At 45.4% G+C, this 71,720-nt stretch overlaps 3 protein-coding genes and 3 pseudogenes across 4 annotated transcripts; 3 read left to right on the top strand and 3 right to left on the bottom strand.

Moving 5' to 3' along the window:
- The first annotated feature begins 27,865 nt into the window (after positions 1-27,865).
- On the top strand, positions 27,866-31,455 carry LOC123135633 (probable WRKY transcription factor 19). Of its 2 annotated transcripts, XM_044554788.1 has the most exons (4): positions 27,866-28,194; positions 29,472-29,518; positions 29,606-29,633; positions 30,086-31,455. In XM_044554788.1, the coding sequence occupies exons 2-4, from the start codon at positions 29,489-29,491 to the stop codon at positions 31,156-31,158; spliced, it is 1,131 nt and encodes a 376-aa protein (XP_044410723.1). In that variant the 5' UTR covers positions 27,866-28,194; positions 29,472-29,488; the 3' UTR covers positions 31,159-31,455. The 2 variants fall into 2 exon arrangements, with proteins under 2 accessions (XP_044410723.1, XP_044410722.1); XM_044554787.1 differs by lacking the exons at positions 27,866-28,194; positions 29,472-29,518 and having other exon boundaries at positions 29,549-29,633.
- Positions 31,456-33,384: 1,929 nt separating this feature from the next.
- LOC123135632 (phytosulfokine receptor 1-like) lies at positions 33,385-37,004 on the bottom strand. The gene has a single exon (XM_044554785.1). It carries the CDS (start codon positions 36,712-36,714, stop codon positions 33,490-33,492), a length of 3,225 nt encoding a protein of 1,074 aa, XP_044410720.1. The 5' UTR covers positions 36,715-37,004; the 3' UTR covers positions 33,385-33,489.
- A 5,739-nt stretch (positions 37,005-42,743) lies between these two features.
- On the bottom strand, positions 42,744-44,346 carry LOC123138750 (disease resistance protein RGA5-like; annotated as a pseudogene).
- Positions 44,347-45,292: 946 nt separating this feature from the next.
- LOC123138749 (disease resistance protein Pik-2-like) lies at positions 45,293-46,258 on the bottom strand (annotated as a pseudogene).
- A 6,980-nt stretch (positions 46,259-53,238) lies between these two features.
- On the top strand, positions 53,239-55,578 carry LOC123135631 (uncharacterized; annotated as a pseudogene).
- Positions 55,579-67,028: 11,450 nt separating this feature from the next.
- Positions 67,029-69,685, top strand: LOC123135630 (cysteine-rich receptor-like protein kinase 10). The gene is made up of 3 exons (XM_044554784.1): positions 67,029-67,504; positions 69,081-69,231; positions 69,362-69,685. Exons 1-3 carry the CDS (start codon positions 67,072-67,074, stop codon positions 69,393-69,395), a joined length of 618 nt encoding a protein of 205 aa, XP_044410719.1. The 5' UTR covers positions 67,029-67,071; the 3' UTR covers positions 69,396-69,685.
- The last annotated feature ends 2,035 nt before the right edge of the window (positions 69,686-71,720 follow it).

The following is a 71,720-nucleotide window of genomic DNA, read 5'->3' as shown; positions in this document are numbered from 1 at the left end:
CTTAAATAAGTTATTTTTCCGAGGTTTGGAGTCCCTAGATACTTAATGACTGATGGTGGTTCACATGTTATTCATGGTGCTTTTCGTAAAATGCTTGCTAAGTATGACATTAATCATAGAATTGCATCTCCATATCACCCACAGTCTAGTGGTCAAGTAGAATTGAGTAACATAGAGCTTAAATTAATTTTGCAAAAGACTGTTAATAGGTCTAGAAAGAATTTGTCCAAGAAACTTGATGATGCATTATGGGCTTATAGAACTGCATATAAGAATCCTATGGGTATGTCTCCATATAAAATGGTTTATGGAAAAGCATGTCACTTACCTCTCAAACTTGAACATAAGACATATTGGGCCATTAAAGAGCTCAATTATGATTTCAAACTTGCTGGTGAGAAGAGGTTATTTGACATTAGCTCACTTGATGAATGGAGAACCCAAGCCTATGAGAATGCCAAACTGTTTAAAGAAAAAGTTAAAAGATGGCATGACAAAAGGATACAAAAGCATGAGTTTAATGTAGGTGATTATGTTTTGCTTTTCAACTGTCTTTTAAGATTTTTTGCAGGAAAACTTCTCTCTAAATGGGAAGGTCCTTACATTATCGAGGAGGTCTATCATTCCGGTGCCATAAAAATCAACAACTTCGAAGGCACAAATCCAAAGGTGGTGAACGGTCAAAGAATCAAACACTATATGTCAGGTAATCCTATAAATGTTGAAACTAATGTTATTGAAACCGTAACCCCAGAGGAATACATAAGGGACACTTTCCAGAACGTTTCAGACTCCGAAAAGGAATAGGTATGTGGTACCGTAAGTAAATCGACTCCAAAATAGTTCTAATAGCAATTTTTCTCCATTTTGGAATATTTAAGAAAGTAGGAAAATAAGAAGTAGTCCGGGAAGAACACGAGGCATCCATGAGGGTGGAGGGCGCGCCCTACCCCCTGGGCGCGCCCCCTGCCTCGTGGGCACCTCGTGTGCTCTCCGGACTCCATTTTCTTGCACGATACTTCTTTTGGTCGGTAAAAATTTATTATATAATCTCCCGAAGGTTTTGACCACCGTATCACGCAAAATTCCTCTGTTTTTGTTTCGAGTTGTTTCTGTCGCAGATTTAGAGCAAGATGTCTTCTCAAGAGTCAGTGGGGGAGAGTCGGGTGTCTCACCCGACGCCAGGTCCAGAAGCAAACAGCGATGCTTATCACTTTGGGCCATCGACGGAGGATTAGATGGAGGCCGACTTAAAAAGGATAGATGCCATGGAGGAGGATCAAGAAGTTACCTCTCGTTTCCAAGCCGGATTCACGATGGGGGAACTACAGAGCTCAGCCATTCCAAACTCGGTCATCCCTTCCAATGTTAAATTTCTTTCTTACAAAAATATGAAAAAGAGTGTCACTTGTTCTCCAGCAGCTATGCAACATCCATGGGTGAAAGGAGCTTTAGCCATCACTGGTAAGCACCGCAAGGAAAATATGGACCTCAAGCAGTAGGTCCATAAGCTCGAGGAGGATAATCACATCCTGAGGGGCATTATCGCCAAGAAGATCATACCACCACTACCGAAGAAGGAAACATAAACACATGGGTATGGGCACTCCCCTTGGCAACTGCCAAGCTTGGGGGAGCTGCCCCAGTATCGTATCACCATCACACTCCTATCTTTACCGTTTTTCTTAGTTCAATCCTTTTGGTAATATCTTGATCTAGTAGAATAAAGTTTTTGGTATGAATTAGTTTTGAGTTTTTCTTTGTGACCCCTGTATGTAATCGAGTCCGTGAGCTATATATAATGAAGATTAGTGTTGAGTCAAGGGCTTTTCTATCTTTCTATGACCTTGAGGAAACAAAAAAAGATAAAAAGAAATAAAAGAGACCATATTGATCTTGTGGATAGTAATGACTTCACATATAGAGAGTATGATGATTAAAAGTTGTTGAGAGTTGGCAAACATAGTTTTGGTCATCGTTGCAATTAATAGGAAGTAATAAAGAAAGAGAGGTTCTCACATATAAATACACTATCTTGGACATCTTTTATGATTGTGAGCACTCATTAAAGTATGACATGTTAAAGAGTTGATGTTGGACAAGGAAGACAACGTAATGGGTTATGTTTTCTCACATCTCAGTTAAAGTATATTGTCATGGATCATTCAAACATGTTGAGCTTGCCTTTCCACCTCATGCTAGCCAAATTCCTTGCACCAAGTAGAGATACTACTTGTGCTTCCAAATATCCTTAAACCCAGTTTTGCCATGAGAGTCCACCATATCTACCTATGGATTGAGTAAGATCCTTCAAGTAAGTTGTCATGTTGCATGCAATAAAAATTGCTCTCTAAATATGTATGACTTATTAGTGTGGAGAAAATAAGCTTTATACGATCTTGTGATATGGAAGTAATAAAAGCGACGGACTGCATAATAAAGGTTCATATCATAAGTGGCAATATAAAGTGACATTCTTTTGCATTAAGATTTCGTGCATCCAACCATAAAAGCACATGACAACCTCTGCTTCCCTCTGCGAAGGGTCTATCTTTTACTTTGTGTCTTATACCTATTGCAAGAGTAAAGGTGATCTTCACCTTTCCCTTTTACATTTTATCCTTTGACAAGCACCTCGTGTTGGAAAGATCCTGATATATATATCCAATTGGATGTAAGTTAGCATGAACTATTATTGTTGACATTACCCTTGAGGTAAAAGGTTGGGAGGCAACACTATAAGCCCCTATCTTTCTCTATGTCCGATTAAAACTCCATAACCATAAGTATTGCGTGAGTGTTAGCAATTGTGAAAGACTAAATGATAGTTGAGTATGTGGACTTGCTGAAAAGCTCTAATGTTGACTCTTTACTATGTTATGATGAATTGCGATTGCTTCAATGACTGAGATTATAGTTCGTTAGTTCTCAATGAAGTTTCTAAATCATACTTGACATTGTGAATAGATTGTTACTTGAGTATAAGAAATCATATGATAAAATATATGTGTTGCTGTTATAAGAATGAACATGATGCCCTCATGTCCGTATCTTATTTTTATCAACACCTCTATCTCTAAACATGTGGACATATTTTTCGATATCGGCTTCCGCTTGAGAACAAGCGAGGTCTAAGCTTCGGGGAGTTGATACGTCCATTTTGCATCATGCTTTTATATCGATATTTATTGCATTATGGGCTGTTATTACACGTTATGTCACAATACTTAAGGCTATTCTCTCTTATTTTACAAGTTTTACATGAAGAGGGAGAATGCCGGCAGCTGGGATTCTAGGCTGGAAAAGGAGCAAATATTGGAGACCTATTCTGCACAGCTCCAAAAGTCCTGAAACTCCACGAAAGTCATTTTTGGAATTAATGATAAATATTCAGCGGAAGAAATACCTGAGGGGGCCACCTACTGTCCACGAGGGTTGGGGGCGCGCCCTACCGCCCTGGGCGCTCCCCCTGCCTCGTGGGCCACCTGGTAGCCCTGTGGTGCCCATCTTCTGCTATATGAAGTCTTTTACCCTGGAAAAATCATAAGCAAGCTCACGGGACGAAACTCCGCCGCCATGAGGCGGAACCAATCTAGGGCTCCGGCGGAGCTATTCTGCCGGGGAAACTTCCCTCTGGGAGGGGGAAATCATCACCATCATCATCACCAACGATCCTCTCATCGGGAGGGGGTCAATCTCCATCAACATCTTCACCAGCACCATCTCCTCTCAAACCCTAGTTCATCTCTTGTATCCAATCTTTGTACCAGAACCTCAGATTGGTACCTAGTAGCGTTGATTACTCCTTGTAGTTGATGCTAGTTGGTTTATTTGGTGGAAGATCATATGTTCAGATCCTTAATGCATATTAATACTCCTCTGATCATGAACATGAATATGCTTTGTGGGTAGTTACGTTTGTTCCTAAGGACATGGGTGAAGTCTTGCTATTAGTAGTCATGTGAATTTGGTACTCGTTTGATATTTTGATAAGGTGTATGTTGTCTCTCCTCTAGTGGTGTTATGTGAACGTCGACTACATGACACTTCACCATTATTTGGGCCTAGAGGAAGGCATTGGGAAGTAATAAGTAGATGATGGATTGCTAGAGTGACAGAAGCTTAAACCCTAGTTTATAAGTTGCTTCGTAAGGGGCTGATTTGGATCCATATGTTTCATGCTATATATGGTTAGGTTTACCTTAATACTTCTTTTGTAGTTGCGGATGCTTGTAATAGGGGTTAATCATAAGTGGGATGCTTGTCCAAGAAATGGCAGTACCCAAGCACCGGTCCACCCACATATCAAATTATCAAAGTAACGAACGCGAATCATATGAGTGTGATGAAAACTAGCTTGACGATAATTCCCATGTGTCCTCGGGAGCGCTTTTCTCATTATAAGAACTTGTCCAAGCTTGTCCTTTGCTACAAAAAGGATTGGGCCACCTTTCTGCACCTTATTTACTTTCATTGCTTGTTACCCGTTACAAATTATCTTGTCACAAAACTATCTGTTACCTACAATTTCAAGGCTTGCAGAGAATATCTTACTAAAAACTGCTTGTCATTTCCTTCTGCTCCTCGTTGGGTTCGACACTCTTACTTATCGAAAGGACTACGATAGATCCCCTAAACTTGTGGGTCATCACCCCCAAACTGCAAACGGCCAAGTAATTGGAATCATCCTCAATTCTTGAGCTGGCACATGAGCTCGTCTTGAAAATTTCTAACAGCCATCACATTTACTGACCAGATCTTCCACATCAGTATGAGCCATCAGCCAATAAAACCCATGACGAGAAGCTTTAGCAATGAGGGATTTAGAGCCGGCATGATGGCTGCAATCTCCTTCATGAATCGCCCTTAAAATTTCGCGGCCCTCCTTAGGAGAAATGCATCTTTGAAACACCCCTGTAACACTGCATCGGTGGAGCTCACCATTGATAATAGTCATTGACTTAGATCTCCAGGTTATTTGCCTGGCCAAAGTTTCTTCATCAGGTAACTTGCCCCGGGTCATATAAGCCAAATATGGAACTATCCAATCAGGAAGGACATGTAAAGCTGCCACCAACTGTGCCTCCGGGTTAGGAATTGCAAGATCTTCCTCCGTAGGCAATTTAACTAATGGGTTATGCAAAATATCGAGGAAAACATTAGGGGGCACCGGCTTACGCTGAGACCGCAGCCGGCTTAAAGCATCAGCAGCTTCATTTTTCCTACGATCCACATGCTCCACTTGATAACCTTTGAAATGACCAGCAATAGTATCAACCTCTCGGTGATAAGCCGCCATGAGTGGATCCTTTGAATCCCAAGTTCCTGACACTTTCTGAGCCACCAAGTATGAGTCACCAAAACACCTCACCCCGCTTAGATTCATCTCTTTAGCCATCCAAAGACTATGGAGTAAGCCTTCATACTCAGCTGCATTGTTAGTACAAGGGAACATCAACCTTAAAACATAACAAAATTTATCACCTTGCGGGGAAGTCAATATAACTCTAGCCCCCGAGCCTCCCAATTGCCTGGATCCATCAAAGTGAATAGTCCAATATGTGATATCCGGTTTATCCTCAGGCATCTGCAATTCCGTCCGGTCATTGATGAAATCCACAAGTGCTTGAGACTTTATAGCCATTTTGAGGCATATACTTCAAGCCATGGGGTCCAAACTCAATGGCCCACATAGCTACCCGACCTGTGGCTTCTCTATTTTGAATAATATCCCCCACGGGAGCAGAACTAACCACAGTGATGGGATGACCAAGGACATATTGTTTCAACTTACGGCTAGCCATGAACATGCCATAAACCAATTTCTGCCAATGTGGGTATCTCTTCTTAGACTCAATGGGCACCTCACTGACATAATAAACCGGCCGCTGAACCGGATATTCCTTGCCCGACTCTTTCCGTTCCACCATGACGGCCACATGATAGCTCTGTTGTTAGCAGCCACATATAACAGCAAGGAATCCTCCTCAATAGGAGCCACAAGAACCGGTGGTTCAGCCAACTGTCTCTTAAGTGCCTCAAACGCCTCATTAGTAGCATCACTCCAGACAAAGTTATTTGTCGTCTTCATCATTTGATACAAAGGGATAGCCTTCTCTCCTAGACGGCTTATAACCGTCTCAAAGCCGCAATACGACCCGCCAAATGCTGGACATCATTGATACATGCCGGCTTAGACAAGGAAGTGATAGCCTTGATTTTCTCAGGGTTAGCTTCAATGCCTCTCTCAGAAACCAGGAAACCCAATAGTTTGCCTGCTGGCACGCCAAAGACACACTTGGCCGGGTTAAGCATCATTTTATAGACCCGGAGATTGTCAAAGGTCTCTTTCAAATCATCTATCAAAATCTCTTTCTTCCTGGATTTCACAACAATATCATCCACATAGGTGTGAATATTGCGTCCAATCTGGTCATGGAGGCAATTCTGAACACACCGTTGGTAAGTCGCCTGGGCACTCTTGAGCCCAAAAGGCATAGACACATAGCAGAAGGCTCCAAAGGGAGTGATGAAAGTTGTCTTCTCCTGGTCCGTAACTGCCATCTTGATCTGATGATAACCAGAATAAGCATCCAAAAAGCTCAAATGCTCACAACCAACCGTAGCATCAATAATTGATCAATACGAGGGAGAGCAAAAGGGTCAGCTGGAAAGGCTTTATTAAGGTCTGTATAATACACACATATATACCAAGTGCCATTTTTCTTAAGCATCAGCACTGGGTTAGCGAACCACTCAGGATGAAAAACTTCAATGATGATCCCAGCCGCCAAGAGCCGGGCCACCTCTTCACCAATGGCCTTACGCCTCTCTTCATTGAAATGACAAAGAAACTGGTTGACCGACTTAAACTTTGGATCAACGTTAAGAGTGTGCTCAGCGAGTTCCCTCGGTACACCTGGCATGTCAGAAGGTTTCCATGCAAAGATGTCCCGGTTCTCACGGATGAACTCGATGAGCGTGCTTTCCTATTTTGGTTCCATATTAGCACTTATACTGAACTGCTTGGACAAGTTGCCAGGAACAAAATCGACCAACTTAGTGTCATCTGCTGACTTAAACTTCAATAGGGGGTCATTCTCTATAGTTGGCTTCTTCAAAGGTGTCATATCCGCTGGGTCCACATTATATTTATAAAACTTTAACTCCTCAGTGGCACATGCCGACTCAGCATACGCGACATCACCCTCTTCACAATCCAGAGCGATCTTCCTATCACCATGCACCGTAATGGTGCCCTTATGGCCAGGCATTTTGAGCTGCAAATAAACATAACAAGGTCGCGCCATGAATTTGGCATAAGCCGGCCCGAACAAAGTGTGATACGGGCTTTTGATCTTGATCACCTCAAAGGTCAATTTCTCAGCTCTGGAATCATGGTCATCTCCAAAGGCCACCTCTAGGGTTATTTTACCCACTGGATATGCCGACTTACCAGGCACCACCCCATGGAAAACAGTGGAAGATGTCTTAAGATCTTTGTCAGTCAAATTCATACGACGAAAAGTATTATAGTAAAGGTTATTGATACTACTACCCCCATCCATGAGTACTGTTGTAAGCTTATACCCTCCTACTTGAGGAGCCACCACCAATGCCAATTGACCCGGATTGTCAACTCGGGGCGGGTGATACTCACGGCTCCATATGATAGGCTGCTCAGACCACCTCAAATATCGACGTACTGCCGGCTCAACTGGGTTCACTGCATGCTTATGGATTTTCTAATCTCGTTTGCACAGACTTGTGGTGAAAACATGATATTGGCCACTATGCAATTGCTTTGGATTGCTTTGATAACCAAACTACTACTGTTGATTCCCCTGGCCAGATTGTTGATTAAAACTGCCTTGATTGCCTTGGCCCTGAAAACCAGAGCTTGAACCGCCACCTCCAAACCCAGGTCCATGAGAGCCAGATCCTGAACCGCCATGTGGGCCATGATTATTCTGGAAAAAATAGAGTTTCTATACTCCCTCATGATGAAGCAATCCTTCCACAGATGACTAGTCGGCTCCTCCTGAGTTCCGTGCTTTGGACAAGGCTGATTCATCATGGCCTCAAGGTTGAATTTTGGCCCTCCAAACCCGGGTGCTGATGTTTTCCCCTTACAACTCCGTATTGGTGTTAGCCACAAAGTCTAAACCGCCTTCAGCCTTGCGCTTACCATTGCCACCTTGACCTATCGTGTTATGCTGTCCTTTTGCATTGCCACTCTTTTTCCCTTTACCAGATTTCTCCCCATCAGACTCAGGGTCTTTAGTGCTATCAGAGTCGGCATATTTTAAGCGAGCCGCCATGAGCTCCCCCATATCATTGCAATTGCGCTTAAGCCGCCCCAATTTCTGTTTAAGGGGAAGAAAATGACAATTCTTCTCCAACATCAGGACTGCTGAACCGGTATTGATACTGTCCGATGAGTGTATAACGGATGAGATCCGGCATACCCAATTGGTTGTACACTCGCCTTCACCTTGGACGCAAGAGTCCAAATCCATAACTGACATAGGCTGCTTGCACGTGTCTTTAAAATTTTGGATAAAACACACTTTCAACTCCGCCCATGATCTGATGGAGTTAGCCGGCAACCCTTTCAACCAAGTACGAGCCGGCCCATCCAACATCATGGTGAAATACTTAGCACATGCAGCATCACTAACATCCAACATCATGGTGAAATACTTAGCACATGCAGCATCACTAACATCCAAGATCTCCATAGCCATCTCATAGCTTTCAATCCAAGCCTCCGGGGGTTGATCCGCCGTGTAGTTAGGCACCTTACGGGGGCCCTGGAAATCCTTAGGCAAGCGCTCGTTGCGTAGAGCCGGTACTAAACATGGCACACCCATTGAGTTGAAAAAGCTGAAGCGCGTTACAAAGTATGAACCAATTGCTTGGCTGAAACCAGGGTTGTGCATGATGGGAGTATTTTGTGTGATGAAAATGAAGCATGGCCTAACTATATGATTTTCGAGGGATGAGCTTTCTTTGGCTATGCTATTTTGATAAGACATGATTAGTTGTTAGTATGCTTGAAGTATTACTATTTTTATGTTTTATGAGCTTTTATCTTGAATCATTTGGATCTGAACATTCATGCCACAATAAATAAAATTACGTTGAGAATATGCTAGGTAGCATTCCACATCAAAAATTCTGTTTTTATCATTTACCTACTCGAGGACGAGCAGGAATTAAGCTTGGGGATGCTTGATACGTCTCCAATGTATCTATAATTTTTGATTGTTCCATGCTATTATATTATCCGTTTTGGATGTTTAATGGGCTTTACTATACACTTTCATATTATTTTTGGGACTAACCTATTAACCGGAGGCCCAGTCCAGATTGTTGTTTTCTTGCCTATTTCAGTGTTTCGAAGAAAAGGAATATCAAACGGAGTACAAACGAAATGAAACCTTCGGGAGAGTTATTTCTGGAATGGAAGCAATCCAGGAGACTTGGATTAGACGTCAGGGAAGCTTCGAGGTGGCCACGAGGGTTAGGGGCGCGCCCTACCCCCCGGGCGTGCCCCCCACCTCGTAGGCCCCTCGTGGCTCCCCTGACCGACTTCTTTCTCCTATATATGTCCATATACCCTAAAAACATCGGGGAGCACAATAGATCGGGAGTTTCGCTGCCGCAAGCCTCTGTAGCCACGAAAAACCAATCGGGACCCTGTTCCGGCACCCTGCCGGAGGGGGGATCCCTCACCGGTGGCCATCTTCATCATCCTGGCGCTCTCCATGACGAGAAGGGAGTAGTTCACCCTCGGGGCTGAGGGTATGTACCAGTAGCTATGTGTTTGATCTCTCACTCTCTCGTGTTTTTGAGGTGGTACGATCTTGATGTATCGCGAGCTTTGCTATTATAGTTTGATCTTATGATGTTTCTCCCCCTCTACCTCTTGGAATGGATTGAGTTTTCCCTTTGAAGTTATCTTATCGAATTGAGCCTTTAAGGATTTGAGAACACTTGATGTATGTCTTGTGTGGGATACCTGGGGTGACAATGGGGTATTCTATTGATTCACTTGATGTATGTTTTGGTGATCAACTTGCGGGTTTCGTGACCTTGGGAATTTATGCATAGGGGTTGGCACACGTTTTCGTCTTGACTCTCCGGTAGAAACTTTGGGGCACTCTTTGAAGTACTTTGTGTTGGTTGAATAGATGAATCTGAGATTGTGTGATGCATATCATATAATCATACCCACGGATACTTGAGGTGACATTGGAGTATCTAGGTGACATTAGGGTTTTGGTTGATTTGTGTCTTAAGGTGTTATTCTAGTACGAACTCTATGATAGATCGAACGGAAAGAATAGCTTCGTGTTATTTTACTACGGACTCTTGAATAGATCAATCAGAAAAGATAACTTTGAGGTGGTTTCGTACCCTACAATAATCTCTTCGTTTGTTCTCCGCTATTAATGACTTTGGAGTGACTCTTTGTTGCATGTTGAGGGATTGTTATATGATCTAATTATGTTATTATTGTTGAGAGAACTTGCACTAGTGAAAGTATGAACCCTAGTCCTTGTTTCCTAGCATCCCAATACCGTTTACGCTCACTTTTATCATTAGTTACCTTGCTGTTTTTATAATTTCAGATTACAAAACCTTTATGTACCATCCATATTGCACTTGTATCACCACCTCTTCGCCGAACTAGTGCACCTATACAATTTACCATTGTATTGGGTGTGTTGGGGACACAAGAGACTCTTTGTTATTTGGTTAGGGTTGCTTGAGAGAGACTGACGGTGTCCTGGACTAGGGGGTACTCACCACGTCATCTCCCGATCTGTGAGATTGGGCTGAGGACCCCCATGACCGTATACTCATGGGCCAGTCCAGACAGCTGCCGCATACAAGGAAGATTCCGCAAGATTTGGCGATCAAGACAAGGACTCCTCCCCCACCGGCATATTCGGCTAGGACTCTTGTTATCCTAGGCCTCTGGTGCATTATATAAACCGAGGCCAGGCTAGTCGATAGAGATTAACAACAATCATACCATAGGCTAGCTTCTAGGGTTTAGCCTCTCTGATCTCGTGGTAGATCAACTCTTCTACTACCCATATCATCAATATTAATCAAGCAAGAGTAGGGTTTTACCTCCATCGAGAGGGCCCGAACCTGGGTAAACATTTTGTCCCTTGCCTCCTGTTACCATTGGTCCTAAGACGCACTGCTTGGGACCCCCTACCCGAGATCCGCCGGTTTTGACACCAACATTGGTGCTTTCATTGAGAGTTCCGTTGTGTGTTCGGCAAAAGGTCGATGGCTCACGTGCAGATCAACTGTGACTTCGGCATCTTCGTCACCAGCTCGACTGGTCACCTTGGTTTGACCAAGGACTACGCCCTACCTCCGATCGTCATGTTCGGATGAGGGCCTTCATCAACATCAGCTCCGATCTATATCAGGATCATGGAGGAATCATCCAGGGAGCCCGAGGGCTCAACGTCAACATTGCCCTCAGGCGACCGTGCTGTTTTTCTGGACAGCGAACTTGTATCCGCCGCTACCGCCTCCTCGAGCGTCGATTTGACGATTGCTTCAATGGAATAGTGCGGAATTACGTCTACAACAGCCACGCTAAATTTCGTCGAGTTCCGATGGAGGAATCTCCGACAATCTACGATATACCGGAGCCCTGTCAAATCTGGACGAGAATCTGGACTAGTTTAGGGCGTGGTGTCCAGCTTCTACCTCGGACCTCCTTTGGAAGATCCAACCATTGATCGACTGTGGAATTCCTATATCTACCACCCCTCAAAATTTCAGCTCGATCCGACCGTCCAAACTCCGGGAACCTTCCAATTAGTGCATCACTTTTTGGATCTGTTTTTTGCGCGAAAACAAATCCGACCCGAGTTCGTCCTTTTTATGAACGGGATTTCGGACATTCTTTTTGAAGGAAGTTTTGTATGGGGTATTGTGTTTTGTTCCCGAACACATCCCACTAACTTTAAAATCTTTTGAACATGATCTTCAATATCATGCTGGTGTCAAACCAGTCCGGCAATATCGCTCCACGGCTGCTGACCTGCACTAGACACGTCGTCACTTTGTTGAGCCAAGCTCAACTTCTTCGGATCATCATCTCGGCAAGCCGAACAAGAGTCCGGCATCGCGAAGGATAAATCATCACCAACATCGCCGTCCCACGGATTACACAGAGCGGGCATACCGGCATCGCCGCACGGTCGCTTCATTAAGCCGGCATCGACCATGTCACGACCTACATCGGCAGGGCCGCACTATTGCTTCTTCAAGCTGGTGTCCATCACGCCGACCTACTTCGACATCTCGGCTGGACCGGGGGCTTCGCCATCTCTTCATCAACCTACTCCGGACACTTCGGCGTCGCTAGCCGACCAGCTCCGTCACGTTAGCTGGACCGAGGGCTTTGCCTCGGCGAGCCAACCTTTGCCAGCATTGCCATGCCGTCGTTTTATCGCCCATCAGGCAATGGGTGCACGGATCGAGTCCCAATTTTGGGAATCACCTTCCTTCGGATTGCTACAACAAATAAACCAGGTGCTATTAATCCTAGTATTTTTTGCTTGTTTGGGTTCATTTTTCCCAGGGAATTATTACTCTGGTTTGTCCATCATATGTACACAGGTCTATCAAATGGTGGACACATTAATGACAGTTGCATGGTGGTTCGGTCAGTTTCCGTACATAGTCCGGCGAACGCCGCATCCAGAACTCGAACCGACCTATGAATTCAGGCATTGTCATGCCTTTACTGCATCACGTCGCCGCCCTGCATCGGCATTGACTTCGGCGCCAGGCCATATTTCTTTTATTACTCACTTTGCATAAATTATTTGTTATGCAATGAATTTTTTTATTATTATTACTATTATCTCCGGTTTGCACTATTTTTTGTGCACAGGAAAATGATCCAGCCGGACTATATCCTTTGGCGTCACCTCGGCTGGATGGGGGGCTTCGTCAACACTTCATTACCCCATGCCGGGGACTTCGGCATCACCCTGCCATCCTGCATTGCCCGTGCTATGTCACCACTTCGGAGTGCCGAGCTCTTTGCTCCGCCACCTCGGGACCGGCTTGGGGGATGGAACCTTGTCCCGCATCAAGCTCGGACCGCGTCATCAATACCGAACACATTAACCAGCTAAGTTGCCTTCATGCTCAAAGTTTTAAATTTTTTGTGTTCGCTTCGACCAAGCATTATACTTTTTTGGAAAAATGTTGCTTGTAATTTTTTTTTCTTGTCCAAACTTTGTTTGTGACGCATAAATTCAAATACCCAATTCATTTGGGGGCTTCCTTCATGAAGCTTTTCCTCTTGCATATGATTATACTTGTACGGCTTCGTTCCTTGTTCGTGTATTACGCCACAATATGCACCATATTGACTTAAGCGATTTGCAAGCTGGGTTGCCTCGCTCCTGTGTTTACCCCTACGTTCCCGATTGTTCAGCTAGGGAGTAAAGGGAGCACCTCTGCGATTGTCACGATCGGGTCATCCGAGCCGGACCTCAGACTGGGTGAAGCCGAAAGCTAGCGCTCTTATAGTTTTCAGTGATGGTCCTCACACAACGGAACTCATGAGTACAAAAAATCTATTGCACAAGTCTCATAATAACAATGAGCACCGAAGAAAGGTATCGGTGGGGGTACTATTTTCTTCGAAGATGCTTCTTACACTTTGCAGTAATATAGCATAAGTTCCCTGAGCGCGCTTTGTCTATTACAGCCTTATGGCCTGATTGCCTGGTTATTGGAAACACCGTCGATATTCTCGACAGATGGAGTACATAACACTTTTCGGTCCTTGACCGAAGAGGGAGAAGCCGACGGTCGGTTAAGACGCGTTTAAAGTTCGGTTGAACATAGATATGATATAAGTACTTCGGTACATGCAATCATTCTTTTACCCAAGTCACTTGGGGGCTCTTAAATTTATATTAGCCGTTTTATGATAAGTGTTCTTCTTCTTAGTCGTTGCAAAGTTTTATTATTATTATTATTATCTATCACTCCTTTTTTCGACACGAGCGTGTGGTCACTAGCCAGGGAGCCTAATTTTTCTCTCAAAGCCGCTAGAGTTTAGTTTGCTAAACTGGCCTAATGAGAAGTAATCCGCCCTCGGGATAGGAGGTTGAAGCTGTATGCTGACCCGCTTGAAGTCTTGAGATAGGATGTATCATGTTAAAGCACGACAGAAGCACTTCTTTTGCTAAGGCCAATTTTTGGATTGGCACCGAACACTTGATCTTGTTCGGACGTCAAGTTTTTACTAATGTTTTTTGGTTTTTCAAGCTTATGGCACTTTTTAAACTATTTGTGTGTTTTCAGCACAAGTCTCGCAGTGCAATGCCGGACACCTTTAGAGATTCGGCAAAAACATTCTCGGATATTGCTATATATGCATCGGTTTCGAATTGTGTCTTTGGTCAATAGTGGGGTTGCCCGGCTCCTGCGCTTGCCTCCTACGTTCCGCTTTGTTCGGCTAGGTGTGCAAAGGGAGAACCACTGCAATTGTGCTTCTAGCTCACATGGTTAAGCACCTCAGTGGAGAAAGTAGAAAACTGACTGTCACAATAAGCGTAAACTGGTCAGCAATCCGATGACGGTGTTAAACGATGGGCCATTGATAACAATGGCCGAAGTGTTTACGACTTGACCTCGACTGTCGCCGAACACTACTGGGGGCTATTAACTGGCCTCCCAAACTAAATCCTCGATATTTTGCTCTTACATTGGAGCTGAGGTTTCATGATCATGCTTAGCATGACAACCCAAAGAAAGGAACCCATAGCGGGACTATTTTCTTTGGAAGACATTTCTTCTGTTAAACAGTAATATAACATATCTATCTGCGTACCTTTTTTTATAAAACCGTATGGCCAGATTGCCTTGTTTGTTGTAAATCTTTGCCCTCACAAAGGCTTTATAAAGTAGGACAAACACTCCTCGGCTATTGGCCGAGGAGGTGGAAGCCGATGGTCGGTCAATAAAGTTTTGTACAATGCGGATCCGAGCATTAATGGCGTAAAGTACTTGGATATATAGAGTCATTACACATAATTTGTGATTTTACTATGGATATCAATCCTTAATTCGGCCACCCGTGCCCGCATTAAGGCTTGGGGGCTACTGGGCTTATTATTTACAAATATGAAAGGGGCACATCAATCCCCTGATCTGGTGTTGCCACCCGACCAGTGTCTCGGGGGCTACTGCATTGCTTGTCCAATGCAGAAAATTTTAAGTGTAATACGGTCTTCGAGGAGATTTTGATCCTCAGGTTGGTCGGCCGCACCCAACCTGAGTCTTGAGGACTGAGCACGCCGCTTTTTGTGTCCCGAAGTATTCTGCCGAGCTAGGACTTGATCCTCAGACCGATTTTGCAAATCAACCTGAGTCTTAGCGGCTACGGGGATCAGCGGTCTTATGTCATCCTTCATGTGCATCTCGGGTTTTAGACCGATACCCACCTTGAGGGCTACTGGCTATGTATCTCGGCAGAGAATAAATTGCACCAATCAAAAATATTGACAAAAATCGGCCCACATTCGGGGTGGTGCACCACCTCGGAAGCAGTCCGGCATAAAGCTCGGGCGCTAGTGGCTGGCTCCATAGAGGGCATTTCCGGCATTAAGCTCGGCTAAACTCCTTCAAAACCAAGGTGATTTACGACACCACAGATACAGTCCGGCATTGGAGCTCGGATATATAGTCCGGCGTTGGAGCTCGGATAAAGTCCGGCGTTGGAGCTCGGATACATAGTCCGGTGTTAGAGCTGGGAAGCAGTCCGGCATTGGTGCTCGGCTGCAAAAGATACCTCGAATGCAGTCCGGCGTTGGAGCTCGGACGCAAGAGGACGCTGCCGCCCGGGATCAACTTCAAACCCGAGGTGTGGCATAAAAATAACAAGGCATTGATAAAGGCCGGAAACTTAAAGGGGCTCCTCAGATACCCGACGTGTAAACTCGTCGAATGCATTTCGGCGATCCTCAAGATCGAAGATGAGAAGATTTGTTGAACCAGTTTTCAAGACCGACAACTGAAGATGAAGAACGGTTCGGAAGAATCGAGGAGCGTCCCTAAACTTGAAGACCGGTTCAGGGGGCTACTGACGGTGTCCTGTTCTAGGGGGTACTCACCACGTCATCTCCCGATCTGTTAGATTGGGCCAAGGACCCCCATGGCCGTGTACTCATGGGCCAGTCCGGATAGCTGCCGCATACAAGGAAGATTCCGCAAGACTTGGCGATCAAGACAAGGACTCCTCCCCCACCGGCGTATTCGGCTAGGACTCTTGTTTTCCTAGGCCTCTGGTGCATTATATAAACCGAGGCTAGGCTAGTCGATAGAGATGAACAACAATCATACCATAGGCTAGCTTCTAGGGTTTAGCCTCTCTGATCTCGTGGTAGATCAACTCTTCTACTACCCATATCATCAATATTAATCAAGCAGGAGTAGGGTTTTACCTCCATCGAGAGGGCCCGAACCTGGGTAAACATTGTGTCCCTTGCCTCCTGTTACCATTGATCCTAAGACGCACTGCTTGGGACTCCCTACCCGAGATCCGCCGGTTTTGACACCGACAGAGACCATCTTCATCCTACGCCTCCCACAGATTGATAAACCTTAGGTCATGCACTTGAGGAAAATTTGCTACTGTCCTACAAACCTCTGCACTTGGAGGCCCAACAACGTCTACAAGAAGAAGGTTGCATAGTAGACATCAAGCTCTTTTCTAGCTCCGTTGCCAGGGAGGTGAGTGCTTGAAGGTATATCTTTAGATCTTGCAATCGAATCTTTTAGTTTCTTGTTTTATCACTAGTTTAGTTTATAAAAGAAAACTACAAAAAATGGAATTGAGTTTGCCACATACGCTTCATCTTTTTAATATCTTTCGTGAGAATGATGGAAAGGAAAAATGTGCTCAAGTTCTAGAAGAAGAAGTCTATAAAATGTTTGGCACTAAATCTTTGAATGATGAACATGATTACAATGTTGTTAGTATGAACTCTTTGAATATCCATAGTACTAATGATGATTGCACTAGTCATGATGAAAATGTCTCTTATAAGCATGTCAATTTTTGTGGAGTGCATAGAGTTTGCAAGTACACACCAAATAGGGAAGATAGATTTTTCAAGAGGCATAAGTATTTAGAAACTAAATGGTTGCAAGAAAGGCTAGATGTGAGTGCTAAAAATTTGAAATTTCTTTATCGTATTTGTGAACTTTGCAATGAACATGGTCATTTAAATCTCTGATGCAAATTGTTTCATGATCGAATCGTGTCCAAAAATTGTGATGACTTGATTTCCCTTGCACATCATAATGAACTTAGTTTGCTTTTGGGTTATGAAGAAATTAAACGTGCAACTAAGCATATTCCGGAATATAACCTTAAGAAATTCCTTGATATTGATCTAGAGGAAATTTATATGTATTGTACGGTGAATTGCATTGAAAATTCTTATACTGCCAATTAATAAATAAAAGAAAGCAAATAGAAGATGAAGAGAATACCAATGAAAGGGAAGACACTTCCCAATATCTTCCTATTATTTCTTATGATGAATCAGGTAACGGGGAGGAGCTTTCTATTTAACCAATCTCATTAATAAGGAGCTCAAAAAAGAGGGTTGAACCCACACATGATGTGAAGGAGAAAAAGAAAAGACGGAGAAGCAAAGGTAGAAAGGTATCCCTCCCAAATGATGTTGCTCCTATTACTCATTGTGATGATGATAATTTCTATACTATTGGTGCTATCCATACTATTAATGATGAGAGTGATTATGCTTATGATATGAAAAGGCCCAAGCTTGGGGATGCTATGTTTGATGAGAATGACATGTTTGAGAATATATTTGTTGCAATTAATGTTTGTCCCAAGCTTGGGGATGCTACGTTTAATGAAGATGATATTTTTAGCCTCCCATGTTTTGATGAGCAAATTTATTATGATGATAGCATGCCTCCTATTTATGATGGTTATATTGATGAAAGTGGGTTTGGAAGAGTGTCAACTTTAGGAAGTAATGATCCCACTATTTTGGAGGGTGTTGAACCTTATAATATTTATGAAAGTGGATTTGGAGAGGTCATGACTTTATTTAGTGATGAATCCACTATTTTGGAAGAGCTTTCAATTGATTATGATGAGAACAAAGTTGCTACTTATGATGATTATTGTGATGAAACTTATGCTATAAAAAGTAGTGATGATTATATTTATAAAACTTGTCATGATTATGATTACTCTTTTTCTGAACATTACTCTTTTAATATAGAAACAATTTATATTATTCGAGTCTCTTATGATACTCCCACTATTCCGAATAATAAGAATTTTGCTTATGTGGAGAGTAGTAAATTTTCTATGCAATTAGATCATGAAAATAATGATTTAGGTGCTGATTATATTGTTGAATTCATTCATGATGCCACTGAAAATTATTATGAGGGAGGAACATATGCTTGTAGGAATTGCAATAATATCAAGTCTCCTCTCTATGTGCTTAAACTCTTGAAGTTATGCTTGTTTTGCCTTCCTATGCTAGTTGATTATTGTTCCCATAAGTTGTTTGCTCACAAAATCCCTATGCATAGGAAGTGGGTTAGACTTAAATGTGCTAGTCATATTCTTCATGATGCTCTCTTTATGTTTCAATTCTTATCTTTTATGTGAGCATCATTGTCATCATCATGCCTAGCTAGAAAGGCATTAAAGAAAAGCGCTTGTTGGGAGACAACCCAATATTTATCTTTACTGTTTTTGTGTGTCCACATGATTATGATACTGTAGTAATCATGTTTTATAGCTTTTGTTTCAATAAAGTGCCAAGTAAGACCTTTAGGATAGCTTACGGTGATAGTTGTGTTGATCCTGCTGAAAATCAGAAACTTTTGCACCCAGTAAATTAGTTTTGATAATTCACAGAAACGTTCTTTTGATCTGATTATTTTTGTTATGGATTGTTACACAAATTTCTCAGGTTTTCCTAATTTGGTAGGATATTTGGAGTTCCATAAGTATACGTTTGATACAGATTACTACAGACTGTTCTGTTTTTGACAGATTCTGTTTTCTATGTGTTGTTTGCTTATTTTGATGAATCTATGAGTAGTATCGGAGGGTATGAACCATAGAAAAGTTGGAATACAGTAGATATTACACCATTATGAATTTAGAATGAGTTCACAACAGTACCTAAGTGGTGATTTATTTTCTTATACTAACGGAGCTTATGAGTTTTCTGTTGAGTTTTGTGTTGTGAAGTTTTCAAGTTTTGGGTAAAGATTCGATGGACTATGAAATTAGGAGTGGCAAGAGCCTAAGCTTGGGGATGCCCAAGGCACCCCTAGGTAATATTCAAGGACAACCAAGAGCCTAAGCTTGGGGATGCCCCGGAAGGCATCCTCTCTTTCGTCTTCATTTATCGGTAACTTTACTTGGAGCTATATTTTTATTCGCCACATATATGTGTTTTGCTTGGAGCGTCTTGTATGATATGAGTCTTTGCTTTTTATTCTACCACAATCATCCTTGCTGTACACACCTTTTGGAAGAGACACACATGATTCAGAATTTATTAGAATACTCTATGTGCTTCACTTATATCTTTTGAGCTAGACAAGATTTTGCTCTAGTACTTCACTTATACATTTTAGAGCACGGCGGTGGCTTAATTTTGTAGAATTTATTGATCTCTCATGCTTCACTTATATTATTTTGAGATTATTTTAGAACAGCATGGTATTTGCTATGGTTATAAAATTGGTCCTAGAATGATGGGCATCCAAGTTGGGTATAATAAAAACTATCATAGAAAGTGCATTAAACACTATGATCAATTTGATAATTGATAATTGTTTTGAGATATAAAGGTGGTAATGTTAGAGTCATGCTAGTTGGGTAATTATGAAATTGAGAAATACTTGTGTTGGAGTTGGCAAGTCCCGTAGCATGCACGTATGGTAAAAGTTGTGTGACAAATTTGTTGCATGGAGTGCTCTTTTAATTGTCTTCCTTATGTGTGGAGGTCAGGATCGCGCGATGGTTAACTCCTACCAACCCTTCCCCTAGGAGCATGCGTAGTAGTACTTTTCTTCGAGGGCAAGTAGACTTTTGCATTAAGTATATGAGTTCTTTATGACTAATGTGAGTCAATGGATTATACGCACTCTCACCCTTCCACCATTGCTAGCCTCTATTATGCCGCACAACTTTCACCGGTATCATGCACCCACCATTTACTTTCCTCAAAACAGCCACCATACCTACCTATTATGGCATTTCCATAGCCATTCCGAGATATATTGCCATGAAACTTTCCACCGTTTCGTTTATTATGACACGCCCCATCATTGTCATATTGCTCTTTGCATGATCATGTAGTTGACATTGTATTTGTGGCAAGGCCACCTCCATAATTTTTCATACATGTCACTCTTGGTTCATTGCATATCCCGGTACACCGCCGGAGGCATTCATGTAGAGTCATATTTTGTTCTAAGTATTGAGTTGTAATTCTTGAGTTGTAAATCAATAAAAGTGTGATGATCTTCATTATTAGAGAATTGTCCCAAGTGAGAAAGGATGATGAAGACTATGATTCCCCCACAAGTCGGGATGAGACTTCAGACTTTATAAAAATAAAAGAGGCCAAAGAAGCCCAAAAAAGGGGCCAAAGAAGCCCACCAAATAAAAAAATGAGAGAAAAGAGAGAAGGGACAATGTTACTATCTCTTTTTCCACACTTGTGCTTCAAAGTAGCACCATGATCTTTATGATAGAGAGTCTCCTATGTTATCACTTTCATATACTAGTGGGAATTTTTCATTATAGAACTTGGCTTGTATATTCCAATGATGGGCTTCCTCAAAATACCCTAGGTCTTCGTGAGAAAGCAAGTTGGATGCACACCCACTTTGTTTCTTTCGTTGAGCTTTCATATATTTATAGCTCTAGTGCATCAATTGCATGGCAATCCCTACTCACTCACATTGATATCTATTAATGGGCATATCCATAGCCCGTTGATACGCCTAGTTGATGTGAGACTATCTTTTCCCTTTTTGTCTTCACAACCACCACCCTATTCCACTTATAGTGCTATGTCCATGGCTTGCGCTCATGTATTGCGTAAGAGTTGAAAAAGCTGAAACGCGTTAAAAAGTATGAACCAATTGCTTGGCTGAAACCGGGGTTGTGCATGATGGGAGTATTTTGATTGATGAAAATGAAGCATGGCCTAACAATATGATTTTGTAGGGATGAGCTTTCTTTGGCGATGCTATTTTGATAAGACATGATTACTTGTTAGTATGCTTGAAGTACTATTTTTATGTTTTATGAGCTTTTATCTTGAATCATTTGGATCTGAACATTTATGCCACAATAAATAAAATTACATTGAGAATATGCTAGGTAGCATTCCACATCAAAAATTCTGTTTTTATCATTTACCTACTCGAGGACGAGCATGAATTAAGCTTGGGGATGCTTGATACGTCTCCAATGTATCTATAATTTTTGATTGTTCCATGATATTATATTATCCGTTTTGGATGTTTAATGGGCTTTACTATCGGTAATTGCCTTTGGCTCCTAGGTGCATATGCACCCATTGTCGAAATACACATTTCGAAAAGTTGAAAAATTCGGTACAAAAATCCCGGGTGTATATCCGGACATTTTATGTGCGTGCACAAGGTTTCAGTGAAAACGACATTTTTTATGGCTTGTGTAAAAAAGACAATTTCTGATGCTTCATTCTAAATATTCACGAGGCATTTCTTTATCTTTTTTACACAAGCCACAAAAAACGTCATTTTTCATTGGAACCTTGTGAACACACAAAAAATGTCCGGATATACACGTGGGATTTTTGTTGCGAATTTTTCAACTTTCTGAAATGTGTATTTCGACAATGGGTGCATATGCACCTAGGAGCCAAAACGCCATTCTCACTTTACTATACACTTTTATATTATTTTTGGGACTAACCTATTAACCGGAGGCCCAGCCCAAAATTGTTGTTTTCTTGCCTATTTCAGTGTTTCAAAGAAAAGGAATATAAAACGGAGTCCAAATGGAATGAAACCTTCGGGAGAGTTATTTTTGGAATGAAAGCTTCGAGGGAGGGCGCCCCCCACCCTCATAGGCCCCTCGTGGCTCCCCTGACCGACTTCTTTCGCCTATATATGTCCATATACCCTAAAAACATCGGGGAGCACAGTAGATCAGGAGTTCCGCCGCCGCAAGCCTCTGTAGCCACGAAAAACCAATCGGGACCTTGTTTCGGCACCCTGTCGGAGGGGAGATCCCTCACCGGTGGCCATCTTCATCATCCCGGCGCTCTCCATGACGGGAAGGGAGTAGTTCACCCTCGGGGCTGAGGGTATGTACCAGTAGCTATGTGTTTGATCTCTCTCTCTCTCGTGTTCTTGAGGTGGTACGATCTTGATGTATCGCGAGCTTTGCTATTATAGTTGGATATTATGATGTTTCTCCCCCTCTACTCTCTTGTAATCGATTGAGTTTTCCCTTTGAAGTTATCTTATCGGATTGAGCCTTTAAGGATTTGATAGCACTTGATGTATGTCTTGCGTGGGATACCCGTGGTGACAATGGGGTATTCTATTGATTCACTTGATGTATGTTTTGGTGATCAACTTGCGGGTTCCGTGACCTTGGGAATTTATGCATAGGGGTTGGCACACGTTTTCGTCTTGAATCTCCGGTAGAAACATTGGGGCACTCTTTGAAGTACTTTGTGTTGGTTGAATAGATGAATCTGAGATTGTGTGATGCATATCGTATAATCATACCGACGGATACTTGAGGTGACACTGGAGTATCTAGGTGACCTTAGGGTTTTGGTTGATTTGTATCTTAAGGTGTTATTCTAGTACAAACTCTATGATAGATCGAACGGAAAGAATAGCTTCATGTTATTTTACTACGGACTCTTGAATAGATCGATCAGAAAGGATAACTTTGAGGTGGTTTCATACCCTACAATAATCTCTTTGTTTGTTCTCCGCTATTAGCGACTTTGGAGTGACTCTTTGTTGCATGTTGAGGGATTGTTATATGATCTAATTATGTTATTATTGTTGAGAGAACTTGCACTAGTGAAAGCATGAACCCTAGGCCTTGTTTCCTAGCATTGCAATACCATTTTACGCTCACTTTTATCATTAGTTACCTTGCTGTTTTTATAATTTCAGATTACAAAAACCTTTATCTACCATCCATATTGCACCTGTATCACCATCTCTTCGCCGAACTAGTGCACCTATACAATTTACCATTGTATTGGGTGTGTTGGGGACACAAGAGACTCTTTGTTATTTGGTTGCAGTGTTGCTTGAGAGAGACCATCTTCATCCTACGCCTCCCACGGATTGATAAACCTTAGGTCATCCACTTGAGGGAAATTTGCTACTGTCCTACAAACCTCTGAACTTGGAGGCCCAACAACGTCTACAAGAAGAAGGTTGCGTAGTAGACATCACGCCCTGCCCTGGTCCACCAAAGCCTGAGCATCATTACCAACACGCGGTGGGTCAGGTCTACGAGGCTAATTGCGGTGCCGCTCACTGCTCAATACAGCTGGTTCATCAATGTGTCTGCTATAACTCCGGCTTGGACGCGGAGTCGAGTGAATCCGTTCACGACTATATGAATAAGTCGCCTGTTGAGCCACAGCCATCTGAAGAAGTTCTCCGGCTCGCCGTATTTCCATCGCCGCTGGAGACTCATCCTGAACCGGGAGAGCCGCCAATTGAGTAGCCGCAACTATCATGTTATCTAGAGGGTTAGAATAGTGACCCGGGGGCGTAGGAACATGCTGAGGAGGGGTCAGATTCAAATGTGGTGGGTCAGCAGCACGTGGCTGAACCGGTGCTCCAGCCGCCGGCGCCTCAACGGCCCGATCCACAACAGGCAGGTTGTTGGTTCCTGCCCCAGGTGTGTTGAAAAGGTTTCTCGCATCGTAAATCGGGGGGAAACGACTCGCATGCCTTCTATTAAAGACAACATTTGATGTGTTCCGGTCCAAGCTCAAACGATAATTTTCTGCTTGAAGCCGTTCCGTCTCCCTCTTCAAGGCAGCTCACTCTGTCGCCATTCGGGTGTTCTCAGTGTTTAGATCCTCCTTTGCTTGAGCTATCTCATCACGTAACTTTGCAACGTTCACGTTATGTTGCGTTTGGTTCGCCGGGGTTACCTCCGCCGTCAACAACGTCGCTAGAGCCTCCAACAGTTCAGATAAAACTTGAGCCAGCGGGCGCACATGGCCTCCTGCCCCGGTTGCCGTAGCAGTCATTGAACCGGAGATCATTGCTGCCGTAGTTGAAGAATTCTGCCCTGGTTGCGTGCCGGCCATGAAGACTGTAACCCGGTTTGGCAGCTCATAGGGGTCCAAAATACAGTTGCCCGCGGAACAGCCCCCAAGCCTACCATCCTACACTTGATACATGGAGCTGGTCTTGCCGGTTGAAGACTCCTCGCCTAAATAGATGGTCGTCTCTCCACCGGACTCAGATCCTCCTTCCAGATCTACTCCTTGAGTAAAGCCAACAAAGACATGCTTCGGGGCGGCTTGAACCTTGGCGGGTCGCTCGCACTGAGCCGTCTGAACGATGTCGACGCAGGTGTTCAGCTCAGCTTCCGACCCACCAATCTTGCCGATGAAGACATGAATTCCGTCGAAGGGGACACGGTACCCGTACTCAATTGAGCCGGCCTCGGGGCCCCAACCCATGTTGTCGATGTAGAGCTTGCCGCGATGACTCTTAGTCATCCGGCCCACAGCGTATCCCTTGAGCCCTGTGAAGTTTCCCTTCAAGAACTCGAAACCACCGTGCGTTAGCCCCACGGTGGGCACCAACTGTCATGGAATTATCACGGCAGATGCCCTAGCAATAGGACTTAGGTGTGGAGTCATCGCAACGTAGTTAGCTTGAAGGGGTTAAATGGGACAAAGGACACACAGAGTGTTACCCAGGTTCGGCCCCTTCAACGAGGTAAAGGCCTACTTTTGCATTAGGTTGTATTGCTTGGGTTTTGATTACCAGGGAGCGAATATGCTTGACCTAGTTCTCGACTTGTTGTTTCTTGCCCTAACCCGCCACCGGGTCATCCCTTTATATACACAGGTTGATACCCGACGGCTTACAGAATCCCGGCCGGCTCATACACAACGTGTCCGACTCGGTGACCAAACTAAACTTTCCTTAACATACAAGTTAAACATATGGCGGTTTATGCCCGTGGGCCTCAAGTCGCCTCCGAGTCTTGGGTCTTCAGTAAGCTTGCTTCATGAACCGCCATCTTCAACATCTTCTTGGGCCTTCTCATTATGAATCGCCAGTGGTATGACCCGGCCCCTACTGGGTGGGTCTCATACCCAATAGTTATATCCCCAACAAAGAACATCAGTGGGCTCATCTAATGCCTCTTCTTCAGTCTCTTCCCGCATTGTTGGCTCAGCTTCTCCCCCCATTGTTGTACCAGCGTATTCAGGGAACCCATGGCCAGGATAGCCGTCGTCATCCTCTTTTTCTTCATTCTCTTCCATTAGGACCCCTCTTTCTCAATGCTTGGTCCAACAGTTATAGCCTGACATGAAATCGGACTCAAACAGGTGGACGTGAATGGTTCTTGAGTTAGAGTAATTTTGATCATTCTTACAGACAACACATGGACAATACATAAAACCATCCGCCCGCTTGTTTGCTTCAACCGCACGCAGAAAACTCGGCACGCCATTAATGAACGTTGGAGAGCATCAGTCATCGTATATCCATTGCCGGCTCATCTTCATTACACAACACCGAAAAGACCAAATTAATACAAGTTCATACATAAAGTTCATACACACTTATTCTCATAAAACAACATACACACTGTCTAGCAAACGCATTTGAATGCAACAAAAAATACGATCAAGATTGCAATTAAGGTAGAAATTGATCCAACAACATAATGATACCAAGCCTCAGTATCAATGGCATATTTTCTAATCTTTCTAATCTTCAAGCGCATTGCAGCCATTTGGATCTTGTGATCATCCACGACACCAGAAACATGCAACTCCAATTCCATCTTCTCCTCCTCAATTCTTTTTCAGTTTTCTTCAAATACTCATTTTCTTGTTCAACTAAATTTAACCTCTCGACAAAAGGGTCGGTTCGAATTTCCGGTTCACATACCTCCTAGATAAAAACATCTATGTCACGTTGGCCGGCATAATTTTCATAAACACGAAATGCGACAAATAGTTATAAAAGAGAATATATATATATATATATACCACATCTGAATCATAAACCGGACGAGGGCCGACGGGGACGGATATCAACACCATGCCACTATGTATAACAAACAACGTATGGGTAAGAAAATTATACAAGTAACTATCTTAATCACACAAACATGATTTTTTTAAAAAGATAAGAACAAGAGGCTCACGAAGGTGGTGCCGGCGATGGGACGGTGCGGGCGATCGACGGTGGTTAGGATGGGGACGGGAAGGCACTAAGTAAACCACACCTACACATGCAAACTAAGAAGTTAATTTGAACTCAAATTGCTTATAAATCAAATAAACTACCACATATAAATACTCCCAAACTAAAACTCACAAATCACTATACTTATAGAGCATTACAAGAGCTAATCTAGCAATGAGAGATGAAAGGACAAAGTTCCTAACCTTTATGAACTCTTGGATGGATGGGGTGCCTTCAAACCTTGACATTTTTTTGCAAAAATGGAGGATGAGCTTGAGTAAGAGGGGAAGACACATAGAGGAGAGGAAAGGGGAAGAACAGAGAGCTCGGGCTGGACGAAGGGTTTATACAGGAGCACCTTTAGTCCCGGTTCGTGACAAAACCCGGGATTAAAGGTGAGCCTCTAGTATCGGTTCGTGACACGAACCAGGACTAAAGGTGTTAGTGGGGCCCCAGCCTGACATCATCCTGCCACCACCCCTTTAGTCCCGGTTCGTGTCACGAACCGGTACTAGAGGTTTAACACGAACCGGGTCTGATGATGCCCGCCCCCCTAGCCATTGGAACCGTCACTAATGGTCACATTAGTGTCGGTTCATTTACAAACCGGGATTAATGATCCAAACGTAAAGTCTGTTTTCTACTAGTGCTGGCAATGACAGTGTTGCGGACGCGGAGGGTTGGAGCAGCGCGGAAGAGGCCGACGCCTCTGTTGTTAGAGCTCTGGCGGCGACGGCTGTAGTAACAAGGAAGAGGCGATCCCGAGGAAGTGGGTGAGTAGAGAAGTGACCTAAACCAATATCAATAACCGGTTGGGCAACCACGGTTTGAGCCTGTAGGACTATAGCTGGCCAAACGACGGGGCCAACCAGACCGGCCCGCGAGCACGCCAGGACGGTCCGTCATGGGCCAGGCACGACACGCCGGCACACCTTCGAACGTGCCTAGGCCTGGAGGCTGGGCACGAGGGCCGGCACGACGCAACTCATTTATTTATATATACACACGCACACACACGTAAAATACAACCCAATAGGCCTAAAAATCAGCCCAACGGGCTGAAAATGTGCAACCCAACGTGCTAAACGGGCCAACGTGCTAAATAGGCCGTGCCTGGGCCTGAAGGCGCAGCACGTGGGTCAGCACGGCACGGCCCGCTTACTAAACGTGCCTCTGTGGGCCAGGCCATGCGATTAGCATGGGCCGGGCCATGACGGGCCAGCCCGTTTGCCCAGGTCTGGTAGGATAATCGTTGGTGCCCAAACCTGACCACACCCAACTGTTAAAAAAATAGTGAAAAAAAAAACCAATCTCAGATTTACTCTCGATCCCGCACACTGCTCGCTCTCATCTTTCCCCTCTCCCTCCTCTTCTCCTGTCAAGTCGTCGCCGCCGCCGTTCGCGCCGCCAGGCCCAGCTGCCCCCGTCGCCGGCCGGAATCTCTCCTCAGCTGACAGATCCGGCCGTCCAAGGCTGACTCCCGCCGGATCCCGTCCTCGGCGCCGCCAGTCGCGCGGGGTGGGAGGAGCTGCGACACCATGGCATAGAGGAGCTAGGCCCGACGCCGTTGACGCCCATCCCGAGCCAGGAGAAGCACCAGGACGACCGCTCTTCTTCCCCGTCCCGAGCAAGGTGAGCTCCTCCCCTGCTCTTCTTCCCCATGGCTCATCTTGTTTCGTACTGTGAGTGCACATTGCATATTTTATTATTTTTTACTTAGGTCTGGCTCTGTGTGTGCAAATTGCTATATGTGTGCAATTTTATTTCGTAAGTTATTGCGGACTGATGTATGTATGGAAATGTACTACCATGAGTGCTTATGTGTGCGCATAGGGTCAGACCCTAGGTCGGACTGTCCAACCTGGCAGATTTCAGCAAGCTTTGCTTGCTTCTTGATGATGATCTCTTTCCCCTCTCATTCCCTTCTTCTCTTTGATTGATTCCTTCACACCTGAGAATTCCCAAAGTTCCGGAATGTGGTAGTAGCCATGTCTCACATGCAAGTATAGGGGGCTTATAGAGGGGCGAAGTCACCTCGGTTTCAATAGCATGCCCACTAGCTCTTGCCAACGGCCCACTTGGAGTTTACGGGGTTGATGCTGGGTTCATGGGGATCCATGGGATGCTCCGCACCACAATGGCTGCTACATCATGGACTCCTGTGTGCTCCCTAGCTTCTAGCTTTCTATTTTCCCGTTGTGTTCACCAAGTCCGTTGCTCTGTCATGTTTATCATGCCATGCGAGTCCATCAAACCTTTGTTGTCATGTCAACCTTCTTTCTTGTCCTGATCCTTTTGTGTACAATTTGGCCCTTTTGGTTATGATGGTCTTCTAGAGGATTTCAGTGACCTCCTTTTGCATTGTTGTTGATCTATGCCCATTCTCTTGTCGCTGAGCTTCTTTCGCCGCTGGTTGCTTGTGCTATGATTTTTGCGACATGCTTCTTCTATCCCACCTTGGCTTTACTCAACAGGTTTTTGAAGGCTCCATGCTACAACTGACACTATAGAGACACTGATTTTGGATTTCACTATTTGTTAGTGTTATATTCTTCAAATGCAAGGATTATTAATTGGTGGTCTAGGTTTCTTTATGTATTCGTATCAGTCTGGATTTCCTTGCTTGTAATCCCAAGTCCCTTGTAATATACTCCCTCCGTTCCTAAATGTAAGTCTTTTTAGAGATTTTACTACAAACTACATACGGACGTATATAGACATACTTTAGAGTGTAGGTTCACTCATTTTGTTTCGTATGTAGTCCATAGTGAAATATCTAAAAAGACTTATATTTAGGAACGGAGGGAGTATATTACCCCTTGGGCTATGCAATAGAGATAAGTTGCTCATCCAACAATGCTAGCTTATTTCTATGTGTTAACCATACTATATGCTTTGATCCGTTGCAGATAAACATATAATCTTAATGGGGCATGATAATATCACTCATATAGAGGTAAGTTGGTCAGTCCCAAGTATTATATGTCTGTATAATCACTTTATGCTGACATTTCTTGTTGTTCTCACTTTTTTTTGGGTACAGAAGCTCACGGCGGATGGTTCCATTGCTGGTATGTTCTCTGCTACAGTTTTCTAGAAGCATGTGATTTTTCACGCATAATTCTTCATATCAAATAGAGAGAAGTGTGTTTATTTTTGCGTTTCTTCTTCTTGGGTATTGAATCCACATAGTCACTCGTTATGCAAGCTTCCATTTGTATGTACCTCTACATTTACTTTTTGTGATGAGTGTACATCTATATTTGACGTAGTCTTAAAATATACTTTTCTTGTGACCATCAGTACCCAATTATCACTTGACACTTGTCATCTACTCCCTCTGTTCCTAAATAGTATAAGACGTTTTGGCAGTTCAATTTAAACTGCCAAAATGTCTTATATTTAGAATCGGAGGTAGTAGTACTTACACACTGAGGATTCCAAATTGCATTATTTTTTGGTATGTCGTTCTTTATATGGATGTACCTTGTATTCCTTACGTGTTTCCTTTTTTGTAAAATAGACAGGAAATGTTGCCAGGAACCTGGCTGCGATGAGATTGTCAGTGGAAGGGTAATGTACTGCAGTAGTCACACTAGAGGGCATTCATCCCAACAGCTTGGTTACCTCCAGAGTTCACAGAAAACCTCAGATTTATACATGCCCCCTGTTAAAGGCAGACAGTGTACTGAACCCAGTGCCAGTGCAGAGCAAGACATAAATATCAAGTATGAGGGGAATGATCAAGGCAAACTCAATGATAGATCTGGGAATACTCAGGGAAACACTGGGCAACTAATCTTGGGTGGCCCTGACACGCTTTGCAAGCACGACAACTGCAAAAAGCAGGCCCAGAGTAACGCATTGTACTGCAAGCTACATAGTGGTGGTAGTAAGGGTTGCCTGGTACGGGACTGTGTGAAAGCTGCACATGGCGGCACGCCTCTATGCATCGGCCACGGAGGAGGGAAGCGTTGCGTTGTTGCTGGATGTCCAAACGCTGCATGTGGCCAGGGCCGCAGTGAGCACTGTGTGAGGCATGGTGGTGGCAAGAGATGCAAGTTTGAAGGGTGCGTGAAGGGTGCGCAAGGGAACACAGACTTCTGCATCAGGCATGGTGGGGGAAGGCGGTGCAAGTCCGAAGGATGCACAAAGAGCGCACAAGGACGCACGGATTTCTGCATCAAGCATGGCGGCGGCACCCGGTGCCAGTTCCAAGGATGCAACTCCAGCGCAAAATGGGGGACGGACCACTGCTCCGTGCATCGGAAGAGTTTGCTGGGCGAGACGCCTGAAGCCTTGCCGCTTCCTTCTGCCAAGCGTCGCGGAGCCAAGAAACCCAAAAAGGAAGTAAAGCCGCCGCCTCTGGCCTCCCAGCTGACTGTCACCACTGCTGGGAGCAGCGCACCGCAAGCAAAGGGTATTCTTCACATGCCTTCAAACCGTGAACTGTCGCACAAGATCGTGATGGCGGCCGGGCAAGCCGCCATGGCTCCTGCCCAGGTGTTACCGCTGTCCATGAAACCTCCAGCACCGTCGCCGTCGGGGGCGGAGAAGGAAGCGGCGGCGGCGAGCAGCACGACGCTGAATCTTTAGGAAACATCCATGGCGCAGGTGACCGCTTGCATTGTGTGCAGGCTGTCCATCTCTGATTACTGCTTCGGACCAAAAACATCCATGGGTTTAGGAGGCTTGTTGCTGCCATGGTGAAAGTTGTTGCTGCCGGCTTGACGTCGCCTTTTCTGTTTGGTCTCTCTTTGTCCGTCTAACATGTCAGATCTCTCTATAATCTGTAATGGCGTGTGGTTGGTGCGTCGTTGTGTGGGGAACTGCTCGTCGGACTATATGAGGTTGTGGACGATTGGCTAGAAAAGAAATATCTGCATCCTGTCATTCTTTCTCCGTGCTTCACTGTCGTTGCCGAGTGCTGACCGTGTGAGAATGACAAGACCGTCCCCAACCGGACTGGGCTACCTCGTCCACGGACATGTCTGGACAGTGCATGGCCATGCCCATGTCTGCTTTTGACTCTCATTTGTCTGTGCATGTAGTCGTGTTCTCCAAATTGTCCGGTCATATGTTCCCCGAATTATCCGGTCACGTGCATATAATTACTATGGCATCCAAATTGTCTGTTCACATGTTCATGCATATAATTTTTTTAGGCAAAAGATTTACCCCGTCAATTAATTAAAAAGAGAATTGCCCGGTTAATTAATGAAAAACAGGGTGAAAACCGATACATATAGATCATATGCGGACTACTCGCTAAGAAAGAAACTCCACGACCCCATGATCAACCCGGCAAACATACATAAAGCACAACAACCATGATCTCTCGCACTTCTAAGTTGCAATGAAACCCCAAAATAAACCAAGGTTGAATACAACAGACACCACCAAATCCACGGAGACGAGCCAATCCAAGATGGTAGTCGAAGAGACTGAGTATCATCCATCAAGCAGCTGCGAACGCCTTAACAAAGGCGCCACTCTTCTTGCCTATGCTCCTACGAGCCTTCTTCGCCTTCTTGATTCATGCATATAATTACTATGCCAAAAAAAAGAAGATAAAGTGCTACTTCACCGTTTTGTGTGTCCTCTTGCTAGGTACCTGCGGCATGTAGCCTTCTCATCATTGCACGCGTGATAATTGAGGGGATTGAGTTATCCTAACAGCGTGTTTGGTTGGAGGGAGTTTGGGGGCAGGGAATGGGAGTTTTGGGTGATAGAAATCCAATCCCTATTGTTTTGGGTGAAGAAGCGGTTAAGTGGCACATTGTGCTAAGTGCTCGAACCGTTGGCTGATCTCAGTTGTATTGCCTCATACAAACTTGTTAAGCGAGAACACAAATGACTACATAGGAGCTCTATGGTGGATCACATTTAGATCCATTTTTACCATTAGGTTTTCCATGATGAGCTGATTTTTTCAAAATCAACTTCGATGATAGACGAGGCAACTTTATTGCTAAACATAAGCAAATTTTTTGAATCATGTGTACTAGTGAATTCACCTAGCAAGTATATTGTAGAAAGCTTAGAAATGATGGCACACAACTTTCATCATATGTAGGCAACTGAGTATCATAGGTAGGCAACTTTGAAATTACACGGAGGCACCTTTCAACACTAAGGCGTTGTTTGGATACGATTGTTATACCAAACCAATTCCGCTAATCCTGTTTAGGCATCTAACCGTCCAAAACCATGTTTGGTTAGTCTAACTAATCCATGGATAAGAAAAACTTGGTTTCCCAAAAACCGGAAAAACGAGTATTTGGAAAAACGACTATTAGTCCTTTTCCCATAAACCAGTTTAGCTTATCCTTCGTTTCGATCGCAAAGGGCTTCCATGAGACGCCGGTGGGCAGCGTCCAATACGTCCATTATGGCAAGATCAATCGTTCCAGGTGCCGTGATTCCTTCTTCAGCTGTTGCTTTATTTATAAAGTGGGGCGAAAGATCAGTCTGTCAATTATGTATTCAAGGGCATCAAAACTTCAAACTATCCCTTTGGAATCCGTGCGGGTCGAAGTACCCTGCATTTGCTTGTGTTCATGGTTAACTAATACAATATATATGTATTGCTTTTTGGCGAATAAAAGTGTTGCGGGTTGATTTGTTTTTTGTGGGGAGTGTATTGCTTGTTCTTATTCAAATTAACTTCTTGGATGTGATGCAGAGCTGAAATTCTGAATTAAGGGTGTGGCTAGATCTCAGCCGATTGAGATTTAACTGAATCTTGATCAACTATAGAACATATAAAAAGATAAAAAAAAAAACTTTACACATATCTTCATGTAAAATGTCAGGAATCATCATCCATTCAATCTTTACACACGAATCAACTCTTGTCAAAATTTACACGAGATATTACTGTCACAGCTAGCTACTGTAGTATGGATTCAGTTATCTACACAAGCTTCAGTTATCTACCGTGCCGGAGCGAATCTCCCGGGCGGCGCCGGCGCCGGCGATGGCGTCGAGCCGCTCGACGAGCTGCTGCGCCGTGGGCCTCGCCTTGGGGTCCTCGCTGACGCAGGCGCACGCCAGATCCAGCACCCTCGCCGCCTCCTCCCGGTGCCGCCCCGGCACGGCGGCGTCCACGGCCTCGCGGCCCCGCCCCTCCCGCCGGAGCCGCACCGCCCACGCCGTCACGTCCCGCGCGCCGAGCCGCGCCGCCATGTCCACGGGCCGCCGCCCCGTCACCAGCTCCACCAGCACCACCCCCATGCTGTACACGTCGCCCCGGTACGTCGCCGCCGGCGAGTGCCCGTACTCCGGCGGGATGTACCCCAGCGTGCCCACCAGGTCCGTCGTCACGTGCGTGTCGTCGCTCCCGCGCGCCAGCCGCGCCAGCCCGAAGTCCCCCAGCCGCGCCTCCATGGCCGCGTCCAGCAGGATGTTGCTCGACTTCACATCCCGGTGCATCACCCGCGCGCCGCCGCCTCCGCCGTGCAGGTGCGCCAGCCCGCGCGCCGCGCCCAGGGCGATCCGCAGCCGCGCCGGCCATGGCAGGGCGTCGCCGGCGTCCGCGCGCTCGTGGAGCCAGTGGTCCAGGCTGCCGTTCTCCATGTACGGGTAGATGAGGAGGCGGACGTCCTTGCCGAGGCGGCAGTAGCCGCGCAGGGCGACGAGGTTGCGGTGGCGCACGCGGGAGAGCGCCTCCACCTCCGCCCGGAACTCGCGCTCCATCTGGTGGAAATCGCCGGAGAGGCGCTTCACGGCGACGTCGCGCCCTTCCGCCAGCGTCGCGCGGTACACCATGCCGAACCCGCCGCACCCGACGATGCGGGACTCGTCGAAGTCGCCCGTCGCCTTCACCACCTGGTCAAGCGTAATCACCGTCGTCTCCTCCTCTTCTTCGTCGCAGGGGAAGAGGAGCACCAGCGTCGACGACCTCGCCGCGGACGAATCGGTGCTTTCCTCGTCGTCGCCGGCGGCCACCCTGCAGGCGTTGTCCTCCTGCCGCCGCCTCGACCACGCCCGCCACGTCGCGCCAAGGCCCACGGCGACCAGCAGCGCCGTGCCGACGCATATGGCCGCCACGACGCCGGCACTAGCGGCGCTCTTCCGGCCGTCATTGGTCCCGGTCGTGCCGTCCGTGGCCTGATCATCTCCCTTCCGGTCGCACTTCCGTCCCACGTGGAAACCGCACAGGAACGGGTTCCCGGCGAAGTCGGCGCTCGAGAAGGTGAAGAACTGGCCGCCGATGGGGATCTCGCCGGAGAGGTTGTTGTCCGCGACGGAGAAGTGGGAGAGGAAGCTGAGCCGCGTCAGAGACGCCGGGATGGCGCCGGAGAGCGCGTTGCGCGACACGTCGAGGGACTCGAGGCTCGTCATTTCCGACAGCTCCGGCGGGATGGGCCCCGAGAAGCCGTTCCAGCTAAGGTCGACGATGTGCAATCTGGCCAGCGCTCCCAGAGCCGCCGGCACGCCACCGGTGAGGTTGTTCCGCGCCAGCACGAGCGACGCCGGGAAGCTGCTCACCTGGTTATACTGCCGTCCTTTCGCCGACACGTTCCGGCGCATAAAGAACGGGAAGTCCTGCACCTTCTCGTCGTCGTCGTCACGGCCATTGCCGCTGCCGGCCAGCAGCGCCGGCATCCGCGTCAGGCTGGCCGGGATCTCCCCCTGCAGCGAGTTGTTCGATATGTCGAGGTAGAAGAGGCGGTCGAGCTCGCCGAGCAGTGGCGGGATCGGGCCGGCGAGCCGGTTCCACGAGATGTCGAGCACCTTGAGCCTCCGGAGCCCAGCGAGCCACGCCGGGATCGCGCCGGTGAGCTCGCAGTTGGCAATGACGAGCACCTCGATCTTGGCGAACCCGTCGATGCCGTCCTCTGGCATCGCCTCGCCGCCGCGGAAGTTCTTGGTGAGCACGAGGCTCGTCAGGTTGGGCAAGCGCTGCAGTATCCTCAACGCCGACGTGACGTTGGAGAAGCCGTTGCCGGTGAGGGACAGGAAGGAGAGCGACGGGAACGTGGAGAACGACGGCGGTATCTCGCCGGTGAGGAGGTTTCGGCCGAGGTTGAGCGCCGTCATGCCGGCGCACTCGGGGAGGCTCGCCGGGATGAGGCCCGTGAACTTGTTGACGCTCAGGTCGAGGTAGACGAGGCTATTGACGGCGCGGAAGTCCAGGCCGATGGCGCCGGTGAGCGTGTTGTTGCGGAGGTTGAGGACGCGAAGGTTCACGCACAGCGAGAGCGTGGCGGGAAGGCCACCGGTGAGCACGTTGCTCGGCGCCGAGAGCTCCTGGAGCGTGCCGGCCAGCGCGTCGAACACCTCGGGCAGCGCACCAGAGAATGCGTTGAAGGAGAGGTCGAGGCGGACGAGGCCGGTGAGGTTGCGGAGCCCCAACGGGATCTCGCCGGAGATGGAGTTGGTGTGGAGGGAGAGGTACCGCAGCGACGTGGCGGCAAAGAGGTCATCTGGGAGGGCGCCGGTGATGCCGTTCCCGTCGAGCGAGAGCTCAAGAAGCGACCGGCATTGGCCGAACCCGACAGGGAAGTCACCGGAGAGCCTGTTCATGGACAGCCGCAGGACCCGCAGCCCCGGCGAGGACGCGCAGACCGCCGCGGCGTCCAGGGGTCCCTCGAAGCCGTTGCCGGACGCGTCGTACGCCGTGAGGTTCACGGCGCCGGGGAGCACCGGGTGGCTGCCGTTGAACGCGTTGTACGACACGTTGAACACCAGCGCCGCCGGGAGCTCGAGCCCGAGCCCGATCGCGCCGGCGAGCGCGTTGGAGCTGACGTCGAGCACCTCGAGTCGGCGCAGCCGGAGGAGCGCGGGCGGGAGCGCGCCCCGCAGCGCGTTGCCGGAGAGGTTGAGCACGCGGAGCGCCGCCAGCCCGGCGAGCGACGCGGCCACCTCCCCCCGAAGCGTCCGGTTCGGCAGCACCACCCCGACGACGCCCGCGCGGCCGCAGAGCACGCCAGGCCACGCGCAGCAGCCGCCTTCATCGTCATCAGCGACGGCCGGCCATCCATCCACAGTGGCATCAAGGCCCGCCGAGAACCCTCTGAGCGCGGCGAGGTCACCGGCCCCGCACCGCAGTGATGGCTGCGCCGCGCCGCTCAGGCACCACGACAGCAGCACGATCACCGGCAGCAGCAGCGCCGCCAGCGCACCACCTCTGCCTCGCCCCGCCATTGCTAGCTATTGATCGCTCATTCGATCGACGACCACCTTGTCGAGGAAGAATGGAGGTTGCTGATCAGCTGTAGCTAACTATCGAAGCTTGTCTGTCAGACTCAGCGGCTGGGTTTGACTCTTGGCTAACCAACCTTGCTTCCTCCTCCTCTTCTTCTTCGTCGTCTTCCTCTCCGGCGACTCTGATTAAATGGAATTCCTGGATGTAGGTGGATCCATGTACTAAATATATGTATATATACACCTACACTAACTACTAGCCAGCCAGTGTGTTTAGACTTTAGGCTAGATCGGGTGCATTGTTTTCTGTTGTGTCATTTTCATAGTTCCTTTCTGATCACAGTGGATGAGGAGCTTGATTGATTACTTTAATGGCGGTCAGGTCGATCAGGTCAGGTAGGGGAGGTGGGCAGGCGGGACAGGAGCGAGGTCAACGGCTCGTGGATGCCTCACACGTGGCGGCCCCAGCTCCAATCGTCAGATTACGCAGGCAAATAAACACAGAGGATTTACCTAAGTGATCAGTGCTAATCACACGACTGTCACAAGTCAGAATGAGCTTTGAACACAGGTGAATATTTCATGAGAATTACTGACATCAAGAGCCAGCTTCAGAACGACTGAGTGCGCAAGCCAAGTCGCAGGCCTATCAATTTATCTTTCTGTCTTCATGCATCTATGTAGGGGGAAAATATTTACAAGTGGAGAGGCAGTAGAAAATGCTGTGTCGGCAACGAGAATTCAGGTCTACGCCTTAGCCATTCATGCCTGCTACCTAAGCAAGTGTATAATTCTATCTTTGTTTTCCTTCAGAGAACAGCCGGCGGCGGCAGTGACTTGCTCGGATTACTTGGGAATTAATTAAGATGGGCAGCTTCCTCTTTCTGTGCATGCACCTACCTGCACAAAAGTCAGATCAGCCGTAATGTTTCTTCAACTCAAGTTTTCTACTCTACTCCAACCGTGTTATTATATGGGGAGCGCCCAAGTAAACAAGATTTAGTTGAGTGATCAGTAGTAACCACAGCACTGTCACTAGTCAGAATGAGCTCTGAAACCAGGTGAATTCCAAGTGAGAATTACTGACAGCAGGAGCCAAGTCACGTATCATCAGTTCATCTATCTGTTGAAAAAGTATGTACATCAAAAAATTCAGAAAACAGCCAAATGCGGGTCTTTTACGCCTTGGCAGAAAATGCACGCCTTGGCAAAAATTCAGAGAACAGCAAGGGCGGTAGAAAAAAAATTCGACCGGCGACAAAAGTTCAGGTCTACGCCTTGGTCACGCCTTCCTAAGCAGGTGTACTCTCTATTCTATTGTTTTCCTTCAGAAAACAGCCGGCCAGCGCCGATGACTTGCTCAGATCATTAAGAGTTAACTAACATCAGAAGCTTCCTCTTCCTGTGCTTGCACCGATCTGCAAGAAAGTCAGAACAGTTGTAATGTTTCTTTAACACAAGTTTCCTAACTCCGCAATCTATGCCTTGCCTTCAGATATAATTAAGCCAGGCATTTCTCTACTTCAGATAAAAATTAGTCTAGGTTAGTAGGACACTAATTGCGCTCTGCCTTGGACTTGGACGCCACTGTAAAAATATGAGATGAACTGCACTGGGTAGGTAAGGTAAACTTAATACAGGATTAATTAAGGATGATGCATGTGGATGTGTACATAGATCGGTGCAGATTAGCACGTCACCCACTTGCAGTCTGTTGGAAGGGAAATGATTTTTTTTGTTGGCAAATTTGCTTTCTGAAGGAAAAACAATTGACGAGTTGAACAATGATATGGGGAACGGCCAGAAGTCCAAACCTCAAGGATTTGACCTGTCGCTTTCAGAAATTCAGGTATGGAAGGTCTCTTGATGAAGCAACCAAGTAGGAGTAGATTTCATAGCAGCTAAATTGTTAAAGAAAGGAGTTGGTGCTAACTAGAAGAACTGGGATAGGGCTGTTGGTATTTGTTTTGCATTTTCAAATTGTTTTTTACCATGGTTAATTATTTGTGATGTATGACTGACCTAAATTTACTTGTTCTCATGATTAAGACAGAGACGGTCAACCCGGAAAAACTGCAAAAATAATTAAACAGTGTTTCTTGAAAATGGCCTGCCTATGATGCATGCATGATGAAGTTAGAGAAAACTTTTGACATAATCCATATATAAAGCAATACAATAGCGTTTGGATCATTAAAGTAGTGATCTAAACGCTCTTATGTTTTTTAAAAGAGGGAGTGCTATATAAGCACAAGAAAAATTCAAATTACATGATCAAATTTTCTTGACCCAAACAAAAATTTACTAGGAGCTACCAGTGCCTTCAGCTACACTCCAAGTGCCATCTTTACCAGCCACAAAATCTATGATCAGATCAGCTAATCAGATGTACTAACACTAATTACTTTTTCTCGGATCAGAGGACCGAAAGGCATGCATGCTTCATGGCCACTCTGAAAGAAAGTGGCATGCTTTGCAGCTGACCAACTGATCAGAGCAAGGTGGCCATATCACTTATTACCATTTGGCCATAAGGTAGCTGCATCTACTAATATCTGATTAACTAATCAATCTTTACCTCTCCCTGGTCCAATGTTTTATAAATCAAGTATACATGAACTTTATTTCCCACTAGACAAATTCCAGCCACCTTTCTGATATTCTGATAACCATTCATGCACCCGCAAAGTTAGCGTCGGAATGGCGGGGCGCATGGAGGATATGCTAAACAAAACCGCATGATTATTATGGGTCAGCCGCAGCACTATTGCCAAGTAGACCTGAGGTGCATGGAAATGTTATCTTCTGAATTTTTTGATATCTATCTTTGTGGTTCTTCCTTGAGGGATGTGTGATCTATGATGGTGCTGTCTTTTGCTTAATTAGCTTTGCTTAACAATCCTATGGGGAGCACTGGATTGAAGCAACGGTTCAGAACATGTCAACTGTCTGTGCAGGCATAAAGCATATATGTTGTTGGGATGGAGGTGGTGGAATCCACTTGTTGTCTGGCTAAGAGGCAAATATGTATGTTAAGATGGAGGATGTTGCAGATCTTCATGGCCACTTCATGATGTCCTTTACCTAAAACGTATATGTTAATAGGAAAATATATACCTACAGTTTATAGTTTAATTCCAAGAAAACTCTTATATATGTTTTCTGGGTTAAGAAGAATACAAAGAATCATAGTATACGTCCACAAATATGATAATATGGTATGGTTTCAGAGATTGTGTACAGCTCATGAACTTGCTACAGGACAGAATGGATTTCTTAAACGATGGGCCTCTTAAAAGATTTAGTGAACATAAGTTTCATCAAATAGAATACTCCACTCAGTTAGTCTGGAAGGTTCCAGTATGCTGCTGCACCACTGATTAGCGCTGAAGTTGGCACTCTTTAGATTCAGAAAAGAAAAGGCACCACATAATATTGGTGGACAGGGGAAAGCTTTGCAATTGCACCCACAAGTGTCAAGCACCAACTAAATAGCCACTCCTAATAAATCCCTTCCATGACAGTACGACGCTCACTCTCGGTTCGACACATAATATTATTCCCCCGCATTAGCTAAAATGGCGAAAACCGAATGCGATAATCCTAGTGTTCTCTTGTGGTGGTGGTGGTGAGATGCCCATATATCATGCATTGGTGGACAATGATGATTAGGTTAAACTGTAACCAGGCACATACTAATGAAAAAAAGGAGGGGATTTGGGAATCCATCCATTGCTTTGTGGAAGGGGTGCAGGGGAAAGACTGCAGCACTTGCAGACAGTGGACCGGCAACATCATCTGGTGGCCTCTGTGTAGTGTGTGAGTAGACAGGCTCCCAAGTGGAGCAGACATCAGGCTTTTGGCCACCCATTGGTGGACTGGAAAAAGTCCAACCAGGAAGCTGTTCTCTTTCTTCCACACCTGTTGATAGCCATGGATGATTCTGTAGAGACACTCAGTTGGGTTGCATGAGGGCCATGGAGAAATAAAAGTTTCCCTTACAGAAAGGCGGCATTTAATCTGAAAAGAGGGCCTCATTGGTTCAAATGAATTTTGAAGGATCTAAATAAAATCTTGTGGGTTGTTGTTGATTTCTACGAGTGCAATGCATATGCAAATTTTCTTAAGTACTTCCTCTGTTCCTAAATGTAAGTCTTTTTAGAGATTGCAATAAGTACCTACATACGGATGAATATAGACGTACTTTAGAGTGTAGATTCACTCATTTTGCTCCGTATGTAGTCTCTTATTAGAATCTCTAAAAAGATTTATATTTAGGAACGGAGGGAGTATTAATTTGCACTTTATTTTACAGGATTCCTTTTCCAATGACTGAAACCACCTAGGGAGATCAAACATCCTTTGTCTTGTAGGATTCAAGATGGCGCTGTCGCCGCCTACCAGTGACCACTGGCGCCGGTGATGGGCGTTTGTCAGCGAGGCCGGTGGTGACCCGGTGACCAGCAAAAACTAACGACCACCACATAAGGCTGTAGCATCAGTGCATCGGGCAAGGGACACATCAAGTAATAACAGCACACATCAGTATAAATAGAAGCGCATTCACCAACAAGAGCAAGATAAAAATCTGAAACCGTTTCTTTCTGGCACCAACAGCCAGCGGTTTTCGTTCAGATATTGCAACGGCTAAAATGGAACATGTGAAATCTGCACATCTGATCGGTGGAAGAAGCCGATCGTCATCAATACAAGGATAAACTTTCCCATGAACAGACACACACAGTCGTACTTATATATAACAGCTGAATTTTAGTATTTCAGAAACATATTACGGCTTCACCAATTCATCGTTCGATTATACAGCCACACAACTCAAGGTCACACCTAGCAAGCAGAATAAAATTCACAGGTGATTTGACCTAGGAACACCTCCAACGTAGCCAGCCGCCGCCTACACAAAACTAGGGTTCTTTGCCTCCCACCGGCGCTGGCGCCGGTCCGTCCCGTCTCCGATGGCCTTAAGGCCATGGAGGCGGAGTGGATCTCGGCCCTTGCCGGTGGGAGGGCTCCGCTTTCATATCTTTTTTCGAGCTTTGTTAGGGTTTGTGTCCTGCTCAGGAAGGCGAGACGGCGGCCACTCTCTGAAGATGGAATAAAGGTCTCCCCATCTAGTTCCCGCTCCGGTGATGTGTGTAGCATCATCGGTGGGTGTGTGGAGGTGTGTCTCCGGCGGATCTGTCTTTGGTGGATTTGCTCGGATCTGTTCGTCGTTCGTCTTCGTTCGTGTGTCTTCAGGTTGGATCCTTTTGATCTACACTCTTCATCTGCGGCGGTTGCTGTTCTGGTGCGTTGGTTCCATGGGGCCTTAGCACGACGACTTCCCGACTGTCTACTACAACAATGTTTGCCCGGCTCTGTCGAGGGAGGGGCGGTGACAGCAGCGCGCCTTCGGCTCGCTTCAGTGCTTGTAGTCGTCGTTAGGTGGTCTACGGTTCTGAATGTAATTTTTATTATTTCTAGTGTCCGTTGTACTACCATGATTGAAGATGAATAGATTGAAAGTTTTTCCGCAAAAAAAAAGATTTGACCTAGGAACAGCGAATACAACAGCTCGTAAAAAATATGTTCTTTTCAGAAATACGGTAAACGGTGGAAGCACATTCTTGTGACGACGAAGCACGTAGATGTACCTGCGCATATAGAGAATAGAGGCCCCCGCTTTCCATATTTCTTAGCGAAGAGTTCATAGTTACACATGATGGCATGGAGCGAGTGGGGTGCCAAGACGCCGCTGCAGGATAGCAACTTGGTCAGTCCAGCTTGACACAGAAATCCTGTTGGCAACAATCAAACACACCAGGATTAAGAGCATGTTTGAATATATATATTTTTTGCATGAACTTCACATGAAAATCTTTGATTCATGTAGAAATGTGGAAAGAGTTTCACATTTCATGGATGACACAAAATAAAACTTGCAGAGAAATTATTAAATATCAAGGAGAAAGCGATGGTGTTAGGGTTATTAGTTGCCGCCACATTGGGTGGTTCTTACCAGCATTTGGACTTCAAGTGCTAGAGCTCACAACCTCCTCGTCCTCTTTTTTTAAGTCATCAAAAGTGAAATTCATGTTCTCATCACACTTGATGTTAGCTGTAGGACAACTCGGGTGCATGCCAATGGCATCTCTCAACACGGACTGCGCAGCTCTTGCACTTGATTCCTCGGCAGCATATCCCCCAATGCGCACCGAGACTTCCTTGAGGCCTGACAAGTGCTCGACGCCGCCAAAAGCAGCACCGTGCTGCCCCCATCCGCGCGCGTTGAATCCGACCTCGAGCCTCTGGAGCTTGGGCATTGCCCCTGCCTCGAACGCCAGCTATGATATCCAACGGCAGGTGAATTCGAAAATGCTTGAGAGCAAGGAATCGTGTTCCGTGGATGGTGACCCTCTCTTTAGGAGTTGCAAAGATGTACACATTCAGGTTGACGAGGGAGTGCAGCTGTGCAATGATTCCAACATCATCATCCAACACCTCCTTAACCCCCAGCGCAAGGTCATAGAGATTATGGAGCTCCCGAATCCACTTGGGAACCCTCGATAACATGCAACCCCGTCCTGCGAAGAAGTCGGGGAGAAGTGGATAGTGAACCCAAGGCATCCGAGCATGCGCTGGGGAGGTAAGATTCCATGCACAGGTTCTGAGGTTGCAAAGTTTTTCTAGGGAGGATCTCAGAATATTCATGAGTTTTGTTGCTTCTGCCTCATCCAATTGCTTCCGGTAGACACGACATATCTCAAGGTCCTTCAGATTGGTCAGATCTCCGAGGTCTCTGATGTTGTCTACTGAGTTCATGCCCAAGTCGAAGCCTTGCAGTGTCCGTAGGGATTTCATGCTGCCTATCCTAGAGGGTAAACTTATCCCAACAGGAAGGATCAGGTGCAATAACCGGCGCAGATGAACAATATCTGATGGAACTTGAACCATGCTATATTCGTAAGTTCTTAATTCAAGTGTCTCTAATTGATCTAGTGTCCGAATTTTCCTTGGTAGCACTATTTCACCGTAAGCTGCTACAACTTTTAGGTACCTCAACTGGAACAAATGACACATTCCTGTGAGGTCAAGCGTCACAAGCCTAGTTGGAAATTCAAGAGTTAAAACTCGGAGATGCTTCAACTCCGATAGAGGCGGCGTATATGTGGAGATACCAAATCTTGCTAGCGCTCTTACTTGTGAGAGCTGGGTTGTTCCCAATGTAGTGCCATCTATCACACCATCCAAGCAGAGGGAGAGTCGATGGACATTGCCTTGCAGTCCAATCACGGCTTGTAAGTCGTCTATTGCAGTGATAAAATTCTCTTCTCTACACTTGTGCATAATAAGATCAAGCATCATATCATGCACTTTGCAAGCCAACACCTCGTCATTATGATCTGTATCTACTGGTTGAACAATGCCTCTGTTGACAAGTTCACTGAAACAGCCCTCTGCAACAGCCTCTGGATCCCGCACGTGTGATGTACTTATAAAACCTTGGGCTAACCATTGCCTGACCAAATCATTCTTGTTGATTGTATAATCCTTTGGATATATACCCAAATATAGCATGCATGTCTTCAAATAATGAGGAAGATTTGTGTAACTAAGGTTTAGTATTTTTCTCATTCCGCCCAAGGTGGGATGCACTTCCAAGTTGGAGCCCAAAGAATGCAATATGTCCTCCCATTGCCCCTTCAGCATCTTTGGTTGACTGGCTAAAAGGCTGGATATGCTGATAATTGCGAGTGGCAAGCCGCCACATCTTTTTAAAATTTCAGCCGAAACTTCTTCCAAATACCTAGGACAACCATCCTCTGAACCAAAAACTCTTTTGAAAAACAACTTTCTTGACTCTTCATTGCTAAGTAACTTCATCTTATAAAGATAGTCATAGCTATTGGAGCAGCACGCTGTAGCCACATTCTCGATCCGTGTTGTTGTTATTACTCTGCTGCCGTTCATGTTTTCTGGCAGAGCGCATCTAACAATACTCCACGTGGTTGCATCCCATATGTCATCATTCACAATAAAGTACCTGCCAAGAAGGTTAAATTTTATGGAGCATAATAAGCACCCTCACTTTCTTCGAGTGAACTTCAAAAGGCAAAAACACACCCAAGAAAACCTCTACCTTTAAGTTTTTCAAAAGTGCATATACTTGATGATCCTTGTAAGAGTACACATGGTAGTTCAGCCTTGGTGCCAAAATGGCCCATTTGGTTTTAGAATTGAATAAATGGTAGCTGAAGTTGCCTTGTTTTTCCGCGAATCAATGAGTAAATGCTTTAAAACAGAACCTTATGCACGTGTTGCATCTTTATTTTACAAAAAAAGAAAAAAACTTAAGCAAACATTTGTAAGAGTTGAGCTGTTCATTTGGGGAATTTTACTCCGAGAATATATGAAAATCAATTGTAAGATTTCTGAATTGCAAACTAGTGTCAACCTAGTTTGTCATGTTTTTCAGTGACAACAAAATATTTCAAATATGGAACTAATTACATGGTTATAGAGGTTTCATCAAACTTAATGGCTTCACTAATTTCACTAATAAAATGCCCATCCAGAGTGTCTAAGATGCAAGTTTCTTAACCATAGCCACAAGAATTTCTACAACAGCATACCAACAAGCTAAATGAATATCTTCCCACAAAATAAATCAAGCACTATATATAGATTACTTCGGAGTAAAGTCATTTCCAAAATGGAGTACCTCTTCTCTGTAAGAAATATTCGAAGTGTCCTGATCAGCTGATCCTCATCCCATGATTCCACATTAGTTTGATCCAGGGCCACATAACCAGCTTGAGAGAGTATGTTTCTAAGAATCTTCCTTATGTTAGGTTTTTGGGACACAAAAACAAAAGCTCGGCACTGGAACTGCCCCTCCAGTTTGCGATAAATCTGATTTGCAAGTGTAGTCTTACCAAGGCCTCCAAACCCCACAACAGAGAGCACCTTCAGCTGCTGAGCACAAACGCCGTCTGTGGCAAGTGTAGTCTTACCAAGATCTCCATCCAGCATCACCTTAATCAGTTCGTCCCTCAGTTCATTGATGCCCACGAGGTCCGCCGTGCCCGCAAAGAGCGCCAACAGGCGTATGTCTATGGCTGTGTTGTTTGGCTTTGAGACTGTGCTGTCAACCTTGTACCTCATGCGCCTCTCGCTCACCTCCATGACACGTCTCTTGAGACCTTGCAACTCCTTGCCGATCTTATGCCGAGTGTTGACTGTCGTCAGCAAGTTCATGCTCCTTCGGACTCGCATTCCACTCGGAGCATGAAGTCGTCGACATTGTCCTCAATGTCGTAAGACAGATCACGGACCTCCTGTGCCCAGCATTTTGCTTGTTTATCAGCCTCCTCTTCCGCTGTTCCGCATCAGACATTCTCTCTAGGAACTTGCGCATGCTCTCGAGCTCGGCTTTAAGGAACATGATCTCGCCCTTTGCTTCTTTGAGCAGCTTGTACTTGCCGGCGAGCAAATCGCCAAGCTTCCCAAGCAGGCAGCCTATGGCTCCGTGTGACACGCTCACGGCTCACCACCGCTGCTGCCATGACCTTTCCTTTGTTAGCGTTTACTCCAGTCGTGTAACAGCTCAAGCACTTGGAGATGAAGCAATCAAGCTGGGAGGCATGTAGTAGCAGAAAAGATCCACTCAATTTCTTTGTTCTTTCTCCTTTTTTCACTTATTTCTTCATGGAATTGAAAGAAAGTTCACAGGTTTTGGAAAAAGATCACAAATTTGAAAAAAGTTCACGCATTTAAAAAATCAAAAGGGAAAAGAAAAAAAAGAAAATGGAAATAGGAAAGGAAAAAACTGAATAAAATTGGTCCGACAAAATGAAAAATATCTCAAAAGCTTCACAAAACCAGTTGGTGTAAAAAGCCAAAATGGGTCGAGCTATTCCATACGAAGGGGTGTGCATCAGTTGCAATTAAGCCTATAAACGAAATCACTAGTTAAGGAGTACTCCTTGCGGAGATCACTCCAACTTCCCCAGGCTGCGACAAGTGGCGTGCTCGTCACTTGTCGCAACCTGAGAGTTTTCCCTTTTTTCGTAGATCCGTTTATTCAAAACATTTTATCTCTTAAACCATGCGTCCAAACTTGAACCGTTTTTGCTGTTGGATTCCTCGCGTCGAGATCTTCAAAACTAGATCTCATGTTGATAGGTTTTGACAAACTTTTTTTCATGAAAAAAAACCGAACGAAAAAACCGAACCGGGAGCACGGTTTTTTCCCTTTCCGAAAGAGGCATGACCGTGACTCTCGCGGAAGCAAAACCGTGCCGCTTGCGAAAGAAAAAAAAAGAAAAAAACTCATTTTTCCCTTTCCGAAAGAGGCACGGTCGTGACTCTCGCGAAAGCACAATCGTGCCTCTCGCAGAAGCAAAACCGTACCTCTTGCGAAAAAAAAACAGAAAACGCGTTTATTCCCTTTTTGAAAGAGGCGCGGCCGTGACTCTCGCGAAAGCACAACCGTGCCTCTCGCGAAAAAAAAACGCGTATTTTTTTCCTTTTTGAAAGAGGCACGGCCGTGACTCTTACGAAAGTACAACCGTGTCTCTCGCAAAAGCAAAACCGTGCCTCTCCCGGAAGAGAAAAAAAAATAGAAAACGTGTTTTTTTTCCTTTCCGAAAGGCAGGACCATGACTCTCCCGAAAGCACAACCGTGCCTCTCGCGGAAACAAAACCGTACCTCTCACGAAAGGAAAAAAAACAGAAAACGCGTTTTTTTCCGTTTCCAAGAGGCACGATCATGCCTCTCGCGAAAACAAAACTGTGACGCTCGCGAAAAAAAAAGTTTTTTTGCACAAAAAACAAAAAAATCAATTTTTTTTGTCGAAAAGCTAGGGAAGACCGGTGAAAAACCAAAGCGTAAAAAAAATCTGAAAAAACCATTTAAAAAGCCGGAAATGCGTGCGAAAAATTAAAAGAAAATCCGGAGTTAGCCCCAGAACACGACACGTGGCGAATGGCTGAGAGCACGCCAAGTGGCGCTGATCATTGCGAGGCTCCCGAAGGAGCGCTCGTTAATTAGCACAGGGGACGTCAAATAGAATTGGTCCAATTACAGGCTTAATCATTTTTGAGGCACACCCTCTCGCCCCACATCCTTCGTAACGGCGAAATCACTAATTAAGGAGTACTCGTTTTAAAGAACACTCCACTTTCTCAGGTCACGACAAATGATGCACATGCAGCGCACAACCTGGGAGTTTTCCTTTTTTTCGTAGATCCATTTATTCAAAATGTTTTATCTCCCAAACCGTGTGTCCAAATCTCAAACCGTTTTCACCATTGGATTCCTCGCGTCGAGATCTTCAAAACTAGATCCCATGTTGATAGGTTTTGACGAACTTTTTTTCATGGAAAAAACCGGACAAAAAATCAAACCGGGAGTACGGTTTTTTCCCTTTCCGAAAGAGGCACGCCCGTGCCTCTTGCGAAATCACAACCGTGCTTCTCGTGGAAGCAAAACCGTGACTCTCGTGGAATACAAAAAAATAGAAAACACGTACTTTTTTCCGTCTTCGAGAGGCACGGGCGTGACTCTCGCGAAAGCACAACCGTGTCTCTCGCGAAAGCAAAACCGTGACTCTCCCGAAAGAAAAATAAACATAAAACGCGTATTTTTTCCCTTTCCGAGAGGCACGGCCGTAACTCTCGCGAAAGCACAGCCGTGCCTCTTGCGGAAGCAAAACCGTGACTCTCGCGAAAGAAAAAAAACGTGTTCTGTTTTTCCCTTTCCGAGAGGCGCAGCCGTGACTCTCACGAAAGCACAACTGTGCCTCTCGCGGAAGCAAAACCGTGACTCTCGTGAAAGAAAAAAAAACAGAAAACACGTTTTGTTTTTCCCTTTCCGAGAGGCACGGCCGTGACTCTCGCGAAAGCACAACTGTGCCTCTCGCGGAAGCAAAACCGTGACTCTCGGGAAAAAAAAAATAGAAAACGTGTTTTTTTCGCGCAATTTTTTTCATTTTTTATCGAAAAGCTAAGAAAGACAGGTGGAAAACCAAAACGATGAAAACCTCCCGAAAAAAACCGTTTAAAAAGCTGAAAACGCATGCGTAAAAATAAAAAAAATAAAATCCGGATGGAGCGTCCAGAGCGCGACACGTGGTGAATGACTGAGAGCGTGCCAAGTGGCGCTGATTTTTGTGAGGCCCCCGAAGGAGCGCTCGTTAATTAGCACAAGGGACATCAAATAGAATTGGTCCAATTACAGGCTTAATCATTTTTGAGGCACACCCTCTCGTCCCACATCCTTCGTAACGGCGAAATCACTAATTAAGGAGTACTCGTTTCAAAGAACACTCCACTTTCTCAGATCACGACAAATGGCGCACATGCAGCGTGCCACTTGTCGCAACCTGGAAGTTTTTCCTTTTTTCGTAGATTCATTTATTCAAAATGTTTTATCTCCCAAACCGTGTGTCCAAATCTCAAACCGTTTTCACCATTGGATTCCTCGTGTCGAGATCTTCAAAACTAGATCACATGTTGATAGGTTTTGACGAACTTTTTTCATGGAAAAAACCGGACAAAAAAATCAAACCGGGAGTACGGTTTTTCCATTTCCGAAAGAGGCACGCCCGTGCCTCTCGCGAAATCACAACCGTGCCTCTCGTGGAAGCAAAACCGTGACTCTCGTGGAATACAAAAAAATAGAAAACACGTATTTTTTCCCGTTTTCGAAAGGCACGGCCGTGACTCTCGTGAAAGCACAACCGTGTCTCTCGCGAAAGCAAAACCGTGACTCTCGCGAAAGAAAATAAACAAAAAACGCGTATTTTTTCCCTTTCTGAGAAGCACGGCCGTGACTCTCGCGAAAGCACAACCGTGCCTCTCGCGGAAGCAAAACCGTGACTCTCGCGAAAGAAAAAAAAATAGAAAACGTGTTTTGTTTTTCCCTTTCCGAGAGGCGCAGCCGTGACTCTCGCGAAAGCACAACCGTGCCTCTCGCGGAAGCAAAACCGTGACTCTCGTGAAAGAAAAAAAAAATAGAAAACACGTTTTGTTTTTCCCTTTCCGAGAGTCACGACCGTGACTCTTGCGAAAGCACAACCGTGCCTCTCGCGGAAGCAAAACCGTGACTCTCGGGAAATAAAAAAAAAACAGAAAACGTGTTTTTTTCGCGCAATTTTTTTTTATTTTTTTTATCGAAAAGCTAAGAAAGACCGGTGGAAAACCAAAAGGTTGAAAAAACCCAAAAAGCTGAAAACGTGTGCGTAAAAATAAAAAAAGAACAAAATCCGGAGAAAGCGTCCAGAGCGCGACACGTGGCGAATGACTGAGAGCGCGCCAAGTGGCGCTGATTGTTGTGAAGCCCCCGAAGGACCGTTCGTTAACTAGTTGCTCCCTCGTAACGGACACGCCCATTTAAGAGTAATTTGAGGTTCAATTTTCAGAACTCCTCCTGGTTTAGGGAAGCTCTTCCCTGTCGGTTTTTCTTTTATGTGTCTTCCCTGTCGTCCTTTTGTTCTATTTTCCCCTTTTCTTTTTATTTTTTTAATTTGTGACCTTTTCCAAATTTGGAAAATTTTTGGTTCAAACTCGTGATTTCCCCCCCAAATTTATGAACTTTTTATTTTAAAATTCATGAAATTTCTTAAAATTCACAAACTTTTTCCGAATTTGGTAACTATTTTGCATTCACAAACTTTTTTTTCAACTTCTTATTTTTTGTATTCTTAAACTTTTTTTCAAGTCGTTAACTTTGTGTATTTGCAATTTCTTTTAAAATTTAAAAATATCAATGTCAAACAGTGATTGGTCAAGGGTCAAAGGTCAACAGACGACCGAGCTAAGCAAGTGGTTGTGCTTAATGGGCCAGACCCAACCAAACTTGGGCTGGAGAGCCAGCTGGCAAAGTGGCGCATAAGGCGTTAATTGGGAGGTCTCGGATTAAAGATGGCGTCACAATTGTTGCATGGGGCTGAGATTGCTTTTGGGTAGGAATTCCACGCATGAGCTATATCTCGCATTAAGCAAGATGGAATGATCTCTAGCGCACACGCATCTACAGTAACAGGCCAGCCCATTAACTCTCGCTTATAAAAGAAAGAGAACATAAAGGGAACGAAAAAGAAAGAGAACATAAAGGGAACATAAAGGCCAGCCCATTAACTCTAGCCTGAGAACTTCAGAAAATCTGCCTACCTAGGCTAGCATATGAATGCTCTGTTTGGTTCGTGACCTGGCCTGGTGAGTGCTAAGAAGTAATTTTTTGTTCGTGACACGATGATTCAATTTCTTCCTTGACACCTTGCTTTTCTGAGCCATGTGATTAAACAACCTAGGATGTTGCTCCAGGCAAGCCCAGGGGTGTGTTTGGATCGGAGCCTACACCAGCCAGGCCAAAAAATTGGTCGTTGACCAGGGCACTCGCACTTGTTTGGTTTCCGACCAATATTTTGGCTCGCCTCAGCTCATCTAGTTTCACTAGTTCATTTTGTGCCAATGATTTGGCAAGTCGCCAGCGGCTGAAAGGTGCGCCAAAAAATTGGCTGCCCGCAGATTGGTAGGGCTGGCAGGGGGCAGGGGCATCATCAAAACACACCCCAGGTGTCCGCAATTGTTTGACTGGGCCAGGCTAAGAAAGTTATATTGCCTTCTTTATCGGCCAGGGTTGCCCCATCCTGTTTTGCACGTAGGCTGGCTCCATGACCACCAGGATTTGAATCAAATACTCCCTCTCTCTTAGTTTATAGGGTGTGCGCGTATCCCTAGATCAACAATTTGACCAACCTAATACAAGTCATATATTATAAAAAATATATCAATATAAACTTCAGATATGATATAATTTTTGTGTTATATAGTTTATATTAGTGTGATCAAATTCACAACCTAGATATACGCGTAGGACTTGTAAACTGAAACGGAGAGAGTAGGAACCACCAAACAGGAGCCAGGCAGCTCCCAGGTAGGTAGCAGGCTAGGCACAGAACACCTAGGAAGTGAATCAAACTGGCCCTCGATCCCTGGTCTCCTGGTCAATTTCCAGAGTTGTTAGCCACTAGACTCGGCGCGAGTTCTTGATGTACATGGGGGAGATCTACTAGAGGCAGAATAAGCCGGTTAACACTGGTTTTCCCGGATGGTTGCTTTCATTTTTCACCTTTTTTGTTTTATTTGTTTCTTTTCTTTTTTCTTCTCCTGGTTTCTGTTTTGTTTCCATTCTTTTTTTATTCTTTCTGCATTTGTTTCTTTGGTTTTATTTTTCAGTTTCTTTTTTCCTTCGTCTATTTTTCTGATTCTTTTTTGTTTCTTTATTTTTTCATTCTACATCTTTTGTATATGTCAACAACATTTTTCTAATACAAGATGAACATTTTTCCAATACAAATTCATCATTTTTTAACACATGGTCATCTTTTTTCTATCCACATTTAACATTTTCCAAATGCTTCATTATCATTTTCCAAATACATGTTCCACATTTTTTCAAATGCTTAATTAATATTATTTTTATATAAATTATAAAAAAAATCATCTTTTTTAATACACGGTCAACATTTTTTTCACACATTTAACATTTTTCAAATGCTTGATCACCATTTTTTAAATACATGTTCAACATTTTTTTAAAGCTTGATTAACATTTTTTATACACACTTAACATTTTTTAAATATTTGATCAGCATTTTTAAAATACTCTTTCATCCTTTTTCAAATGCTTGATTAACATTTTTATATACATGATGAAACTATTTCATCTTTTTTAAAACATGTTTAGCATATTTCCTATACATACTTAACAAATTTCCAATGATTGATCAACATTTTTCAAATAATTGTTCCAAAAAAATTAATGGTTGATTAACATTTTTTAAATACATTACCAATTTTTTTATACATTTTTTGTGTACGTGATAAACATTTTATCTATTCACATTTAACACTTTTCAAATGCTTAGTCCACATTAAAAAGAATAGTTTTTAATATATATATATATATATATATAATATTTTTAAATATAAACAAAAACAAAAATAAAGTGAAAACAAAAAATTGAAAAAAAGACAAAAAAAGAGAGGAGGTTGTGGCCTCCCACGCTCCTAGGCTAGCCCATCTCTGTCTTCACAGTAGCTAATCTGGGAAGACAACGAAAATTTTGATTGAGTTGAGATTTTAATAAGATTTGATATTGTTTTATTTGATTGAGTTAATGCATGACGTATTTTGATCAATTTTGTTTTGATTATTTCAAGTTACTCTATTAGTGGTGGTTTTATTTTGTTCGGCCTCAGTTGAGATATAACAAAAAAAAATCAAAGTGAGGGGGGTGGGTGGGATGATAAAACCAGTGGAGGTGGGGGCGATCCTACCAACTCGCCGTTAATAATAGTCAAGATAGAGATATTAATTGTATTAATCATAATTAGGAAACATCATTGATTAATAACAACAATGGCAATTAATTATAAAATCAAAATTAATTATACTAGTTAAATTTGGAAATAACAACTACCATCCATCCCTCTATTAGCCGGCAGAAGCGACCCTCCATGGAGTCAAAGTCGTCGTCAACGCACCGCTGATGTGCTTGGCGTTGGCCGTATCCTCTCCACACGCTCCACTTTTTGTACTACTCCTAGTTCTGTTCCCAGCTCGCTCACCGCTGACCACCACCCACCAGCGCAGCGGCCAACCACCATGCATCATCCCTCGCCGTTCCTCTTCCTCCTCCTCCTCCTCCTCGCCGCCTCGCCTCTGGTCGCCACCGCGGCGACGTTCAACTGCGTCGGCGGGGTATACAAGGCCAACAGCACCTACGAGGCCAACCTCCGCCGCCTGGCCGCCGTGCTCCCGGCCGAGACCGCCTCCTCCCAAGACCTCCAGGCGACCCGCGGCGTGGGGTATTGGCCCAACCGGCCGCGGGCCTCCACGCGGTGCTACTGGGGCGTCAGCCCTTCCTCCTGCGCCGCCTGCGTCGCCGGCGCCTTCCGGGAGGCGCAGAGGGAGTGCCCGTATGGCAAGAAGGCGGTCGTCTTCGCCCGCAACTGCACTCTCAGCCTCGCCGATTTTCCCAGAGCTCTCGGCTTCCGTGAGTTCTCTTCTCTCATCTTTTTTCCAGAAGATAATTGAGTTGGATCCACAGATTATTATTTTTCTGCCCACATTAGTCTCTTGTGCTAAATGATCTCGTGCATCTTGTGGCGGTCCAATTTTTTTTACTTGGTTTGCGATTGATTGCCGCACTGACCTTGTGGTTGTGCAGCCCAACATTAGATCCTCTTAGGATTAGGAATTTAGGATTATTGTGAGCTTTTTTTCTCACATAAGTTCGCGGCCAACGATAAATTCTGGTCAATAAATGATGTCCAGGAGGTAGCTAGGGCCTAGAGTAGATACTCTGCAAAAGTAGTTTGATAGATGCTCACCGAGTGTGACGTACGTGTACGAGAAAGGAGATGAGAGTTGGCTTAATCTGTCCTCCATGGGCCATGATTTGAGCACTTCTTCGACTGAATATATTCTCCTCTTCGTTGTCCTAGTAGCACGATGGCATAGCCTGGGACCAATAGAAGAGGACAAAGATAAATATTGGCTCATTTAGTAGGCAGCGTGTAGGGAGTCAATGGGAGGTCGGGGGGGGGGGGGGGGGGGTTTCCATGGGTGGGCTCACTGTTGTTTGGGGGATGTGGGATTGCGTCGCTGGTGAGGTGTTGAGCGGTGTTGGGCATGGGGGAGGGGAGAGAGAGGGTTTAGGGAAACTTGCCCAAGGGTACTCAAATTTGAGCAAGTTCGAATGGTTTGAGGAGTTTCTCCTCAAATTTAGGGGAAGGGCTCGGAAACATCGTTCCAAGGGAGTCAAATTGAACGGAGGTGGAAAGCTTTACCTTGGCATTGAATGTCGGTGATCCCGAGCACTCCGTAGGTCTTCGGCTTGCACACGTCGATCTTGCAGAAGAGGTACTTGGCACCCGGGGCCTTGTCTTGACATTCCACAGGAAGTCTCTTCGGATTTGTTTTTGTTTTTTCCACATACTTGACCAGCCAAGCAGGAGGGGCAAGCATACTTAGTTAGAAAAAACTACCATGGCAGAGAGACTGGAGCGGAGTGCGATGTGATCTACAATCTTATTCCACAACCTTACATGATTATTATTGTCATCCATAGATATAGCATTCCAAGGTTCTGCTTCTTTTCTTCCCCATATGCTCGAATTGTTGGTATGCACATTCTTCCTCAAACATGAACCGAGGAAAGCTAGTTAATGCATTAACGACCAACTATGCTGAGATGGAAGCTTTATGCATTTGCATTCCACAGGCACCATCAGTTGGCTTGACCTCTTGGGTGCGGGACTCGTATTTCAAGCAATTGGATTTGCATGGCTTTTCTTCCTGCTTCTGCAAGAATGGCGTGATAAAAGAAGGGCCTCTATGATGTAAGTTTGAATAATAGATGAAACAATCTACTTTGTGAATGGGAGCATATGAAAATTAATTTCCTTACCTCTTACATGATGCAGGCGTTGTAGCTCTCTTCCATCTGGAGATCAGTAGTTGATCAACTTGGTCAGACTATTGGACATCAGCCTATTCCCAACAAGAGGAAACACTAAAATCGGGCTCTACCACAACGCTCACATGATTACCTGAATCGTGATTTGATGTTCTCTGGTGAAGAATGGTTTAATATTGTACTCCAATTTGAATGTTCGCATTGGTTACGAATAATTTCCAAGGGCCAGTTCGCGCGTTCTGTTCGTTCCATCTTATTCTTGGACCCACTCCTTCGATGCTCCAAATATGTATGTATGTATTTCCAACTTACCAGAAACAAAGTTCCAGCTTGCGGCAAATATTAACTTATCACTCCTCACTTTCATCGTTAAACTCTTAAACCTTGGGTGGATCACTGCATTGTGTCATGGACTCATTTCTCACAAATAGGTTGGATATGCAGATCGTAGGAGATAGGTTGGATATGCAAAGTGCTTCACTGAGCAAGCATATTAAACATAAATGGGGTCGAAGAAATTAATTAGGCCACGAGCTCCTTCATTCAATAAATGCTCGATTTGCTAAGTGATATTTCCACGGGCTACAGCAGATGTTTGCATAAGTTGTTTTGCAAGAAACATGTTTTCGTCAAATATATCTATGGCCTGTAGTATCTGAGCAAAGTGGAAAATTAATTCTGCAATGGAAAACAAATTTGAACATAAATCTCACTGTTGACTCATCAAATCTCAACCTCGATCTTTTACATGTTGATCGTACTTATATTTTCCCTGCATCTCTCTCCACGCACACATTGCTGTGATCAGAAAACTTGTGCTGCCCTGCCAAGGCGCCGCCTGCCAGCGCTGCAGTCAACATTCTGCCCTAATAAGGATTCATGGTTCCCACCCGGTTCAAAAAAACTGGGCCTAGAGTCCTAGTCACTGCCCAGAGCTCATACTTCATATGAGTAAGGGCACCGCTAGGGATCAGACTATACCTATCAAAGATACTTTATTTTGATTACAAATAAACTGACGTGAAAAATTATGATTGGCAATTGAGGGATGAAGGGGCCCACCCCAGTTAAATTCGGGGAGGGGGGGGGGGGATTAGATCATCTACAGCTGGACTTGGCAAATAGGACCCCTCAAACACCCACGAACGCGACCGAGCGCGTCCACAAATAGTGATCGGTCACGTCTCAAGTTTGCTCTCCTTCATCCGAGTCTCTCATATTTCATCCCCTAGATCCATAAAACCATGCAAAATAAACCTACTTACTACGACATACTAGCTACGATTAGTAGTCGGAGATGTCCACGACTCGGTGCCGGGCACCGGGTGGATGGGCGCGTAGGGTGGCTCCGGCTCCTCCTCTTCGTACTCATCATCCATGTACGCGAGCATCTCTTCGACTTCCGCGGCGTGCTTCACCTCCATCTCCTGTTGGCGATGGTGTCTGGCCTCAGAGTCCAACTCCGAGCGGAGGGAATAGAGGATGGCCTGCTGCTCCGCCTGCAGATCCACGTCCCCAGCGTCCTCGACATCCTCCTCCGGCTCCTCCTCCTCCTCCTCCAAGTCCTCCTTTGGATCCATTGCATACGGAGGTAGCCCCACGGTGATCCGGGCATCGCGCCTTGTTCGGATATGCTCAAGGAGCTGCAGTCGGTACTCATATGTTATATATGGGTAGCTCCTTACCCGACAACGTGGGGGCATGGCTACTAGTGGTGGCGGACAACGAGTGGAAAGTGGCAGCGACGGAGGACGCGCAGGGGGGTGTGAATGGATAGGGTTTCGGTGCCGGCAGTCGGCTTAAATAGCCGAGCTAGGCACTACGCATGCCGTTGAAGCGGCACCATTGATCCGACGGAGGAGACGAGCTTCGGAGCGTCGGGTTTTGGAGTGTTTTCCTGTGGGACCCCAGCATCAGTACGACGTGGCGGACGCGCCCAGGCGCCCCATATACGCCCCATATTTGGGTGGAATATGAGTGGTGTTAGCCCGGGCGTTTAAGGCCCGTTTAAGGAGCCCGTCTTGGTTGAATTTTTGTGACCGGTCAGTGACCGACCGTCCGCCCAGGCGTTTGAGGTGGGTTTAGGACGCCCGGCTGTAGATGCTCTTATAGCTTGAAAAGTTAAGTGAAATATTTGTAGGTCTAGCATTATTATACTTTATATATGTATTCAACATACAACTGGTGTGCGAGACAAACTCCACGCCACCCCCTTAAGCAAACCCACCATGAACTCTCGTACTACACTACCGATTGTGCTTCAATGCCGGTGTCATCATGATGGCAAAACGGTTCATACGGTGGTGCTGTTTGGGACACAACATATGTGGATACCCGAATGGCCAAATCTTAGGCAACATCAATAATGCAAGGGGAGAGTTATTGGAATAGGAGATGACGAACTAAATTATTTTTTAACAAGGCAAAAGATTTGTCATTTTTATTAATTAAGGAGAGGGGTTTGTAAGACACACGCCGCCAAAGCGTCACAATGCTAACAAATTACTCTCATGACATTACATTACTCAAGTGCTTGGCACCCACAAATGCCCAAAGCAAAGCTTCCTTCTTAATAATGCCAACTATCACCGCCATCAACACTGCTTTATTCTCTATCGAAAAATCAACAATACTTTATTTCTGAAGACAAGCATGTTTCTTTCTTTCCAAATCTCCCATCCAACAAGGTGGATCAAGGATGAGAGAGCCTTTCTTTAGTGTGCGTTGTTGATGACTCCTTCCCACCAAGCCTTGCCCGTCTGGAAACTATGCCGGTTCGATCCATCGAGGAGAACAACTCCTTCCAAATTTGAGTTCCAAACCGACCATTGCCTATAAGTGTGATCGAACGTGCCCAACAAATTGGGCCTCGTAGGCCGACGAAGTGGTGTAGGTCCTCCTCCCCCATTAGTGAGCTTCAAATGATAGAATTTTGAACTCCAGGTTGTATGTTGACATTGGCCAGCTTTTACCGAAGAGTAGCGAATTGCTAAATGTAAATGAGCACTATTCCCTGTTGGGCATGATTAACCCAAGCATTATCCCTCAAAGCCTTTTCGACCCGGGTCCCTTTTTTGCTGGAAATCTCAAAATGTTTTGGTGCAATGTCTTTAGGCCTCAACCTCTACAGCCAAGATGACCCCAAAATCCCGCAGTCGTACCATCACTAATAGTAAGCTTAGTGACTGCCACGAAGAGGTCCAGAGCCAAGCCAAGCTTTGGGAGGATCGTCCCATTCAAGCCATAACCATCTTAAGCGCAATGTAGTAGCAAACTTCCCAACGTTACGAATGCCCAAGCCCACAAACTCCTTATACTTGCAGACTAGCTCGTAATTGATTTTACACTTGCCACCGGACACCTTGCCTGAGCCATCCCAAAGATAGGCGCGCTGCAAGGAGTCAATCTTCTTAAACGCCTCGGCCGAAAGGTCAAGCGGTGTAAGATGATAAACGCGAGCACTTCTTTGACAAAAGTCACTTGACTCGCAATAGCCACAACGCCCCCCCCCCCCCCCCCCCCCCCCAAGGTGCAAGGTTCCCAGCAGCTTGATTTTCCAAGTGTTGCAAGTGGTCTTTTGATCGCAAGCAGTAAACCGAGATAATTAACGGAAGAACGGTGGCCCAGGAAGGATTGCAAGGTGTCATCAAGACCATTGCCTTCACAACGGGTAGGCGCGATCAGACTCTTAGCACAATTAGTGACCACGATGGCAAGCATGAAGAGCAAAAGGGACAGCAAGTCGCCTTGTCAAAGGCCTCATCCATGCTTAATCAGGTCCCCAGCGATCCTGTTAAGGAGAACCCGGGAAAACGCTGATGAGAGCAAGGCTGAGATCCATCCCTGGAAGCAGGAGGAGAAGCCATGATGAGTGAGCATGTCCATAAGGTAGTCCGACCTAATAGAGTCAAAGGCCTTCTTAATGTGGACCTTAAAAAAGAGCATTGGGTCTTGGTGCGCTGGAATCATCGGGCCATACTTTGGACCCATAGGTTTCAGGCCCTGTTTGTTTAAAAAGTCCTAGGACTTTTTTTAGTCCCAACTAAAAAGTCTCTAGTCCCTACCTGTTTGTTTCCAGGGACTAAATATAGACTAGAGGATAATAAATGACATGCTAAAAGACCATGATGCCCCTAATAATTAACTAGTACAGACTACATAAATAATAAAAACAGAAAAACCACTTATTCATCACCGATAGAAGTCCCAATTCGGCTCCTGAATGCACTCCGCCGCATTGCACTCTACCGTTAATCATTAACTAGTACAGTTTACAGCAATAGAACACATGGACATGAATTTGCACAACTCAGAAATTTACTGCAACTTTGCATACCAATAATTTGGGGTAGTTCTTGTCATTCGTAGCATCAATATGGAACTTTGCATACCAATAATTTACAGCACTTTTGTTCATACAAATGGGCACTCGAGCACAGCATCATAACACTAGTAGAAAAGGGGGCAATGGTCCAGGCCGGTCCAGCCCATTAGTCCCGGTTCAATCCAGAACCGGGACCAATGGGGGCATTGGACCCGGTTCTTGAGCCCCGGGGGCCGGTCGGGCCACGTGGGCCATTGGTCCCGGTTCGCTGGACCTATTGGTCCCGGTTGATGGGACGAACCGGGACCAATGCGCCTCGCTCCTGGCCCACCATCATTGGTCCCGGTTGGTGGGACGAACCGGGACCAAAGGGTTGGTCCTCGTTGCGGCTAGAGTTTAGTCCCACCTCGCCAACCGAAGGGGAATCGGACCGGTTTATAAGCTCCTCCCTCTCTGCCATATTGAGCTTCTCTGAAAATGAAAATAGATGCCCTTATATAGGAAAATTAGCCTAAATTCATACGGATTTCGATTGAAATTCGTTATGAATTTAAGTTGATTTTCTCTATAAGCGCATCTATGCTCATTTCTGAGTAGTTTTTTATATTTTTTTCTTTTCTGCTATATTTATTTTTTTCTTTTTATTTCTGAGTTGTAATAAGCCATTAAAAATAAGGATATATGCTCCTTTTTTAGTACAGTTAATCACAACTATTTTTTGCTTCTATTCATTTCTGAGTAGTTTTCTATATAGTTTCTTTTTTCTTTTCTGTTATATTTATTCTTTTGTTTTTATTTCTGAGTTGTAATAAGTCATTAGAAATAAGCATATATGCTATTTTTTAGTAAAGTTAATCAAAATTATTTTTTCTTCTATTTATTTCTGAGTGGTTTTTTATATAGTTTTTTTTCTTTTCTGCTACATTTGTTTTTTTCTTTTTATTTCTGAGTTGTAATAAGTCAACTAAAATAAAAAAGAGGCGCAATGCTCGTTAAGACGAAGCCGCTCCCCCGGAGCAATACGAGTGGGTCAACGGTAGTCACACGACGATGCCTTGATCATGGTAACGACATGGAACGCCGCCATCGCCCGCCGTCAGCTCGGTTTTCACCGGCAACTACGTCTCCCCGACTTGCAGCTGGTGCCAGATGACGGATCCCGAGATCCGAACACCCACCCTCAGGCCGACCACCTCTGACTGAAGAGATGACCACCATCGCCGGCTGCAACGGTCAGAATTATTTTTTAGTAAAGTTAATCAAAATTATTTTTTCTTCTATTTATTTCTGAATTGTAATAAGTCATTAAAAATAAAAAAAGAGGCGCAATGCTCGTTAATTTGCTTCAAGCCTTTCGGAATAGTGTCAACTGCACTGCACATAGCTCTGTGCAGTCTACCGTATTCCTCAAGGCTTGAAGCTAACCAACGTGCAGGAGCATTGAGCCTCTTCGTCATCGTCTCTACACTCAGGGTTTATAAACAACTGCGACTGCCTCTCGCTTGGCGAGGTGGGACTAAAAAAACAGCTGCAGGAAGAATCAACAAAAAAATAGTTGCAGAAAATAAAAAAATAGTTACACGGGTCCAAACCGGTACCAATGCCGCTCTTTGGTCCCGGTTCGTTGGACCAATTTGAAAACAAAAATACAAAAAAATACCTCCTACTGGGCCCCCACGGCCTGAATACGACTAGAAACCCTACTATGGGCCAGGATTCAGGCCCGCGGTAGGCCCAGAAGGCCCATCAGGCAAAGCAATAGCAAGTAGGCCCGAAAGCCTGCGGTGGAGAGGAGCTCGAGAGGGGTGCGGCAGTGGGGCTTATAAACCACTGCGCGCCCCTCTCGACTAGCGAGGTGGGACTAAACTTTGGCCCCGAGGCGGACATCACAGATGCCTTTGGTCCCGGTTGGTGGCACCAACCGGGACCAAAGGTCTTCGTTTCCTGCCCTTTGGGCTGCTGAAAAGAGGCCTTTGGTCCCGGTTGGTGGCTCCAACCGGGACTAATGCCCCCTTTAGTCCCGGTTGGAGCCACCAACCGGGACCAATGCTCTTGCTATATATACTGGACTTAGCAGTTTTCGCCAAATCCCATCTCTTTCTCGCCCCTGCCCCGAGCCTCTGCTCCTCGTCGCCGTCGCCACCGAGCCCGCCCCACGCCGCCCCGAGCCCGCCGTCCCCGTCGCCGCCCCGAGCCCGCCGTCGTCGCCGCCCCCATCGCCGCCCGCGTCCCGCGCCACCCCGTCATCGCCGCCCGCGTCCCGCGTCGCCGCGCCCCGACGTCGCCAGCCATCGCCCCTGCCCTGAGCCCGCCGTCCCCGTCGCCGCCCTCGAGCCCGCTGTCCTCGTCGCCCTGCCCCGCGCCGCCCCGAGCCCGTCGTCGCCCCTGCACCGCCCCGCCTCGACGCCGACGTGAGCGTTTTTTTATTTTTGTTAGATTTTTTTTAGATTCTTTTTGTAGTTCATAGATTTTTTTTGTTAGGTTAGATGTGTAGTAATTTAGATATGTAGTTCATAGATTTTTTTGTTAGATTAGATTTTTTTTGTTAATTACATGTGTAGTAATTAATTTGTTCATATTATGTTAGATATTTTTGTTAGATTAATTAGATTTTTTTGTTAGACTAGATATGTGTAGTAATTAATTTGTTCATATGATGTTAGATTTTTTTTCTGTTAATAGATTTTTTTGGTGATATTATTATTGAATATGCATGTTTGGTGATATTATTGTTAATAGATTTTTTTGGTGATATTTAGATTGTATAATTAATTTTATTCATAGAATTTTAATGATTTTTTTGTTCATAGTATTTAGAAAAAGGAAAAAAATAAGAAGTAGTTTATATATAGTTGAACTAGCTAGTTGCTTTAATAAACTAATTTATTTTACTATATATAGAAGTAGTTTATTTTACTATAAACTAATTTATTTTACTACATAGTTGATTTAATTAATAAAACTACTTTTATTTAACTATATATAGAAGTAGTTCCCGCGGCGACGTTGGCGTTGCCTATCCCGCATCCTCGTCGTCGTCGACTCGGCGGTGGAGGCCTGCTTGATCAGGGCCATGTTCGGGACTGGGCTCCGCCGGGTTGGTATTGGGAGGTGCTACCTTCTGGGGGACGTAGGTTGGTGAGGAGGCAGCCCGTTGTTGACCCGATCCTTGTTTGGTGGCGGTCGCGTGGGCCAGTGACGGTGGTGAGGCATCCGGACACTGCGGAGGTGGTACGTCACCGTGTCAGCGAGGAGGACGAGCACGTCCGTCGCTACATGGTTGCATTGGAGGGGAGGTTCGACAATACCTGGCAGGTTCTTCAGTGATCTCACTGGAGCTATGATCCTGTGATGGTTCCTTATCTTTGGGTGTCCACCGCCTGCGTCGATACCCGTCGGGAGCTACGGTTCTAGTTGTATTAGTGATAATATTCGACGATGTACGGACACCAAGAGATGATGTACTTTTGGTTATAATTATTGAATGCATGCTAATTTGAATACTATACTTTATTTTATGATTTGGTTTTGCTTATTTTATGATTTGGTTTTGCTTATTGAATGCTCATATTGGATAATTTCTCCTTCATTCCCGTGTGCTAGACAATTTGATATAATTAATAATGCATTCGGGAATGAAAGGAGGAGCTACGTACATCGATCATCGATACTCAACCCGTGATTAATAATAATGATCTAGTTTAATATTTGAATTATGAACGTATAGGCCGGAAATGTCGTACTCATCGGACGACGAAAACCGCCCGGGGGAGTGCGACTGGTGCCACGACGACCGAGGTATCTGCGACAGGTTCATTGTGCTGGACGAAGATCGGCGCTTCAGCATTAAGCTCGAGGAGACCTTCGATGTTCATACGGTACGCAACCGACGATAATAGTTTTTTTCGTAATTACTCATGACTTCAACTATTTTAATCATGACAATATTTTTCATCTTTTCCAATTCGACTAGCTTATCCCATGCTTTGCAAGACGCTATGTCTTGGAGAGGATGGGTTTTGAAGACCATGAAAGTTTCGAAACCAAAAAAATTATCCTAAGTACCCATCATGGTGTGGATTTTCAAGTAAAGCTGTACAATGCTCAGAGTGTAACCCATTTTGGTTGCAAAAATTGGGAAGCACTTTGCAAGATGTATGGTTTTGATGAGGGTATGCTTGTTACCATGGATCTTGGTGATCCTACAATCGAGCAAGAGAGACCTACGATTTTCGTCCTTGTGGATACACCTCCAATTCTTCCCCCATGTGAGCTTAACATAGTTATTAAGTAATTTATATTGTTTATTTGAAAATAGTTGACAACTTATTCTCCATTGACAGCTTATTTTCATTCTTCAAAGAATGTGCGGAAGATGGTAGACAGAACCTACTACACCGAAGGCTCCGAACTAACTTATCAGGAGAAAAATCATCTGGTCGGATTTTGTACTGATCTTGAGAATTACAATGTCTACAATCGAACTCCTCAACATTATGGTCAATACGTGCCACTAGTGCACGTGTTGAACTACGGTAACTACCATGGAGATACCCTGGTATGATTTTTTACTATTACAACATTCGTGCATCTTTTTGCACACTTCTAAAACTAGTACATCATATCATTGCTAACTACGAAGTTATTACTATGTTTTTCAACAGATAATCCCAAATGATTGTGTGCCTCATCTGATGTATACACGGGGTAGCCTTCATGTTTTGAACATACAACCAGGTCGTCCTACGAATCTCAACTGTCCATACCGGGTTTCTAAAAGAAGTGGAGACATGATAATCAAAGAATGGAAAAAATGTATGGACAGTCGTAAGGAGCTTCTTGGAAGCAACATTCAGCGAAGGGCAAAAATTGGAGACAGGATGATCGCCATTCTTCATAATGGAGAGTCAGGGTCTATATTGTTTTATGCTATTTTACCTTAAGGGTGTTTAGGTCCTACCTGATACTGATGATCATGTGCTAAGAACAATTATGTAGGGTTGGGTTCGATGACTATGAGGATGATGATCGTATGACTTATTATTAATAACGAGTAGAAGTTGTATATGATGATGCATGATTAGTAGGACTTGTTATTATATATATATGATGATGTATGATGCAAGCATGCATGAGCATTTTATATCTGCGGGTGCAATGAACATAGCAGCAGCGTTGATAAACCAAGGACGAAGATATAAGAGAGGACACTTCTCTCTATTAGCTAGCTATAATAACAACCTAAAAATAACCCCTAAAGCAGCCACTTTTAAAAAAAATTACTTTTGGTCCCGGTTGGAGCCACCAACCGGGACCAAAGGCCCCCTGACTGGGGTGGGCGCATAGGGCCACGTGGAGGCACATTGGTCCCGGTTCTGGTTTGAACCGGGACTAATGGGTGGAGGTATTAGTAACGACCCATTAGTCCCGGTTCATGAACCGGGACTAAAGGCCCTTACGAACCGGGACTAATGGGTGATTTTCTACTAGTGTAAGGATGGCACCAAAACGTTGTTCTACTAATTATAAGGCTGATTAGGCAGCGGCATTAGACGTCCAGCCCCAGGATTTCTTGTCTGAATCGGGCTTAATTTAGAGTATCAGTGTACCATCATCGCATAGAGTATGCAATAACCTGGTCAATCTTTTACTAGCAAGAACACATGGACATGAATTTGCACAACTCAGAAATTTACCTCTCCAAAAACACAGTTGTCGTCTCCATCTTCAAATTCTTCACTCTCGTCGACATCTTCTGAAGGACAGCAGATGACGACGCACGTTGCCGGCTTGCAACTTGAGAGATGGCGAATCCCCGTCCTGCGACGCCTATGCTGTCGGCCGAGGAGGCCCCACGAGTTCGACCTACACCGCGTCCAGTGCCTTGGGGCACGGACCTCCCACGCCCTCTGACGCCTCCGTCACCAGCAGCTGTGCCCGGGGCGACGAACGGCCGCATGTGAGAGCCGGATCCGCCTCCAATGTTCAGAGACCGGGCGCGGCCTCCTCCGCCCTGGGACACGGACCTCCCACGACCAAGTCCAATCGGAGGAAGACCATGACCGGCCGACTCGCTACGGAGGAGTTCCTGGTACGAGCCCAAGTCGGGGTAGTCGTCCACTTTGCTGTTCAGATCGAAGAAGCCCATGCCCCTCCCCAAATTTCCGCCCGCGGATGAGCCCTGTGAAGCCTGGTGATGGGAGGGGACCTGAGAGAAGAAGTGAAGACCATCGTCTTCATCGCCGTCCATGGCGGTTGCGGCTCCGGGCAATGGTGGCGGGGCACGGGACGGAGACTGGTGGTGCGGTGCGGGGGCGGGGAGTGGCGACGACTGGAGGTGCGGTGCGGGGGCGGAGAGCGGTCACGACTGGAGGTGCGGTGCGGGGGCGGGGAGCGGCGACGACTGGAGGTGCGGCGACTCTGCTGTGCGGGGCGGGGCAGGGAGCGGGAGCGGTGTGGATAACAAGATAAGGTGAGGCGCGGTGGGGGGCAGGGCAGGAAAAAGTCTCAAAAAGACTCTCTAAGAGGGACTTCTTCTTTTTAGTCCCAAATGCCTAGTTTAGTCCCTAAAAGTCCCTCCCGTTTGATAAAAAAGTCTCTAAGAGGGACTTTTTCTAGTCCCTACACCAAAAAGTCCCTGGAAACAAACACCTCCTCAAAGTACTATCAAATTGAACGTGTGTTCCACATGCACGATTACCGGTGTACGTCGAGCAAAAGCACGAGTTCGAAGAATCCAAATGATCACAACCATTTAACTACCTGTATTCAATGTCTCGGGGTATTCTAAAGCTGTGTTTGGTTCATAAGTCCTAGGACTTTTTCTAGTCCCAACTAAAAAGTCCCTAGTCCCTAAAAAGTCCCAGAGACTAAAAAGTCCCTAGTCTCTTCCTAGAGGTTATTAAATGACCATGTTGCCCCTAGTATAAATAACAGTCAAACAACACCATGGGGTGGCGGGCCCATGGATGCATGGAGGGGCATTGTTGGAAAAGTCTCAAAAAGTCCCAAAAAAGACTCTCCTTGAGAGTCTTCTTCATTTAGTCCCAAATGCCTAGTTTAGTCCCTAAAAAGTCCCTGCCGTTTGGTAAAAAAGTCTCTAAGAGGGACTTTTTCTAGTCCCTACACAAAAAAGTCCCTGGAAACAAACACCCCCTAACAATGTATCCATCGCACCACCCACACTCTGGAAACAATATTAACTGCATTAATCGTAATTTGGAAATAACACTAATTGTACCAATGGCAATTAATCTTGAAATTAACAATGATTGCAATTTATTTAGAAACAACAACCACTAGTACTATCCAGCTGGATCAAATTGGTGACATGTCTCCTTTCTCCGTACCTTCCTCTTTCTTTCTCACCCCTCTATTTTTCTAGAGAAAATCTTCATCCCTCTCCGGCCGCCAAACGTGACCCTCCATGAAGTCAAAGTCGTCGTCCACGCACCGCCACCGCTGACGTGCTTGTATCCTCTCCACATGCTCCACTTTTTGTACAACAAGTCCTTTTGCCGGCTCACCCACAGCCAGTCAGCCACCATGCAGCACTCCTCGCCCTTCCTCTCGCTCCTCCTCCTCCTCGCCGCCTCGCCACTCCTTGCCGCCGCAGAAACGATCTACTGCTTCGGTGGAGTACACAACACCAACAGCACCTACGGGGCCAACCTCCGCCGCCTGGCCGCCGTCCTGCCGTCCAAGACCGCCTCCTCCCAAGGCCTCCGGGCGTCCGGTGACGTGGGGTACTGGCCTAACCGGGTGCGAGCCTCCTCCAGCTGCGAGCCTCCTAGCGTCAACTCCTCGTCCTGTGCCGCCTGCGTCGCCGCCGCCTTCCGGGAGGCGGAGAGCGCGTGCCCGTACGGCAGGAAGGTGCTCGTCTTGGCCGGCAACTGCACTCTCCGACTCGGCCTTGGCCATTTTTCTAGATCTCTCGGCTTGGGTGAGGGTGGGTTCTCTGGCATCTCTTCTCAAGAAGGTATGTTTTGCTTTACAGGACCCACAGATTATTATTTTTCTGCGTACATCAGTCTCATGTGCTAAATAATCTCATGCATCTTGTGGCGGCCCAATTTTTTACGCTGACCTTGTGGTTGTGGCAGCCCAACATTATTAGGATTAGCTAGAGCCTCTTAGGATAATTGGGCGATTGTGATTACTCATGCAAGAAATTAGAAGTTCAAAAACTGTATGCCCATAAAGCGCCGTACACGAGAACGTGTGTCTACTGTATAGACTGTAAGAGCATCCCTAGAAAGACCCCTAAAAAAAATAGAGCATCTCTAGCAATTCCCTTTAAAAACATGACTCCTCGGAGAATCCTAAAAATTTAGCTCGTCAAAATTGAGGAGTTAAAATTACGCACACATAGCCCTTTCCCTAAAACATAACTCCTGATAGAGCTAACCCCATGTGGAAGTCTTGTCTTTTCTTCTTCCTTCTTCCCCCAAATCCCCTCTTTTTTTTCGCATCAAGTTTGCAGCCAATGACAACTTCTGGCCAATAAAATGATGTCCACGAGCTAGCTAAGGCCTAGAGTAGATGATGTGCAAAAATAATTTGATAGATGCTCACCGAGCGAGAAGTATGTGTGCGAGGAAGGAGACGAGAAAGTCGGTGAAATTCATCCTCCATGAGCCACAGTTTTCACACTACTTCACCTGAATCTATTCTCCTCTTTGATCTCCTAGTAGCACAATGGCATGCTCTAGGATGCAACGATTCGTCGTAATCGGTGACAACGGTTGACACTCATGTTTTCACCGGAGCCACCACCATGGAGACCAATAGAACAAGACCAGAGGACGAAGAAAAATATTGCCGAAATTTTGCTGGCGAGTGTGGGGAGTCAATGGGAGGTCGACGGGGGTGCATGGTCGTGGTCACGGATGTCGAGGAGGCAGTCGGATGCGTCGTTGGGAGGTGTTTGCACGCTGCTAGGCGTAGGGGAGAGAGAGAGAATTTAGGGAAACTAGCCCGCGGGCCACGACTACTCGAATTTGAGCAGGTTCGAATGGTTTGAGGAGTTTCTCCTCAAAATTATGAGGTCTAAAGGGGTTAACTCTTCAAAAGAGGATCTTATGAGGATTATAGAAATTTAGGGGAGGGCTTGGAAACATCATTCCAAGGGAGTCAGATTGAACCGATATCGAGAGCTTTACCTTGCCATTGAAGGTCGGTGATCCCGCCCTTTGTAGGTCTTCAACTTGCACACGCCAATCCAAGGGACAAGGTATTGGCATCCGGGGCCTTGTCCTAGACATTCCACAGGAAGTCTCTTTAGATTTTTTTCCCCACACACTTGACCAGCCAGTTGAAAAAAATAACAACCATATGGGTGAAGATGGTGGAGCGGATAAGCTCAATACAGCTAGACGGTGCGATGTGACCTACAATCTTATGCCATAACATTGCATGATTATTATTGCCATCCATATATTGATATATATATATATATAGCATTGCAAGTTTTTCTTTTTTTCTTCCCCATATGCTCGAATTATTGGTATGCACCTTCTCCTAATGGCAATGCATTAATGATCTACTATGTCCAGATGGAAGCACTATCTATTTATATGCCACAGGCGACAACAGTTGGTTTCGCCTCTTGGGTCCGACGACACTGATATTTCAAGCAATTGGATTTGCATGGCTTTTCTTCATGCTTCTGCAAGAATGGCGTGATAAAAGAAGAGCCTCCATGATGTAAGTTTCGAGAAGCACCACATTTGATGTTAAGTTGAGATAAAGGGAAAATAATATATGTATGAAACAATGTACTTTGTGAATATTAGCATATGTAAAATTAATTTCCTTACCTCCTTGCATGATGCAGGCATTGTAGCTCTCTTCCATCTGGAGATCAGTAGCTGATAGATTTGGTCAGACTACTGGACATCAGCATATTCCCAACAAGAGGCAACACTAAAATCGAACTCTAAAGCAACAGTGACATGACTACCTGAATCGTGATTTGATGGTTTTTTCTTTTTGGTGGGAGTGGTTTAATATTGTCCTCCAATTTAAATGTTCGCATTGGTTACGAATAATTTGCAAGGTCCACTTCATTCGTTGTGTTGCTTTCATCCGATCGACTCCTTCATTGCTCCAAGTATGTATGTAATTCCAACTTGATAGAAACAGACTACCAGTTATGGCACTTATTAAGTGAACACTCCTCACTAATTCATCGTTAAACTCTTAAACCTTGGGTAGGTAATTGTTTTATGTCATGGGATCATTTCTCACAAATAGGTTGGAATGCAAAACGCAGGAGATATCACTATGTAAAGTTCATACAAAAGCGGGGGCTGTAAAATGAAGTTCTAAAGAAAGGAGGCAATAAAGTCACCATTGACAATTTTACCAGAACGAGTGGAGTTGGTGGATCGTCACCCCACTAGGTGGAATCGCGCGCTTCACTGCGCGCGGATATTATAGCACTGATATTACCAAATTTGAAGAAATTAGGCCACAAGCTCCTTAGTTTAATCCATGTTCGATTACAAAGTGGTATTTTCCACGGGCTACAGCAGAAGTTTGCGTGAGTTGTTAAGCAAGAAACATATAGCTTGCAAAAAAGCCTTATATTATGGGACATAGGGAGTACTACCTCCATCCGGGTTTATTGGTCCCCTTCATATTTTGTGGTCAACTTTGACCGCAGATTTGACTAACAAATTATAAGTTGTGTGTCACAAAATTTATATTGTTGGTTTCATATTTGAAAGAGTTTTACAATCATACTATTTTTAGGGTATATAATTTATTTTTTAGAGTTAAATCAAAGATCAAAGTTTGACCCAAACTACAAAAAGGACTAATAAACCTGGACGGTGTCGGTGTCAAAACCGACAGATCTCAGGTAGGGGGTCCCGAACTGTGCGTCTAAGGATTGAAGGTAACAGGAGGCAGAGGACACGATGTTTACCCAGGTTCGGGCCCTCTTAATGGAGGTAATACCCTACTTCATGCTTGATTGACTTTGATGAGTATAGGGTTACAATAGTTGATCTACCTCAAGATCGTAATGGCTAAATCCTAGATGTCTAGCATGTATGATTGTGATTATCTCTACGGACTACGCCCTCCGGTTTATATAGGCACCGGAGGGGGCTAGGGTTGTACAACATCGGTTTACAGAGGAAGGAAACTATACATTCGGACGCCAATCTTGCCCTCCACGCAAAGGAGACTCCCATCCGGACACGGGAGAAGGCCTTCTATCTAGTATCTTCATGGCCATCAGTCCGACCCATGTCACATAGGCCGGCTCCCCGGGGACCCCCACAGTCCAAGACTCCCTCAGTAGCACCTAAACCGGGCTTCAATGATGATGTATCCGGCGCGCAGATTGTCTTCGGCATTGCAAGGAGGGTTCCTTCTCCGAATACTCCAAAGCAGTCCTCCGCACATAATAACTGTATCCAACTATGTTTAATAATTACAACCTTAAGCTGTAAGGGCAAAAGTACTCAAAACAAAGTAAGTCACGTCCATAGGCAATTTTTTTGGTGAGGCATTATGTCCTGGACTTGTTAGTATTCTGAACCGTTTTACAGCCCCCACTTCGTGTTTTGAGGCACGATCATACCCTAGTAGAAAAGGGGGCAATGGTCCAGGCCGGTCCAGCCCATTAGTCCCGGTTCAATCCAGAACCGGGACCAATGGGGGCATTGGACCCGGTTCTTGAGCCCCGGGGGCCGGCCGGGCCACGTGGGCCACTGGTCCCGGTTTGGCTGGACCTATTGGTCCCGGTTGATGGGACGAACCGGGACCAATGCGCCCCGCTCCTGGCCCACCACCATTGGTCCCGGTTGGTGGGACGAACCGGGACCAAAGGGTTGGTCCTCGTTGCGGCCAGAGTTTAGTCCCACCTCGCCAACCGAAGGGGAATCGGACCGGTTTATAAGCCCTCCCTCTCTGCCATATTGAGCTCCTCTGAAAATGAAAATAGATGCCCTTATATAGGGAAATTAGCCTAAATTCATACGGATTTCGATTGAAATTCGTTATGAATTTAAGTTGATTTTCCTCTATAAGCGCATCTATGCTCATTTCTGAGTAGTTTTTTTCTTTTCTGCTATATTTATTTTTTTCTTTTTATTTCTGAGTTGTAATAAGCCATTAAAAATAAGGATATATGCTCCTTTTTTAGTACAGTTAATCACAACTATTTTTTGCTTCTATTCATT

The sequence above is a fragment of the Triticum aestivum genome, chromosome 6B (assembly GCF_018294505.1).
Source record: "Triticum aestivum cultivar Chinese Spring chromosome 6B, IWGSC CS RefSeq v2.1, whole genome shotgun sequence".
In the NCBI taxonomy this organism is placed as follows: domain Eukaryota; kingdom Viridiplantae; phylum Streptophyta; class Magnoliopsida; order Poales; family Poaceae; genus Triticum; species Triticum aestivum.
Note: the sequence above shows the minus strand (reverse complement) of the source record. Positions and strands in the feature narration are given on the sequence as shown.

Coding starts and splice junctions, on each gene's coding strand:
- LOC123135633 (XM_044554787.1), top strand. CDS start 29,564: ATGCTGACATTTCTTGTTGTTCTCACTTTTTTTTGGGTACAGAAGCTC. Junction 29,634..30,085: donor GGCGGATGGTTCCATTGCTG/GTATGTTCTCTG, acceptor TTTGTAAAATAG/ACAGGAAATGTTGCCAGGAA.
- LOC123135632 (XM_044554785.1), bottom strand. CDS start 36,714: ATGGCGGGGCGAGGCAGAGGTGGTGCGCTGGCGGCGCTGCTGCTGCCG.
- LOC123135630 (XM_044554784.1), top strand. CDS start 67,072: ATGCAGCACTCCTCGCCCTTCCTCTCGCTCCTCCTCCTCCTCGCCGCC. Junction 67,505..69,080: donor TGGCATCTCTTCTCAAGAAG/GTATGTTTTGCT, acceptor TACTATGTCCAG/ATGGAAGCACTATCTATTTA. Junction 69,232..69,361: donor AAAAGAAGAGCCTCCATGAT/GTAAGTTTCGAG, acceptor TGCATGATGCAG/GCATTGTAGCTCTCTTCCAT.